The 68,064-nt window shown below is 43.4% G+C and overlaps 1 protein-coding gene across 1 annotated transcript; it reads left to right on the top strand.

Annotated features, from left to right (window-relative positions):
* Nucleotides 1–22,287: 22,287 nt before the first annotated feature.
* On the top strand, nucleotides 22,288–56,499 carry WNT7A (Wnt family member 7A). The gene is made up of 4 exons (XM_050904691.1): nucleotides 22,288–22,358; nucleotides 23,356–23,582; nucleotides 33,949–34,220; nucleotides 56,020–56,499. The coding sequence occupies exons 1-4, from the start codon at nucleotides 22,288–22,290 to the stop codon at nucleotides 56,497–56,499; spliced, it is 1,050 nt and encodes a 349-aa protein (XP_050760648.1).
* Nucleotides 56,500–68,064: the final 11,565 nt, after the last annotated feature.

Raw genomic sequence — 68,064 nt, 5'->3', positions numbered from 1 at the left:
AAGAGAGAGAGAGGTGTAGTTTGAACTTCCCAACTCCTAGAAAAATAATTTTCTACAATGTCAAAGAGCTAATACTCGTGACTAACATTCTGTCCGATTAAGCCGTGGCTGATGCTATTAGGACCTGGGACATAAAACTAAAGCATATCGTATGCCAAAACAAGCACAAAGACTTTCCGCGATACTTTACAAAAAAGTAAGACTGAAGCTGTTTTTAGAGACTGATGTAATACCATCCTGATCGTTTCTTCATCAGCTGGCATATACTGCCCCAATTGCCTTATAGTACATGCTGCAATGAAAGAGGTGATGCATAGCTGCAGAAACCAATGGACAGGCAGACAGTACAAAGAAAATTTTCCTCAGTTTTGAACAAATGCTGTATCTTTCCTTTTTCTGTTACTGTTTCAAGTTAAATGCAGCTACCGTGGAGAGTACAGGAGAGCCAGCAGTGAACACTGCCACTGCAGTGCAAATAAGCAAAGTCAACACGTCTGACTAATCTCTCTCTGTTTCAGTGGTGGCAGTGGTGAATGGAACAGTATTTCTACTGTTCCCTGCTCCACACCATCCCACTTCTGTACTTACCGTACAGTAACACTGGAGATGCCGTGCTGATACAACAGTCGAGCATCGATTCACATAGGTATTTCTGGTGCTTTAGCTGGTGAAAGAGGTAGGTCAAACCTAATCAGACCAATGGAAAAAACCAAAAGGTAAGTAAAACAGTTGGAGCATTAGGCATGAGAATAACTACTGAATAAATAAATAGTGTGAAATAACTAGAGTATATGAGTATCTGAAGGATGCAAATGCAGGAAATAGGATTCTTGTTAGGATGCTGTTAAAAAGTTTCAGCTAACTGTCACAAAAATTTGCAATGAAGTATGCAAAACTCTATTGTGGAGATAATTTAAACGGATGAATTGCCAACAGGCAGCTCTGGAAAGCTGTCCTTTGGCAGGAACAGACATGTTTAAACCCTGTTTCAGCTGAAGTAATGGAAATCCTTCCCTTAATCTCGGGGCAGTATTTCACTTTGAGCCCAAGAACATTTTTTACACAAGTGATTGAAATAAGGTGAACAGCTAACTCATTATTATGTGAATCAACATATTGAGATAATTATTAGATAAAAGATTAATAAGCTTTAGTAATTTTTTTTTAATTTTTTTTTTAAATCTACTCACAGCTAGGAAAGGCTTGTTTACTGAGTGAGTAGCCAAGCTGCATGAAGGTGGTGACGTGGAAAATGCAGCAAGCTGTTCTCCAGGGTCACCCTGCCAGGCCTGTATCGCTCAGTGGGCAATCGCTGCTCGCCTGTGCTGCGGGACTGCGATGACTTTCAGAAGTGGCATTTCCTTTGAGGAGCTTGACCGTGCCTGCTTACCCTAACCAGGAATAGTAAGATGCCAGTTAGTAACCATCTAATACAGAGTTAATTATTACAATATTGTTAGTTTATTCATATTGAAGTGAATTAGACCATATGAAACTCTCAAAGACCTTTAAAAAAGATTTCTTGGGTGGGTGATGAAGTTTTTACTCTTAATAAAATACCTGTTTTCTGTTTCACATTTCAACCCTGGTTGGACCTGTGTCCCCACTGGATTGCCATGACTCAGCACGCTCCATTGTGTTTCAGAAATTCTGAAACGCGGCCAAGAAGTTCCTTCCAAAGATTACCTTGTTAAAGAAAAAATATCCGCTGTATTGCTTGCCCTTCAAATCTCATTCAGTGACCGCAGATTGTTGTATTTCAAGTACGGGCAACACAGCAGTTTTCCTGTCAACTTCTCTTAAAATACAGAAACTAAAATTCCCTCCCAATCCCCCTCTACTCCCTTTCCTTTGGTTTTTGGAGCAGCACCGTGGTCCTGTGAAATTCAGAGTCCATTTGTGGACCCACATGTAGCACAGCTGTACACAAAGCTTTCTACCTTCTCTGCCAATTCATTTCACTGTTGACTCACAGACGGATATCCCAGGTATTTTAAGACTGCATTTATATGCAGCTGTGACAGCAGCCAAATCTAAGCTGCTTTTGAATAGTTTTTGTTAGTTTTAGGGTGACTAGTGTGAATGCCAGTGTTCAGGAACTAATTTCCAAAAATAAAAAGTCCAAAGTGCTGATCAGCAAATTCGATACTGAACACAGTGTTTCATTCGGTGGGTAGCAGTATCGGGTTGATCACTGTGTAGTCCGTCTCCAATCCAGAGTTTCCTCCGTCAAAATTGGCAACAGAAAATAATCAAATGCTGCTTTTAGATTCAGTACAAATTCTGTGACTAGATGACTACTAGACCTCTTCTCTGCAAAGAGCCTTCAACAGCAGAAGAAAAATGTGAATTGTCATACAAACTGCCACATTTCTTTGTTCCTTTCTGTCTTTATTTTGAGACAGATCAAGAAGCAATTAAGTATTTGTACATCCTTGATGCACTGTTTTTTTCTACAGTGTTTTAAATTAGGCCCTGAAAAAAAAAATGGTGATCAGCAACCTAAATATCTAGAGATTTCTGTGTAAGAGAGAACATTTCATTATAGAAAGACAGAAAAACTGAGTGACTGGTGCCTTTATGTGCTTTTATACAACTATCCCATGCCATCTGTGTTTCTAGCAGAGTTCACTATATCTGAATTGGAAAGAGTTTAGCATGTGCAATACTATCTGCTGAAAGCTAACGTTCTCAGATCACAATAGTTGTTTCCTAAGTGGAGTAAGATTCTGTAAAAAACAAACTAGAGGGCATAAGTATTGCAGGATAGATTTGGGCCTTAAATTTAATTTTTAAGGGAAGAGAAAAATATGTGAGTTCACGTATTTTCTCACCTCTTGCCCATTCCAGGCTGTAACTGTGCCATCAGTGGATGCAGTACAAGTAACAGATGTTAACTTTCCAGCACCAAAAATGTTCATTGTTGGGCAGATAAGCCATGACAACTGTTTTTCCTACAATAAAATAAGAGTTAGAAAACAAAGCATAATTAAATAGAACTGAAAGATTTAATTCTCCACAAGCTCTGTTCAGCAAAGTGTTTAAAGATGTGGAGCTCAGTACACCCGGAAAAATACCATGCCCTTTAGACAGCATATTACTGAGTATTATTAAATGACTGCATGTGTGAAAGTTTCCCTCTTAGAGTGTTACGTTATGGATGATTAACAATTGAGATTTTACTGTAGGTTCAAGAAACAGATTTGCAATATTAATAGGTAGATAACAGGTTGGTGTGCAGATATGCCCCTAAATATTTTCTCAAATTGGTTCATGGTCAGGGAAGATGGGAAAAAGACTTTAAAAATTATGCCATTTCTTCACCACCATAGATGACTTAATGAGATACGCTAATGAGATAAGGTTTTGCGTCACCATCTTTTATGTAAATTCTTTTTTAGGGTTGGTAAGGGAGTGTTACGGTTAGCCACTTCATAAAGGCAAACAAACAAACAGAGCTCTATTTTTAGTCTTCTGAGAAAATAACACACAAATGCCATTTTTCCAGAGGTGATTCGTTGAGTTTCCACATTTCTGCTTATGGTCAGCAAAGCTTTTAAAAGAAACCGCAATATGGATTTGCATCCTAAGTTCATGTGACAGTTGCATACAAATCTTTCAAAGTGTTGTATCTGATACCTAACATACAATTAATAGGGAGCTTCTTTTAATATGCATCTTTGAGACCTTCATCAAAACTCAATTAACTTCAACTAAGCATTTTGAAAACTCGCCTATCATGAGACAAGTAACCAAACAAAACTATTTTCTCTACTGCCTAAGCCTAAACCATGGTGAATATACCCCTCCAGTTCCCTTCCCTCAGATTTTTAGATTCTTTACTGGACACAACATTTACTGGATCTGTTATTGCTTGGGTAGTTCGTGTGTGTGCCCAGTCACCAGCCTACTATCAAGGACACTACTTGGGTATTTTCATTGTACAGTAGTAAAAACCTAAGCAAATCTGTACAACGTGAGTGGTTTCATTTTAGCACTGCACAACCAAATGAAACTGATTTTGATACTTTGGGCATGGAAAGCAGCCTTACTTGCCCAGGGAACTGCTCCCTGAAGTGTTGCTTCAGAGCTCTGGTGCCAAAAAAAAAAAAAAAAAAAAAAGATTTTAGACATACACTGAAGCAAATTCAAAGTATTTAACATCTTTTGCTGTCAAGGAAGCAGTAACAGATTGAATCTCTGTTCTGCCACTAAAGCCCCAGTTCTTTGAACCATTGGTGTTACACACTCAAAGAAACTGTAAGTGTAAGCATAGGCTTGTGGGAGAATTTTCAAAACAAATCATTGTGGTCATTGTTTATGTTAACTTTTTCAAGGAAAAGTGAGAACAAAAATCACTATAATATTCCACTCTTTTTTTTTTTTTTTTAATGAAAGAAGTAACTATATACCGTGCAACAAAGGGTAGTAAGACTACCATCACAAAGAAAATTAATTTGGTATTGAAAATAATAACATCAGTCACAAGGAACCACACTTCTGTCCCATAAAGATCCCACAAACTGACCGCTGGTCACTAGGTACAGCACCTCACGCAACAGTTTGGGGTTTTTCATACCTCCCACGATTTACTGGCTGGTAGTGGCTGCAGGACAGCTACTCAGCCTCCCTGAGGAACGTGTTACCAATTTGTTTTGGCTGGTACTTGTGCAGGTTTTCACTTTGTGTGTGTCAACACTGCGTGTACTGGTTGTCATTTCTTGATACCGAAAGTTATACACCCCTGTTTGGAGACAGGTATCGTGCTCCACCTGTATGCGAAAGGTTCACAGGAAAAGTATTCTGCTGTGTGAGTACACCGATATGGTGACATTAAAATACACTGCCAATTCACCGGGTGAATTTGGTAAAATACAGTCCAATTCACCAGATGAATTTGGCTAAAGGAGACGGAACAGGCACATGCTGAAGGCAACCAGCGCAGGTGCAGCTTCATGCTACCGGAGACGCCCAGCAGCAAGCATCCCAGTCCCAGGAGCGTGATGACTTTGCAGGTGCTCAGAGTCCAGAAGGAGCTCTCCGGTGCGAGCAAAGGGCCAGCTCAGTTGGCCGGGTCACAAGGGCAGAAGGGGTGGGTTTAGTAAGACCACGGTTCCTCACTGTATTAGCAACCATTTTGCTGTGTTGTGAACTGGCTACAACTACCTCACACCCCTTGAAAGGGTAGCAGGACCAGTTGCAACTATTGCCACCTTCATCTTACACGCTCAGCGTGCAAAGAAATGAAGTTTGAAGCTTATGTTTTTTCTCCCTTATTTCCTCTGTCCCTAGAGGGGCTTTACTCAAGACTTTGATTTCCTCCAAAGCACCTAAAGTAAAATTGAGTGAACTTGGTGGTAGCAGCTTGCCACCAAACTGCCATCAGGTTCTGCTGGTCTTAGCTAAAAGCAGCATTGCATAAAATTTCCCTGCTAATACGCATTTCTCATCCTACCTGGAAGTTACAGACCTGAAGCTGCCTTACCGATCTCATGAATTAGGGTGCTATACCCCTGGGGTGAGATGTGGGAGCTGCATTTTACAGTGATCTTGCAGCCAGCAGTACCGTGGAGCCGTGGGGCGGCTGTTTCAGCACGGCAAGGGGAGGCAGCAAAGCTGGGGGCACCCTGAGTTCGGTCCTGCACTGGAGGGTGTCGTGCTTCCCAGCTCAGCAGCAAGGGCTAGCACTGGCCCTGGTCTGCTGGGAAATGGCTGGTGCTGGGGGCCTTGCAAAGGGCAGCACGGTGGAACCATCTGGTAGGCGTTTTGCTCACTCCCTTTGATGGTGCTGCCCGCCTTCTGCTGCAGCACACCATCGGGGAGGGTCACCGAGCAAGCTGATGAGCTGTGAGCCCATCTCTCTAGCACAAATGCCAAGGTTAAGGGGGGGGGGGGGGGAACCTCCCAAACCAACCCAAACCAAGCTTCTAATATGCCTTTTTGGTGGCATCATGGGGTTTCTTCCAGCTTCTGTATCCTGAGAAGGAACCTGAGATTAGACAACTACAAGTGTTGGGTAACATCTGCCTGCAACAAAATGTGGTGGTTTGCACCCAGACTGGGAAGCACAGGATGTACGAACAGACCCTGACAAGTAGGTTGGCAGGAAAAGCAGAGCCCAGGTCTCCTGAGTGGTAATCCTGCCTGCTGGGCATATTCCCTTCCCAGTAGCCTCTGGGCCATGCAGAACTCATGTTAAAGCCTGCCCAGGTTATATTTTTCACGTTCAGTAAAATTTGACTCAATTTGTGCCAAAAACTTTCAGGATTCTCCCTCCCCTGTCCCCCATGAGTTATGTTTCCTTGAAAAACCACAACCCTCTCTAAGTACCTTAGAAATGCACCATAAGCATTAAGCCAATGCTAGACAATAATAAATGAGGCAAAATTACATGCCAGGATGTGCTGGTGATAATGTTTTCCACTGAAGACAGGAGCAGTGAAATTTTCCAGCATAACAACAGAGGCACTGTTCCCCCCGCCCCGCGAGAAACACGAGTGAACTCTACCTTACCACCCCGCTCCCGTGCAGCCCTGCAAACCTTCACCCATCTGATAACGTCCCATAGGTGACACAAGAAGCCGCCTGCGTAGCGCACTGAGGTTGGCCAGCCCAGCAATGGCTGACCTTTAAATCCATCTTGTCTTGTCTGCGTGCCCAAGAGGAAATCACATGTGTGGCACGAGCCTGACCCAGAAATATTGCAGGGAGTAGGATATTTTGTGCGAATAAGGAAGGGCAGGGTCTGCAAGATGAATCACCGAAACAATAATTATCCTGAGGAAAAACCTTGGAGGGTGGATTAACCATGATATCTGCCCTTTCAAGGTAACAACAATGCGAGCCGTCAGCTCTTCTCAACTGCGAGGAACAGAAAATGCTTTAGCACAAAACATAAAAATAAAAATTATGGAAGTTCATAAGAAGAGATTGGCCAAGGAGGCATCCTTCACTTCCCAACTGCTCTAACTTCAGCCTGCAATTGTTATACAATCTGCCACAAGAATTGCTCCAAAAATTATTTTTAGCACACCAGTAGCTTTCAGTGAAAATAAATAAAGGGACAGACAGTTGCTATAAAGACAGGAAATAAACTTTAGAAACTATTTAGCTTTTGGCTAAGCAGGGCAACTGAATTACACAGTTCCTGAGCGTGCATGATAGTCTCAGATAAGATGAACTCCAAATGATAGTTTTCTTTTCTTTCCTCCAATCAGCCCAGTTATAACGTAACAGTCAGTGCTTTGCGATTGCTCCACACCTGGAGGAAACGCCAAAGCCAGGAGTCTCAGGGTGCTGCATTCTCTGCCTGCATCTCTGGTACGCGCTTCCCATGGCTGTATGAAATACGACTGCGATGTGCAGACATAGGGTTCGCAGCCAGCAACTCCCATTAACAGTAGCTGTAGTGCTATGCCTATTCCCTGTCCCTGGAGGCAGCCCCTCCTGGCCACAGCACGTCCCCAGAGCCGTGTCCTCCTCCTTCCCCAGCCCAGGCCAGGCCCGCTGGTGCACCCACCCTGCTGCTTGGCTCAGGTGTAGGAGCATTAGTGCCTCCTGAAGAAGTTGGGATAGCTCTGCTTGCATGGCACTTCAACTGCTCCGAGGAGCTTCAAGCACCCCAGTCAGAGCTGTGGTGGCAGCGAGGGAGACAGGACACGACCTCCCACCAGAGATGGGAAGAGGTGGCAGCACCTCCAGCCGCTGCAGAGCCACAGTGCGGGGAGCAGGGGCAGGCAGATAGGCCTGCCCAGGCAAACCATTAGTAATAATGATCTGCTGCTAATCAAACATTCACTGCACCGAAGGAGGACAAAGTAAAGGTCTAATTCTGTCTCCCAATTGAAACAATATTCAAATTTTTATTAATGAGCCAACCTCGTGTTCAGCCTTGGCTACCTTAGCTAAATGCTCCTAGCTACCATGTTGTCAGAGCTGATCTCTGAGAGGAGAAAATATTTTGCTGCCTTTCAGTTTTTCAACCAGTTATCTCCCTCAAGTCTGCTTTGAATATCAGAGCTGCCACAGCCTTGTCTGTGCTTCACCCCCATCCACCTCCTGGGCTGGCGAAAGCAGGGGCATTACTTCTGCAAAGGCTGCCTGGCGCAGACGCCTGGCAGGTACTTCTCAGGGCGAGAGCTGGAGCGAAAAACCCATCTGGGGTCACTCAAGCTCTGTACTGCACCTGAACAGAAAAGCTCGCTGCAGAGACACCATTTAGGGTAAATAACCCAGAATTTGGAAGACAAAACCGCAGGCAATCCGTACTCTGCTTCAGAGGCTGTATACAGAGCATGAGGCCTCATCTGCCCATGCACATTCCTCACCAGACACGGAAAAGGTTCTACCTTGCACGCAATCTGCGCTTACGAGGAATGCGCTGTCAGACTCGCACCGGCGTACGCCGAGGAAAGGCTCTTCCTGCTCTTCTCTGAGACCAGCTGAACAGCTGCCAGCAGCAAATGCCGAGACAGCCACGGAAAGCGAAACTGCGCTGCTGAGGGGGAGAGAAAACCTGGAGAAGGTGCTTCTCAGGCACTGCTCTTCCACTCAGATATTGAGGGCTCGAGCTTACGGTTACCATAAAATTCCTGTGCCCTTTGCAACAGAAAGCAAATTTGTGGAGTAATTTTAATAACAAAATAAATAAAAGCATTTCCCTGTTCCAATGTTATGTGGATGCCTTTCCATCTCACTGCTCCTGAATTATGAGAAAGAGTAAATACGATGGTTGCAACTTACCTTTACTAAAACTGTTAACAGTTTTATATACTTCTGCCACAACTTCCTTCTGAACTAGACAGCCAGCACCTTCTCATTGCTCCCCGCAAGCCTTCCCTGAACGTCTTGGATGTCTGTTGTTTGGAGATGGGTCCATCAGCATTTGAAGGGTGGTCTGGGGGTAAGGTGAGGTCAAATTACTTAAACTTCCTAGTATTTTATTTGCTCGTTTAGCTGTACATGGAGTTCCCTTCTGACCACAGTAACATCCCTCCCCTCTGTTTTTAATTTAAGGTTTAACAAAATTATTTTCATATTTTTATGTACCCAAAATGTAAAAAAATCACCATGGACTCAGTCATGCCTCGTTCAGTGACAGAATAAAACACGTTATCAATTTGAACAGATCAGTTTCCTTTATGGTGGAGTTGTTTTCAGTGTGCTGTGATGTGTATTACAAAAGCCAAAGATACAAATGATCAACTGGAAGCTTGAATTAATTTTTCCTCATGTCTAAATTAGGAGAGTGAGTAATTGCTGCAGTAATCGCAAGCAGAGCCTGTTTATCAATGCCAGTGAATAATTGGCTATTAAACAATAGCGCACTTTGCCTTTGAAAATTCACAACACTCTAACAGGAAGCACACTGCCAGTTTAATATTAGCTTGATGATTGATGAGAGGAGTGGCAGGATTACAAACACAGTTTGGGGAAAAGCTTTCTGACATGTCTCCCCCAAAAGCATCCCTATACCTAAAGAGTTATCCTTGCTGCAAGGATAAGCACACAGTGGGCTTAGATTACAGCATCTGAAGTCACAGGGCCAAAATAGCACAAGCCTAATTCCGTAATCAATCACTTTTGATTGCAGGCAGCCAAACACCGTACCTAGAAACCACAGGCAGGAGCTGCCTCTTCTTTTCTGTTTTTGTACATGCATCCGTCTGCCACCCGGCCATTGCTCTGACCTCACCCTTTGTTCATAGCAGCATCTGGCCCTGTTATCTTCCTTATGCCCTCCCATTTTCCATGCCAAGCCTATCCTCTTCCCACCATGCTCCTCATCCCTTCCTTTGACAAGTCTGGACTGAGTCCCTGTCCTCCTGGTGTACCACCCTCTCCACCCAGCTACACCGACCCCTCACCTCCACCTGCTTTTCAGTGCCACCACTGCATTTCTTTCCCCTCCCGGCTGTTTCTGGGCTCCACGTGCTCACCCCAGGCACCCACAGCTCCTCCAGCTCTCAGGACCTCACCTGTGCTCTCTTCCTCTTCTGGGCATCTTCCTTTCTCCGAGCTTCCTGGATCAGGAGCAGACATGGTGCAAATGGCTGAGGATCCCTCCTGTTCCTGCTGCTTCCAAGCCCTTTCTCTTGCCCAGCCTCTCCCCATCCTCCTCCTCCATGCTTGATCCGAAGCTCTTTCTCCTCCTCCCAGATTCCCACATCCACTCTTGGTGGTGTCAAGTTCTGATGTGACAACTCAACCGGTTTCTTACATTGGCATCTCCGTATCCTTGTGCCTTCAACTGATCTGCAGCTCGTCTGACTCTCTCAGTCACTCTGAAACGGTTAATCTGCTATGTCTTTCACCTAGCACTGCTCTTCGTCACCTCTCCGCTGTGCAAATTCCCCCTCTGGTCACTGCTCATCCAGATAATTCAATTAGTTTTCCTTTCCTCCTCTGCAGACCTCTCCTCCCTGTCCTTTTCTCAATTTGAAAATTGCTCATTTGCTTTCAAGCTTCATTTCAGTTCAGTCTAGACTGCCTTTCCAGAGTCTGGCCTACTGACTTCATTTCACTTCCCCCCCACCCCCCTGAAGCTATTAACACATCAGCAAATTCATTCTCTCTACCTCTTCATACCATCACCTTCCCAGCTAAAGCAGCTGTAAGATCCAGCTGAATCCAAAGAAGTATATCTGCAACTCTGGGTGATGCAACTTCTCCCTCCTCAAGCACGTTCTTCTCCTGGCTCCTCTGTTCTCCCAGGAAATACGAGCTGGCTGGTTTTCCTCATCTCTGTGGTAGTGCACTGGTCTGTTCTCCCTTCCAATGGCATCTCCATGCCATCTCAGTTTCTTTCATCCCTTTTAATTCTAACCATCCTTAACTGTCCTCATTTAACCTTGAATTCTGCAATTTCCCCTTCACTAACACCCTTTAGCATCTCCTTTCTCTAAGATGTACCAAAAGGTCCTTGATTTCCCTCTTGTCCTTCCAGACACTGTTCCATACCATAGCTCATTGCTCTTTATAGCATCCTGGTGTTCGTCCAGCAGTTTCTGCCCCTCACATCTTACTGAAACTTCTCTGGTCAAGGTCTCATGTCAGACACTTCCTCTTTAATTTTCTTCATTTACTTTTAGCACTGTTGACCACAGTCTTCTTGAGATCTTCTTCTCTGGATTCAGCACCCCTCATCCTCTGCCTCCCATCAGCATGTTTGCTAAGCAGTCTTCTTCACCAGTCTTAAACAGGTCTTGGCCTCTTTTCTCTTACCATCTCATTTCCAGGAGAAAAACACCCACCAAACAAGACAAAAAACCGAAACTCATCTCCATGCACAAACTCAATGACCACCTCTGCAGAGATACCTCCTGTTTTACTGCTCAGCTCCAGACCTGTCCCTTCCATCCAAATAAAAAGTAAAAAATAAAAATGAAAGATCTTTCTGTAAGGTCATCTCTTATTTAGATCTACTCTTAACTTGGGTTCTTCCTGGCTAAAGCAAAGCTCCTGCCTGTGCCTCCATACAACCCCACTTGCCTTCGTTACTGACAGTACGACTACATGTGTCAGTCACCCCACAACACATCATAGCCTCCGATCTCTCTCCTAATGCCCGGTTTATGAATCCTCTCCTTCAAATGAGGTTTAAATCTCTTGAAGTTTTTCTGCATTGGATTCTAAGAACTGACAGCCTTTCCCAATGATCCCCTCAGTTGAACTCTCACTGTCTGACATCTTGATCAGGCAGCCAGTTTTACTCTTGCTTTGCTCACAGCAATCCAGCGCTCTACCGCAGAGTTAGTCAGTGGCATTTTGACATACACTGCTCCTTTCACATCCCTCTTCTGACACCTCCTCTTTAGCATCAAGCATAAGTCACTTGACTTTTCTTTCAAGGCCCGTCATGACATACTGTTGTTCACTAATAAGAAGCTGCTCTGCGGCTAGTCCGCTACAATGGTCTTTATTCCCTCACTACCATATTTCCAAGGAAGCATCTTTCTTCTTCCTGGGTGCTGAAGTCCCACTTAGAGCTCCCCATGAGTACTTGCAAAAGCACTTCACTCTTCTCCTACAGCCACAGCAGCTGCTCACCATACTGATGAGCATGGTTTCCTTTTTACTCTCGTGTCTTCCACCCTCATCTTCTGCTAACATAATAATGTTTTTGGGGGTGGGACCCTTTTTCTTCTGCATTTGTAGATAATACTGCAGAAAGGCAACCTACTGAATAGATAGGTCTATATCACTATCAAGAAGCCCTGGCTTGCAAAGCACAGCAATCTGTGGAAGATGGGATTATCAGAGTCTTCTCCTACCACACATCCATTTTCAAACATCTAAGTCCTCCCAGGGATCCTTTCAGTCTGTGCCCTCCCCTCAGTTTGAGTACAATGCTGATGACACCTTTCAAGTGGCCCTTACTCTCTGGTCCACAAGAGCATAGACTTCCAAGATGTCTAAAGGATTTGTGTGTGGACTTACACATCCCCTGGCCATGGCTCCCAAATGCTTCCCAGGAATACTCCAGTAAAGGCTGAATTTCTTGGTGTCTTTTCAGGCTTTCCCTTCTGATGAGCGGCACAGCAAACTCCCTTACTGACAAGAGCACTCATTCGAACCAGACCAGCGAGAACACGGCTGGAAAGCCATTTTAACCTGAACCACAAGTTAAAGGTTACCTCTGGAAGTCCCTCCTAGCTCAGAGAGAAGACACCAAATATTTTGCTTATCCTCTGTGACTATATGGCAGTCTTGGACCAACACATGAAGCTTATTAGAAAAATTAACAATTTTGGCAGATGGACACTAGAATCAATAGTTAAGCTTCTGAGTGTCCTCGCCTGGCCATCAGAGAGACGACCCCACCTGTAGCTCCAGCCTTGGGGACATCTGAGTGGCCACACAGGAGCTGCGGCAGGAGGGCAGGGCAGCGTTGCTAATGCAGCATTTAAAACTTTAGTTTCCTAACGCTGAGTCTGTTCATCTGGCTTAAGCCAGCAAGCTCTGCTGAAGTCAGTGAGGCCAGAACAACCCATGACCACCAAAACCCCGGCCCAGACCCCCCCCAGACAACCCCTAGCCCTTGTGGCCTGGTACCGATTTGCCTCCATGTCACATTTTCTCAACTGTACAAAGTACGTGCTAGGACTTGATCACGTTGTCTTCTGTAGTGTTAGACCCCCAACAGTTTACAACTATGTGTTTAATACCTTTATTTACTCCACAATTACTGTTTGGAAATGTATAACCGGAGGGCTGTGCGGCTCACTCCGAAGACATTACCAGGCCCGTGGTAAACAGATGTGCTTTAAGTGTCTGTACAAACAACCTTTCCAAAAACATGAATTAGCTCAGTCAAGGGTTTTCCATGAATACATTTTTGACAGATCAGTTAATATTGTTTACATAATTTTAAACTACATATTGAACACAAGCCTATTTTGCCTTACATCTTGACGTAAAAATATATCCCTGCATAGTCAGATAGGGAAAAGTTCCTGGCTTTGCAAGGAGATAGGAAACTATGGATAAGAACCCCGATATCTGCAATACAATATCCTTTCTTAGGGTTCACATAATTCCCCCAAAGCTCTCCTATTAGCAAAGGCTGTTTGAACAAACTTGGCTGGAAAACAAAATCTAGTTCAGTACTTTTCCTTTTTTTTTTTTTTACCTGCAGTGCTATTTTAAGACCAGTTTTATGGTTACAGTTTAGGCAATGGCTAAAACTGAAGGGAAAAAAATTACAATATTTCATAAAGTTTATGTGCCTTGCTCATAACTCTCTCTCACACCATGATATCACCATGGCCTCGTGCATTTTTAGTGACACCTTGACATCAGCCTTGTGCATCTCAAATCTTTGAATAGAAGAAAAAAGGGAAGCTTCATTTTGGAGAAAGACAGGGTTTAAGTTCTATTGTTTTAACTATAGCTATAATTATAGTGATATTAATCTCATCACTAGTAGTAATAGTCTCAAAATGTCTTCTGCTGATTGTCAGATTTGTAAATATGTGTTAGTCCAAGGTCAGCCTTCGTCAGAACAAAAAGTAGACCTGTGTCTTCCTCCCCATCATTCCACTTTCTCCACCCTTTCTCTCCTTCCTGCCATGAACATGAGTTTGCTTCCCCTGATCTCCACATGATTTCCTCATGCTATTTGTTACCCCTTCCCATACACAATTTTGTGACTCCGCCCTGCACACATTCAGGGAATAGACAACACCCTTGTTGTCCACGCTGCTGTTCTCCACCCAGCCACACATGCTATCTGCTTTGCACATCACCGTGCTCACGGTCAATTTGTCCAACAAAGAGCTCACGTTACTTTTGCAGCGACCGGTGTCAAGCACAGCTCTGCTTCAGCCTTCTCCTCACTCACTGCCCCGGTGCTGTGAGCAACTGTCGGAGTTCAGCATATTCTGTGGCAAATCACTGGTACCCAGCAGGTTTTGTCACCAAAAGCTACACCAGCAGGACTTCTATATTCAACACCAGCTGGCCACGGCTAGCAAAGATGCACGTTTCACATCCAGTTTTGCAACCCAGCTCTCTTCCCTCCATACGTGCTATCGCTACTCGATCTTTCTGTAGACTTGGGGAGAATCGGATGGCTTTGGAAATATCTTCTTTTAACAGCATCTGTAGCTCTCTGGTTCTTACACTGCCTGGAAGACTGTGTCATATTTGCTGGATCAGATCCATGGTGTTTAAGACCTTTCTTTGGCAACAAATAATCTGCTTTGACAGTTCATCTTTTCACCTCTGTGTCCATTAATAAATGCGTAAACGAAATATCAGGTCTTTTTTTTCCCTCCAAAAAAAAGGCAAAAATAGTATTTGCCTAAGTGCATGTTGTGATAACTGAGGAATATTATTTTCTGCAAATGCAACATATTCCCCAGTGTGTTTGTAATGAGTAACTTGTTATGGGGCGAATCAGAAAAGTCTCCCAGACAAACTGTGCAGGGGAAAAAAAAAAGCCTGGATGAGCAGCATCCCTGTGAACAAATAGCTGTGTTTATACCTGTCAGGGGACAAAAGGTAAAAAGAGAAAAAAAGTGAGCCATTTTAGAACTGGAGGACTACATGATGTGCAATGGGCACCTAGCGACACTTGCAATATTGCTTGAGGGAATAGGAGATGCAGACCAGTGGGATTCACGTACTTGGCTCAAAATTACTGACAAAAAGAGGTCTGTTTCTCTGATTCTGCTATTGATGTTAAGGATTACTGTTTGAGAGAGCAATTTACTTCATGTATATTAATCATTAGCTCCTTCTCTGGCACGTGCAGCAACTACAGGGTCCAAACTCCAAGCAGTCAAGACGGTACCCAGGGGGACACAATCTGCAGCCGTAGGCAGGGTTAAACCCAATCCCATTTCGGAATACAGCCCCAACACCCGGCCTGGTGTGTGCACGCACATGCCTACAGAAGCATGGGAAACCACTCAGAGTGCAGCAACAGCAAGTTACCTAGTCCTAGAGACAGCACAGAAAAAAAGATCAAGGCATTTTCAAAACAGCACGTGAACAACCTTCAAGTTCTCCTGCCTGTGGTTTTTTTTTAACAGTCAATAGGATTGATGATCACATCTTCAGACATGGAGACCTCCTCAACTCTGAGGCCCAAAACCTACAATTTTGCCCCAGAAACAGGGCTAGGTGGAATTCACCAGTTGAGGCTTAGGGCAGCTTCATCAACCCATTACTTTAGCTTTAATGTAAAGTATTCCCTCATCTGTACTTAGATTTAAAAGTCTGAGCAAACCCAAACCCAGAGAAACGCTGGACTCACAGACCTTGTTTTCAGGAGCTTCTCAGGCTGTGTCCAGCTCCAAAAGCCAGGAGACACATCAGAAGCTACAGCAGAGAACGAGGAATGCCCACCTGGGTACTCACACACAGACACAGCGCTGAACCAGATTGGCATAAAACAGCTGCATCTTCCAAGCCACTGGATAGCCAGCAGACTCCTAAATCATCCAAACAGAGCAACTCTTTCCTTACCCCAAATCTTCTACTGGCTTCCAGTCATCCCTCTCTCTCCTCATCTAGCTCTTATAACACTCTGAGCCCATCAGTTACTAACTAGATGAAGCTGCAGGTAATTAGCTCCCGGGTACGTGTACTTGCCTAAACTACTTCTGCCCGCTGGCTTGCATTAACTGCTGAGGTCACCATCTGCCCAGCTTGGATGGGCCCCACCTGGAGCACACCTTAGTGGGACCTGGGGATCTGAGCTTCCCTCTGAAAGGGTGCAAACCTCCTCCGGGTTTCTCAGACCTCTGTCCCGAGCTTGCCAGATACCTGTTTACATCACCAAGTCGATCGATCACAAGGCGATTGATCACAACGAGGCACGTGTCACCTTTATATTGCCACAAGTGTTCAAAACCAGACAAGTCTGACTCTGGAAACCCGCCCCGGCCCGGCGGCGCGGTCAGCCCTGCCAGGCAGGGAAGGCGGCTCTCGCCCTTCCTGAGCTCTGACCTGCCGCAGCTCCTTACGTAATTTACTCCTCGCAGAGAGAAACTCTGCGGCAGGCTATTTATTGCTCGTTTTGCAGTCCCATGAATACATCTGTAAACTGAGAAGTTACTGTGGTTGCTGATGATATGCTATATTGCGGGAGTGGGCCAAGAAGAGCCCAGGAAATTAACCGGCTTTGCGAATGTTGTTTATTTATTTATTGTATTTTTCTAAACACCCTTTTAGGAGGTAGGAGATTCTTAATACAGGGAGCATTGGTATATTAACCTCACATTTTTGCTACTGAAAGGACTCTCTAGTCTGACTTCTACAGCAGATGTTTTGACAACAAAACAGTGCAGCTATGATTAGCCTGATAAAAGGGAGCCAGGGTTGGAGTATTGATGGTATGTGCATCTAGGATCTAGTTACAAAATGGGCTTTTAACCACATTCTCCCTTGTGAATTCATGTTATCGGAGGCCATCTTAAACAAAAAAAGAGAGACAACCTTTCTTTTTCATTTTACGTGGGTATGTTTCTTGTATTTCTTTATGCTTATGAAAAATGAGACATTAATAACCTTGACCAGAACCACACACTGAGCAGACAGGCACTGTGCAAACTTCCTTACTTAGCTTCACTAAGCCCTGCCAGGAGCAGCAGTGAAGCTCTTTAACTAGAGGGAACTATTGGATCCAGTTGTGGTTTTGTGAGGGAGTCCTGAAGGATTGTATGGAGACCAACAGACTTTTCAAGCTTCTTTTTTTTGTCTAATTTATTTTGAGACTACATTTTCAGAGCTGATTAGCTAGCGTACTAAATCATTGCACTGCCTAACCCCAAAAAGCAACCCTGACAAACAATTAACAATAGAAACACCATTGTGGCAACAAGTGATGGATGGCTCAAGGGTGTAGCTTGGGCCTACTCTTTGTTCAGAAGAAAGTTGCTGCTGCTAAATAAAGAAATGGGTAGTAAAAGGTGAGAGCGAACAGATCATATCTGGAATAAAACTACTCGTTCTGCTTGAGGGCATGTTTCCTCATAGCAGCGAGCATCTCAGGAGAGACAGGCGAGCCCCATGGCTCAGGGCAGGCTACAAGTCAGAAACTGCCACGCACCAACCCTCCTTCTGCCACAGCCTGGGATGAAACAGTCTCTCAAGGTTTCTCCTCTTCCACTGTGGGCGAAATACGGTGCCTGCTTGCCTGCAGGCTGGGCGGTGAGGTATCTCCCCCAGGATATACATTCAAGACTTGTACGTACGACCTGTAATTTCAGGCCTGCAGAGACCCTGACCTCCCATGTTCCTCGGAGCTCCGCCGCCAACGCCTGGCTGGGTATCCCGGTCTGTCTGCCAGCCCGTGTCGAGCAAGAGCTGCATCCCGGGGCGGCCAGGCTGCCTGATGTCTGCTCGAAGGGCTGCTGACCCCACACCAGGGTGCATTCCCCAGAAGCAGGGTGAGCCTGACGCTCCCAGCTGCCTTGGCCTCTCGCTTGTAGAATCAGACTAACGCGTTCGGAGCAGGCCTGCCACTTCCCGACGATGCAGACCACTGCGCTTCACGGAGTAGCAAAAGCTGCCTCATAAGTTCCTGCAACGAGACCACAGAGTTCTTCCAAGTGAAGAATCCAGAGAGCTGGATTTTTACCTGCAGATATCTTCTTATGAACCAGGAGCTCTGGGATTTCTTTTTAACCCTTTTAACCCTTTAAGAGCACGGTTTCAAGTTCATTTCTGTTGCCACAGGCAATTTCCTGGTTCCTGCTTTTCTGCCATTATTTTCTAATCGTTTTTCCAAGTTTTATGTTAATTTACCAATTTGCCTATAACTTATTGCTGTGCTCTGTTAAGAGAAATAGAATAATTTATCATAATGCCTCATTGATTTTATTATGCAGAGATTAGAAAGTAAATATAAAGATATAGTGTAAAAAAGGAAGCTGGATATGTATGCATTGTAAAACAAGTGGTAGGTAAAGATTAGTTACTATAGACCACCGGAAAGACCACATGGTTGGAAGGACCACTTAAGTTCTACAACATTTTAAACGGTGATTAAAATGTTTGAGAAACTTTGCCAAACAAGACAAACTACCCTTCTGTAATCTGCACAGGAATGTTATTTTATGTATGCTTCACATGCGCACGCACACATGCACACACGCTTATATATATCTAGGTCACAATTTTTTTAGGAACAAAGAGAGTAAGAGAAAGTCATTGATTAGTCCAGTAAATTATTTATCTCCATTTTCTGAAGAGGCTTTGCCATTTTCCGCTCTTACTGAACCCGAAGACGACATTCTGCTCAGCCTTGACCTATCCCATACCCCTGTACTGTGTTAAACAGCCGACTTGCTGAGGTTGAGTTAGACAAAGTATCTCTAGCTTCAGCATCAGAAATAAAAAAAAAAGCAAAAATGAAGGCTAAAGAGCTCCTGGACCATGTTTTATGTGCCAGATCACCATAGCGGGGAATATGGACTGAACCTGTGAAGCAAATTTAAAATGACCTCCCAGTTATTTTAGCGTTCAGAGGTTCACTTTGGGGGTAGATTTGTTCTTTGGAAAGCAGGTTTAGTTTCAGGGTGAGACTCCTGAGACTTTTTGTGCCCATTTCTGCTCAAGGACTATTGAACCAACGCGACCAATTGCACTGAGAGCAACAAAAAAAGCAACAAACCCCACCTCCACCGTGTGTCCCTGAGTCCTCTGCAGCAGCAGCTCTATTGCTCACCTGCAGTATTCTGGTGGTTGTTTTGGATTGCCCTAGCCCTTAGGAGCCCAAGTGGTGGATCAGGACGTCATTGTACCGAGCTATATAGGGAGCAAAAAATAAAAACCTTCATTCACAAATCCACACAGGCAAAATAGATGCTTTGGTGACTGGCTGCAATGACAGGGCACATTCTGATGCTTAGAAAACTTCTGCTTGATGTGCAAAGAGGACAGTGCACTGAGCACATCCACATTTCCTTACAGAACTGATAACACTTATGTTATACCACTGCTTCATGCAGGACCACCCCACCTCGCCTAAACCACTGGCCTGTATACCTCACAAGAGCTAGGTGAACATCTCTGTATGTATTTGCGTGTTGTGTGCAGGGTACGCCAGTTCTCCGGAATCCTCCGGTTCTTACACACCTGTTCCCATTGCTTCCCCACACACGCAGCCGGCAGTGGTGCTGGTGCACTGTGCGGGGTGCCTGTCCCAGCACGGTATCTGGGGCTGGGCTCACTTTTAGCATCAACACAGTATGTTCCTTGCTGATCTGAGGAGGTGATAGACAAATGCAAATTGGAATAATGCCTTTCTGCCTATCTCTTAATAGCACTTTCCTTTTCTGGGAGGTTTCCCTCCCACCCAAAGAGCATATGCCCTAAGCCTTGAATTTACTTCTCATTAATATATGCTGCCTTATGTTCACATGTATAGGTTGTGCGCTCTGGCCCACTGGCTTGTATCTGGTGCTGGGTGCGCTCCAGGGCTAAGCGCCTGCTTTATTCCACTTGAGGCTGCAAAAGCCTTGGGGCAGCTGCTCCCACCGCCCCCAAACGCCCTCCAGGTGCCGGGGGCTGCCCGTTCTGCCGGCGCTGCCCGCTCTGCCCGCGGCTGCCCGCTCTGCCGGCGCTGCCCGCGGCTGCCCGCTGTGCCGGCTCTGCCCGCTCTGCCGGCTCTGCCCGCGGCTGCCCGCTCTGCCGGCTCTGCCCGCGGCTGCCGGCGCTGCCCGCTCTGCCCGCGGCTGCCCGCTCTGCCGGCTCTGCCCGCGGCTGCCGGCGCTGCCCGCTCTGCCCGCGGCTGCCGGCGCTGCCCGCTCTGCCCGCGCGGGGCTGCGGCTGCTGTCCCCGCCGCGCCCGCCAGGTGGCGCTGTGACAAAGAGTTTGCGGGCGGCGGCGGCGGCGGCGGCGGCGGCGGCGGGACGGGACGGGCTCTGCCCGCGGGGCCCGGGGGCGGCTTCACCCCACCGACACCCCGCATTTCACTTCGTTCTCCGCAGGGGGCCTGGGGCCAGCCGGCCGCTGGCTCCGGCTGCCCGCGGGAAAGGACGGCCCGGCCCGCGGTGGGAGGCTGCCGGGCGTGGAGGTGATGGGAAAGCATCTGCTGCACCGGGAAACGCTGAGCGATGGAGCGGGGGGGGGGGGAGCCCCCTCCCTGCCCCGGGCACTCGGCAGGGACAGGCTCGGCAGGACTGCCGCCCACCCCCGCCGGGGCCGGCTGCCACCCCCGCTCGCCCCCCCCCCTTCTGGTGCGGTTCGGGGGAGCGGCGGGGCCGTGCGGACGCACCGGCGGGGTCGGGCCGCCGCTCCGCTCGCTGCCCCGCGAGAGGGGCTTCGAACCGGCTTCCTAGGAGGGATCCTGAGGGCCTTTCCCTGGCGTTTTGTTTTCAGAAAAACACTATCAGCAGAACAATTCCCGCACCACACCCCTGTTATCATTTAGGTAACCTCCCTGTTTGAAATATTTTAAGTGGACAATAAAATAGTCACCATATCCGTGTAAATTCCCGCAACGAGGAGCCGGGATACTCCTCTCGGCCGGGCCGGCCCCCCCGCGGCAGGAAGGCGGCTCTGCGGAGCGCCCCGGCGGCCGCAGCCGCCTGCTTCCCCCGTGGGGTCGGACCCGGCGCGGCCGAGTCCCACAGACACCTGATGTGAGCCCACTGCCACGCGGGGCCCGGCGGGACACCCGGCTGCGAGCGGCTGAGCGTCCCTGTCTCTGTCATTAGAAGGATCAATCAAAAAATAAGGGGAGAGGGCACTGCAGGTACACGGGGAGGGGGGCGTTTGGGCAACGCAGGGCTTTTTCTTTGCCCGCTGGTGGCTGGGGGGGCGGCCGCCCCTCCGTACCTGCCGGTACCACCTAACCCGCCCCGGTGCGGGGCAAAGCGGCGCTCTCGGGCGCGCCGCCGAGGATGCTGCGGGCTGCCCGGGGCTCGCCCCGCCGCGCCGGTGCATCTCGGCTCGGAAACCGGGAGGGAGAGTAGCAGCACGTTACAGGCGGGGAGGCAGAGCGAGGGGAGGAGCGTCGGGGCCGGGGCAAACGCATAAAACCAGCCCCCAGGTGCTCGGCAGCCCCGGCGAACGGGCGGCTATCGCGGAGTAAAAACTTCAGCCCCCCCGCCTCCCCGGTGCCGGCCGGCGCGGAGCAGCGCGGGGTGCTGGCCGAGCGCGGCGGCCCCATGCCGCCCGGCGGGCCGGGGCCAGCCCCGGGGGCACCCCCCGGTGACACCCCCCGGAGCCCCTGCCGCTTTTCCCCGGGCTGTGCCCGCAGGAGGAGCCGCGCTCTCCGCCCGGGGAGGATCGCTGTGAGCCTCCTTGCAGGCAGGTGATCTGTCTGCCATTTCTGGTTACCCTCCTTCCCACCTCCCCCGCCTTTCTTCCCCCCCGGCTGGACAACTCCCTCCTTTGGAGAACACGCCCAAGTAGCTGAAGAAGAGAGAAAGGGAGGGAAAAAAAAAGGGGGGGGGGGGGAGAGAGAGAGAGATAGTTAACATTGAACCTGGGGGGAGCGCCCGGAGCCGCTGGCGCTCAGGAGGATCCCGCAGCCCATACATCGCCAGCAATAAAGCGCTACGTGTGACAGGCATACAAATCCGGGATAGAGGGAAAAGAGAGCGAGAGGGGCAGACGGACAGCCAGAGCGGAGAGCCCCGGGAGAGGGACATGGTGAGTGCCTGCGGGGGCTCGCCAGCGCGCAGCGGCGGGCGGCGCGGGGCGCGGCGGGGGCTGCCCCTCTCGGCCGCGCTGCCGTGACCCGCAGCTGCACCGCCAGAAACGGCCCCGGGCCAGGAGCGTGGCAGGCATCGTTTCGCATGTTGGTCTGAGACACGGCAAGCAAGGAATATGAACAGGAAAACAAGGCGCTGGATCTTCCACATCTTCCTGAGCCTGGGGATTGTGTATATCAAGATCGGGTAAGTAACTTTTTTTTTTTCTCTCTTTCTTTCTTTCTTTTATAACAATTGCGCTCTCTCTCGCTCTCAGCCTAACCTGCCCAGACCTGTTACTATTTAACTCGGGAAGACTCAAAAAAAAATGATGACGGTGGTGATCACGATTATTTCCTAAAAGACAGGTAGAGCGCCCGCACCTTTGAGCGACCCTCGGGGGCGCAGCCTCCCGCGGGGCGAGGTGGCGGCCCCGGCGATGTGCGGAGCCGTGAGGGGCCGGGCGGCGGCCCCTGCCGCCGGGGGGGACGGGGGACAGGGACGAGACCCGGGGGACACCCCCTCCCCCGGGGCGGCCGGCCCTTCTCCGCGCCGACCTGCGGTTCCCGGTGCGGGGTGCCGCGGCCGCCCTCGCCCCCGCCCGGCTCCCGCAGCTACCTGCCGCCGCCTGCAGCCCGGGGCGGGCCTCCGCTTCCCCGCACGGCAATCCCTCGGCGGCTGCAGCCGGAGGAGACGCCGCCGCCCGCACCGAGAGAGGGAACAGGGAGGGTGGCGGCTCTCCGGTCTCGCAGCATCCCTGGCCCGGCCCGAGCCGCCGCGGCGCTGCCCGTCCAGGTGCGCCCGGCTGCGGGGGGAGGCGGCGCAGCCCGGGGGCAGAGAGCGTGGGTTAGCCCCCTTCCCTCCCTCTCTCCCTCCCTCTCTCTCTCTCTCTCTAACTGTTCAACAGGAGAGGGAAAACCCTCCCAGCCCGTTGCTGTGCGTGGCCCGGGCACGCAACGCCGCTGCCTGCGCTTTAATTTACGAATGAGGAAGTTGGGTCCCGTTTTGGCAGGAGCCCACGTGCTCCTTATCTCTGCTCTGGCTGTGGGGAGAGGGAGAGGGAAGCGACAGGGGGAAAAGGCGGGTGTTTTCCGGGGGCACCTGCCAAAGCTGGGTCCTGCGGCGCGGGAAGGTGGCGGGAGTTGCGGCGTCCGCCTCTGGGATGAGCCTCCCCTCAGCCACCCCCGATGTCTTGTCGTTGCAGGGGTTTTTCCTCTGTGGTGGCCCTGGGAGCCAGCATCATCTGTAACAAGATCCCGGGTCTTGCCCCCCGGCAGCGGGCGATCTGCCAGAGCAGGCCCGACGCTATTATCGTCATCGGGGAAGGGTCCCAGATGGGCATCAACGAGTGCCAGTTCCAGTTTCGCAACGGGCGCTGGAACTGCTCTGCCCTGGGAGAGAGGACCGTCTTCGGGAAGGAGCTGAAAGTGGGTACGTTGCCTCTCTGCTCGCTACTAACCGGCTCCCACCCGCATGACGCCAAAAGGGGGGCACACGGGGAGTGTCAGGGGCAGAGCTGTTGGCGCTGGGAAAGACCAGCTAGCTCACACAGCTTGTGCCAGCCAGGGCAGGACCGTCACCTTGAGCGTGTTCATCTGGATGCTGTGGCTGTCATTACCGACATGACTGACATCTGCGCTTCCTCCTCGTAGGGTACCTGCCGTGGCCCTTGCTGCGGTTCAGGAGAGCACTTCCACATGCGTTAGCTTCCACCACAGTATTTCACTGTCCTGCTCTCACAAATCCTTTCTGAAAGGTTTTCCATTTGTGTGCTCAGGACAGCAGCCTTATTCAGGTACTTAAGGGTGCGAAGAAGGTGTTTGGTTCTGGTTAAAGGTAGTGGTCAGAGACCGAATGCTAAGCGGGGTTAGAATTACACTTCTGGGGTGCAGGCACCTCACCAGTGATACTGGCCTGATGTTTGTACCTGTTGGGACTAAGGTCCAGCAATCAGTCTTGCTATAAGAGATTTCCACCACATGAAATAGTTATTCTATAGCAACTATATCTAGTGCCCTCTCTCCCACCAGCAAGAACGGGTGTGTTCTGGTTTGAGATGTCAGGGCACTTATGAAAACTGTTCCAATCGACAGGCAGAAAATCCCATTTCCAGTTTCCATTTTTTTTCAGTTACTGCAACAGTACAAAATATATCAAAATTCTTAACTAAAACAGCATTCATAATGACAAACACAAATACCTGAGGAAACAGAGCTGAGGTTAAAATTCTCATACCCCTGTACTGCAAAACGCACAGTAGTGGAGCTTACTCAGTGTTTGTTGATTCCACAGCACTTAAAATAAAAAGACTGAGGAGAAGTGTTTTCCAAATACAGGTATAGCCATTTTTAGAGCCATCATTGAAAGCTAATCACTCACAGTATGGCAGTCCGCATCCAGAAGTTGAAGTTGGGATCTATGGTTTCCAGCCTTGAGGTCTTTCTGCCTCGTCCTCATCTAAAATGTAGATGCAAAAACCAGAAAAACCATCAAACAATGCTTAGCGTGATAGAAAACATGGATATTTCATGAGAACGGAAGTGACTGCGAACAGAAGCTAGAAGAGCCCCGAGCAGTCATACAGAAGCTGTGCCCTGGCTTCTAGCCTGTTGGGAAACCCTCTGGACTGGACTGGCTCCAGGCACCGTTCAGTCATACGTGGGCAAATGGCAGGATAGGTCCCTAGTACCTCATTCCTTGCATTCTCATGAAACGCAGAGACACAGCCTTGCCACGCTGCTCTGGAACTCCTGAGAACACCTGGCATTAACTGAACGTATGTTTTATCACGTGTGCACGCTGATATGTGTATTTTCCAAAACTTAGAGATATTTAAGGAAAGAACAGAAAGAGAACAAGACGACTAAATTTGAAAGCCCCGTGTGAGTTACCGATCTTTCAACAGCTTTGATAATCAAACAGAGTGAGTCAAGTAGGGAATGTAAAAACCACCCTGCACGACATTGTGAAACATCTGAAAATGGACCATTTATTCAGATTAGCTCATTGTTTCTATTCCTTGAGCTGAGCTGTTCCTGTCAGTGATCCATGCAAGTGTTTGCCACTTATGTCAGTGAAGAGTCCATTTGGATGGCTGACAGGTTTGGGCTCATTTAGTCTAACAGTAACATTTCCTTAAACAGAAAATGTGAGAAGGATTTCTTCTTCTCCAACAAATCATAAAACTGCAGAGTTATTGTGGTCTATTGTATAAACATGCACTCAGTTCCTTCCCCCCTCCCAAAATTGAATTATTTAGCTAGCGGGTTATATTTAGGTCCTTTTAAAGAAAGTCAATATTAAAGGAAGTAGACTTTGACCTGTCTTTGAGGTGATAACTCTTAATACGTTCTATCTATCCATTACGAGGCTAAGACGGATAGGGCAAATTCATCATTGGTTTCGGAACACAGTCAAGTGTTGAATGGCATCCAAATTATAAAAATCATTTAAAGAATAACCAAAAACTTCAAATTTAAACAGGTTATACATTTACATTTGAAAATAAACTTCGATAAAAATCACACAGGTTTGAAATCTGCAGTGGTGAATTTTACTTGTACACAAGACATGCGTGGTGTCTCAAGGATAAAAATACTCAGGCCCTCAAACACCATGAAATATTATAACGTAACCACTCCTGCTCAGGTTGTCTCCTTGTTCTTCCGCTTCTTCCCTATCAGCATGTATAGAAACCTAGAATATCTGACACAACTCATCTTTCTATGGTTGTAAGGAAAAGCATCTGTTCCCTGTATTTCTCTCTCTTTCCCTAATATCTCTCTGTCGGGGTGTGCTCTAGGTTACCCTTCAGAGAAATAAAGGCTAATATTTCACCCTGGTTAAAAAGGGTAACCCCTACGTGCCATAAAGCCATAAGTCAAATTTGGTGCCCACAAACAGGAGGAGATCAGGCCTGTGTGCCTTACCCTAAACAGGGAAGAGAGAGAGACATGTGACATGAAGGACCGTACACCCTATAGGACATATTTTAAGGTTACCGTGCACAAGGACAATCCAGGTTAACATTAGGACAAAGATACTGTACCCTTGTAGTTAGCAGCAACAGCTCTAGATTCTCAGTCCTTTGACACGATGTGCGTTACAAACTACTATTCAAACAGCAACTAATACATTAGTACCTTTTCTAGCATTCAAAGACTGATTGCATTTCTCGGCCAATTGCATCCTTAAAGTTATTACCTCAGAAGTACACGGGGCACCTTTGTCTTGGCACTTGCAATAAAGTCAGTGGGCCACACATGACCTCATTCTGCTTTCTCTGTTAGAGGCTTCGCTCTGCCTCCGGAGTGGCACTGATGTACTCGCTCTATGATTAGGATATGACTTCAGAATGACAGTAATGTGGCTCGCCTTGCCACTGCACTGCTGAACGTGTGCAGCGAGCAAAGTCTAATATCAATTTGGGAGGATGTGCTTAGGTAACTCTTCTGCTAATAGGATTTGCGTGTGTTAGTCCATACAAATAAGTTTCCTTGGATACCACAGATTCTTGTGAACTATTTTCCAGCCCATGATTTTGATGGCGCACCAAGCTAAATCTCTTCAAAACTAGGTTTCATTACTTCTACCTTTACTGGGTAATCTGTTTTATGAATGTTATGCAAATGCACCCAAATTATTTAAATTCTCTTGTTGACACTGCAGGGTGATTCAGGAGGCCTCAGTTCTCCTCGTGGCTGTGCCGTTGTGTGGCGGAGGGACCATGGCACTCTCCTCCTCTCTGCTTCTCTTTTCCTATTTTTAAAATGGCAACAGGGATACTAGCCATGGTGAAACACTTTGAAGTCAGTAGAAGGAAAGCATCAAACAAAATTTTCCTGTTCTAATCTGTAGCATGTGTGTATCTGTATTTTAACAAATTCACATATAATCCGTCTTCCAGTGGTAATTTAATTGTAGGGTTACAGTTAGCAACCATTTAAATTCTTCCATGCTTCATATGGTGTATTTGTGATCACAGACTTGAGTTTCCAGCTCGTTATAGCATGCTTCCAACAAGTGCACGGCATATACTGTCCGTTTCTTGTGTCATTTTATCTAGTTTGTCCTTCAAAAGAGAGATTCTTCCCTCCTGACATACTGTGGATATCTTATCATGACAGCTGGTGACAATAGTGCCAATAACATGAAGAGAAATAACAGAGTAAAAGTGACATCAGTTTACTCCAGCTGAGGACTTGGTCCAAGTATGACAGGAAATGATAAAGTCACAATCAAGATCAACACAAGGATTTTTTTTTTCTAGACAGTTCTGTAGACACCTTATTAATAATGTAAAGTCACAAAGAGAATTTTTAAAATAACCATGGAGATGGCGCAAGGCTGCAATTGTGGACACTTTTAAAAACAAACATATTTGTTACTGTGGTCAGCAGTTCTGTTCCTGAAGATGGCCACAATCAAAACCAAGGTTTTAAAGCAGGATAGGCCAAAAACTCCTGCCCACCTCTCTTCAGGTGAAATGTGGTTCAAGCCTAAACATCTGAGCAACCAGAGATGCCTTTGATAGAATCTGAAAATCAGATTTGGGCTCTGATGGATCACAGAAAGAGCGAGTGCTATGGCGAAGGCTCTTCGTCAGGTGCCTTCGTAGCCCATTTTGCAGTGTGCAACCTTGCGAACAGGTAGTCAACAGTAACTTTGCTGTTTGTGATAATCACAAGCCAAGGAGTAACTATCTCAAATACTTGCCTTAGGATATGCATACATTTCATGGTATCTAGAGGACAGCACCATATTGGCATCATAGGGCAAAAATAAAAAACCATGTCCTTTTGTCATAACTGAGCAGCACTGCCACTGTTAAATGAGACTTCCCAAGTAAAAATGATACAAACTGTTTGACTGCATCTCTACAAAGCGACAACAGCTAAGTGGAAACTCATTTCAGTGCAGATCTGTGAAAAGAAAGGCACTACAACCTTGCAGAAGCTGTCATGGACCCTGCATGGGAGAGGACGGAGGGAATCAGCCGAGGGCTATGAAGACATGTGGTGGTCTCCGAAGAGCATTACAGCAAAACTGGTTTCAACCAAGTTTTCATCCTGGTCTTACTAAAATGCATCAATTCTTTGGTTTCTTTCACACTGAAAAATGTTTCAGTATAATCACGTTGATACCTTCATCCATCTGACATTACTCATATGAATAAGGAAAGCTGAAATCAAAACAAGAATCCACATGGACAAACTAGTCTTAAAACTTTTGAGCGTAGCAGGCCAACTCAGCACCTATGTACGTTGTGCACAATGCCTTTGACTCAGGGATCATTACAGATGTACCCAGATGTACACCTTAAAACAGGAGAGGCTGTTAGCTTTCCTTTATACAGTACACTAGTAGCTCTACACTGCCCACTGGACTGAATTTAGCAGTGATTTACTTTCCACATATTAAAATAAACTTTTCTTCTACGGCTTCAACAACGTAAAGGAAGAGGGGACATTCCCACTCTTGCCTATTGAAACAAATGACAACTATCCTACAAGCCAAACTCTTAACTAGCTTGTTCAGTAGCTATCAGGAACTCTTTCTTTTGCTAGTATGCAAAAGAGAACAAGATCTAGCCCATTCTCCTATCTGGTCTGGTAGAGTTAAAAGAAAAACAATATAGTAAAACTTCATTTTGTCACTGTGTTAAAGACAAACACTTTTGAAAACATCCCGGTACAGGTGTGTTCAAGAAAGAATTTCATCTTCAATCATTTTCTAGAGCTTTTTGATTTTAAATACTGGTATAGTTTCTTGTGTCAGGTTTTAAAGTCTCATTCTTTGAATTACAAAATAACAGACCAAGTAAACAACCACTGGTAGACCATCATGAAGATGCTTGCTGTTTTTATATTGCATGGAAAATTGCCTGCACAAGTCTGTGGGAAACTAGGTTCTAAGTGCTGCTGCACTATTCAGTGTGGTCAATATTTAGAAGAAAGATGGATAAATACTCTGTTTTCTGAACCAGTGGTGTTGCCAAACCCCCAAGATATACAGAAAAGAAATCCTGTAATTAACAGGAGTCTTGCTATCTACTCAAGCAAGGTCAGAATTTGCATTTCTGTGCTAAGCTTCCAGCCCTTACAACCAGTTTTTAATGTCAGTGTCTTGCACGAGAACAGTTATTTGCAGGCAAAACAGAGGCCAGGCTGAAATACGTCCTGAACGTCCAAAACCCAGCATGCTGCTTTATGCCAAAAAGTCAATCTTTCTCAGCAGGGACTGTCACAGTAAGATAAAACATTGCCCCAAGGTCACTGCAGTTGGAATTCCCATCAGAAGGTTTTCATACCTGCCTTCAGATGTGTCTTGTGAGTACATGTTTCAGAGAAACAAAAAGATTACATTTCATTAGAAAGGTAGAAGAGCTATCTCCTATCGCAGGGTCAGTACGTGGCGTTTTCTAAAGTAAGGCAGTGGTGTGGAGGGATCAGGGCCGTCTGAAAAGGGGAAACTGTTGTTTGAACTCCAAAATACTGGCTGTGATTTTTGTAATGCACATGCCTTGAGTAGTAACTTTATAAGTTTAAAGAGGGTATTTTCAAAAATAATCACTATACCTGGAGCGTTTCCTCTCCAAGAATTTCATGTGTTGATGAAACAAACTTGAGCTGGTGAAAGCGGGCAGTGACTAAACCCTCCGAAGTCTCAGATGCCTCTTAGAGCAACTCTACTCATTTTATTTATTGGTACTAATCTTTGCAAAGAACACGCTGCCGATTTATGGGGAACTGTCATTTTCATTTCAAGTCAGTACAATATTTTAAGGCACCAAACCCCTCAAAAATTTGAACCGTTACAGAAGGGGGAAGAAAAATAGGAGGGGGATACTTCAATGATTTTTTTAAGCTACCATTTTTATTAATCATACATGCTAGGTTAAAGAAAGATAAAAATAAAAAACCTGCAAGATCATACATAGTCTACCAAGGAAGGAGGAGGCACACCCCAAAGTAGGCAGAGGATGAGTTCTGTTCTTCGTTTTTTCTAGCTATGAGTTATGACCTCTATAGAGAGATGGGAAGTAATGTTAGCTATGGCACATAATTGGCAAGGTACGTTGTATTTTCCATCTTTGTATTTTCACAATCATATTTCAGCTCATGTCATTGCAGATAACTCCCTCTCTGACCCTTTGGCTTTAAATAGCAGAAAATACAGCCCATGTTTTCCAGTGAGATAAATAGAAATTTGTCTTTTTTTATTTCACAGCTTAGTCAATTTATGAGGGGGACTGATAGGGCGGGCCAAGCTATTTAGAAACATACTTAGATCCCGAGAGGTACCGAACTGCTGAGCACCTACCAACTTCCTGCAAGTAAATCCCTCTCTATCTTGCAGGCTTAGGTCCTGTTTCCCATGCAACATCAAGGTACTGTGCTTCTTTTTAAAACTAAATTCTCATTTCTAATCAGTGTGAATGAAGCTTTTTACAAACTGTTCCAATCTTAAGATTAAACTTAAAAAAAAAAAAAAATTAAGTTAGCTAAATTAAAACCAGAATGCAGACCGCTCTTTGCAGCCGATACACAGGCAGGCCACTTGCTGATCGGCCAAAGCCCAGTCTCACGAACATTTATACACAAAAGCAAAGATACGCATGTGAGTGTTTGCAGGATTAAGGTATGCATGAGTTGTATATAATTATGCTCAGCGTTAGGAGAGCCACCTGAGCTGGTAATATTTATGTTTGCACTTACCTGTGATAACCCTAGTGCTTCACTTTATGATACCTGAGACTCTGCGGTGGTGGTTGACCGTGCAGAGCTCAGAGACAAAGTTAAAGACAGCTTGGGATTGTCATGTGCTACCCAGTGAAGGGTCTAAAGACAGGACTCCAGTGCTTTGGAGGATGATTTGCATCAACAGAGTGGAGCTGCAGAAATATTGGAAGCCATATCTGCCGTCAAAGCAAACGGAGCTGCAACGCACTGCTGACCTTATTGAAGTCCAGAAAAAACCAGAAAGAGCAGGGAGACATTTATGTCCAACAAATGAGGAAAAGCCTCTGTGTTCATACAGCACTGAAGCACTTGTTTAGACACATTTTGAGATTAGACTGAATACGGAGCAGTACTTCCTTGGTCAGCCTGCTCTAGAGCATCAACAGAAGCTCAGAGAAAACAAACGGCTGCCTGCAAGGAGCAGCTGCCTGAGCGTACCTTGTTAGAGCAGTGTTTCCCTCTGAGATCCTCCAGGCATTTCAACTGTCTCCTGAAATCAGAAGTAGAGGAGTAGTATTCGCTATTTCAAAGTGGCAGGAAAATACAGGTACTCATCCCATTTGGTTACAAAACCCCTATTACACTGTTTTGGTATCTAAAGCACTGTCACAGAAGAGGCTCAAAATGAACTAAGCTTACCCCTAGCCTGTATGCTGACATTTCTATGAGCCAGACAAGGGTAATGAAGCTTAAAGAAGTGAATCATTTATGGAAAACAGGGATAGTTTGATGCAGACGTGACAAGCCTGTGCCACTTTATCAATACTGCACAAGTGCCAAGGTACTTCCTACCTGGATCAATTCCTCCAGACACTTGCTTTGTTTACCTTGTAATCTCCTAACTTTTAGTTTTAAAAAGCTGCTAAACCTTTCCCCCAAACAAGACAAACTTATAAAATAACTTAATTTGTGTAATATATTATATGGGCAAGCTTGACATTGGATTCTGATTTTGCTTGTGCTAGTTTTATACTCTCTGCGTTGCATTTTTCTCCCCTCTAAGAAGCAAAAGAGCTGCTTAGTCTTTACAATGTTGAGTGTGTCAGATAAAAATGATCTCCCAGTGTTTTTTATTCTAGATCTTGAAAACAACTTGTGCTAGATCAGAAATCATCCAACCAAAGGAAAAACAGAACCAGATGGAAATTTCAACTCAAAATATTTTCTTGATGATGTCCCATTTGCTGCTTCATGAAACAGAAATCTGGTGTAATGCATTGCTCCCCTGTGAGCGGAGAAACTGAGACTTCTTTTTGTACCTTCCCCTGTTTATCAGTGCATTTTTCATAGTGTTGTACTTAAAATAGCGAGGATATTGTTGAGGATAAACTGGAGGAGGAACTAGAAAGCTGCCCTGCCTGGTCCTCATGGATTCACTCTGGAGTGGGACCCCACTTCCACTTTTGGACTCCCCACGCAGCCCCACAGAGGCACTGAGAGTACAACTCCAAATACACCTAAAGCCTGGGATTTCTATCCAACATTCAAATTTTCATAAAAAGCCACTAGTTCCAGAAAGCCTCATCTGCAAAGTCCGCAGTCGTAACAATTCAACATTTTACGATTTTTCTTTTTTTAAATAAGGGAAAACAAGAAATCCTTTGAGGAAGTCTGATACTTGACTACAAGTCCCTCAATAAACACAGTGCATAGCAGTATCAATGGGAATATTGCCTATGCTAATAAAAGGGCACGAAGTTGCCTACTAACAGATTTTGATTATGTCATCTTGTTTTCCATTTTACTTCCTTGCCATAAGGAAGTGAATATTTTTCATGAAAAGAACCATTTAGTGACAAGTACAGAAACCTAGATCATAGATGTGAAAGGGATGTAGCCGAGAATGAAATGCTTGTAAGATTTCTTTCCCAAGTGATTATTTTTCTGTGAAATCCAATAAACAGCAGAAATGTGCTTGTTTCATGTATAATAAACTATTGCCAGCAGTTGAGGTCTGCCAGAACTTAACTGGCAGGTGTTTGGAGAAGGGAAGCTGATCTTCCCATCTGCCTTCTCCTAATTAAGAGCCTGATTCTGATCCTATTGATGCAAGCGTACATTTTGTCATTGGAGAAATAAGAGTAGGGGTAAGTTCTTGGTTTGGGAGATCCAAGAATTTTTAAAGGGCTGTTTGATATACATGGGCAACCTCTGCAAACCTCCTTATGTTTTGAAGGGGTCCTCTCTCAGCAGAGCTGGTTCCAAAAGCTTCGCAGATCCCATAGGATCCACACATGGGAAATCCGCACACCAGAATGCAAGAAAGCTTCAAGAAGATAAATTAAATCATAGATTGAAAGTGAGAACCCCCTCAAACAAAGAGAAGCCTGTCATTATAGCCATATTGCACAAAATAATATTGGCTTAACCTCTTCCTCGCAGCCCTCTGGTGAGGCTATTACTTCGCCTTGCTTTTGTCATGGTACCTACAACAGGCCAGGATTTTTCTTCCATCCTGTGAGCAATTTTGAAATTAAACCCAAAACTTATTTCATTGAGTTTGCACAAATGTCCGTGTTGAAAACTTTGTGACACCTACAATGTGAAAAAAATGTTCCAGTTCAGCTAAAATATTTTCAGAACAAGATTTCTAACAGAGGTTGTTTTCCTGTAAAAATACCTTTTAGTGTAGAATTAAATTACTAAATAAAATCCCATTTCTGAGCTGATTTTTTAAAAAGTTGAATATGGATCTTTTAGCAATTTCACCCCCAACTCCACCTGTTTTTTCTTTCTTTTTGAGCTAGAGCATTTGCCACCCCACCCTTTTGCTATAAAAAGTTTAGTTTGACTACTTCTAATACCATTTAGAAATATATATATGAAGTCGCCTAAATAATACTTTATCTCCTACTACCTCATGGAGAGCTATCATTTTCGAGAGTGAACATCCACAAAAATCAATACTTAGAAGAGTAGAGACCTGCTTATGCCTGCAGATTTACAGCACTTCTAATAATAGCTTTCTGATGTTTGCACCACAGGAGCTTGCCTATCTTTTTCTAACTAATGTCACCATGTTGTATAATGTATTTACGGCACTGTTTTAATTTCAGGTAGCAGAGAAGCAGCATTCACATATGCCATCATTGCTGCTGGAGTAGCACATGCAATCACGGCTGCCTGTACACAGGGCAACCTGAGTGACTGTGGTTGTGACAAAGAAAAACAAGGACAGTACCATAAAGAGGAAGGATGGAAATGGGGAGGCTGCTCTGCTGACATCAGATACGGAATAGGATTCGCCAAAGTGTTTGTGGATGCCCGGGAGATTAAGCAAAACGCAAGGACGCTCATGAACCTGCACAACAACGAGGCCGGGCGGAAGGTAAGTACCTCTGCTCTCCCCCAGATGCGGCCATCTCCGGCCTAGGATTGGAGATGGGGTTAGATCATGTACAGTGCATGAAAACTACAGTGCGCTTTAATGCTAACCTCCTTTTACAGTAGACAAGTAGGCACCTTTGCAAGTTACGCAAGCTTGTTGGACCATCTGTCCATCAAATATTTGTCTAAATGTTACTCTTTACAGCTGTAAAAAGAAAAAAGCAAACAAACATTTTATCTGCAAAGTCAAATGGTACTTATGATAAAAAGCTTGCCTGCTACTGTGTGAGTGAATGGGATTCTCGTCAGGTTCAGACATGAACTTCTCACTCATTTGAAAAGGGATCATTTTCAACCCAACTGTTTAAACCTTGCTCTTTGTGTGAGGACTACCTGTACAAGGAGAAAAATACTTTAGCAAAAAGACCACAGGCTGACTCACTGTTACACCATTATATGGATTTGGTTTATCATTTTGCACAGCAGGATTCCCACCCCCTCCCCATTCTTTGGGACCAGGTAGCTGAAAGCAGCTACTGCAGAACCAGCACTCGGGAAGACAGGAATTCAGCAGCTTCCAACACACGCGTTTCCTGGGGATCCTGGGCACCGAATGCCCCGGGTTTGCTGCCTTTGCCATTTGCTACACTCGGCCAGTTTTCTGATTGTCAATGGCAGCTGTTGCAGATGTGAGACCCAATCTGAGCTGTGCTCCTCAGATCCTTGCAGGTCAGGCATTCCCCAGCATACGTCAGAGCAGTCTCAGTGGTGGAAGGGCTCTGATTTACAGCAGCTAGGAAAAGCCAGGGGATGTCTGTATGCTCCCCATACAGCCGTGTGCAGGTACAGTCCGGTGCTGCTCTCTGTATGGGAGTTACCATTTTGCTGATCACATCTTAGAGAACGAATGTAAATCCTCTTGTTTTCTTAGCTCTCTATTTTACCTTCTCCACTGCTTGTGCTCCTGTGCATTAGTACTGATTTTAGCATTATGTTAGTGTGACTTAGAAGCAAATGGGAGAAGGAAGTTAGGAACAGCAGTTAATTTGTGGATACTATTTTTGTTGTGGTAATTACCTGTAGGCTCTGAGACATCTCCACTTATGCTGGAGCCAAGCAGATTGTATTGAAGAAAAGCCATTTCCACCCCAAACAAAAGCCTAACCCTTCTTTTATTTAATGCTACTGTAGTAGTTTTATAGGTGAGATTATGGTTTTTACTCTGTCTAGTATCCCCAGTGCCTGTGTCCAGCTCTCTAGTGCAAACATTGTACTTCAAAACACTAGCAAAATTAACACTGAATTCTGAGAATAATTCAAGGTCTAACCATTAATATTTGCTAAACAAATGGTCTGAGAACTTTATTACTTGGCTTCTGGTAGGATGAAGGCATATACTGAAAAGCCTGGTAAAATACCAAGGCCCACAGTCTGCTCTGCTATACAAGCATAAATCCACTGAAATAAAAAATAGCAGAGGAGTTCCACCTTTGTGGGAAAGCTACTTCCTTGAAAGGTCTGCTTTTATTCGATAGGTGCTGGCAGTAAAAAATTACCAAGAAATGACACACCAGCCTACAGAGGACTGCAAACATAGATGGAACTGGCTACCGTCTAAAAAATTTTTTCCAATGCAAAGCTCAGAGATATAGATAAAAAAAGAAGTTGCATTTTTTGTCTCCATTATCACCTGGATATGGACCTAGGGTAGAGGAGGACAGCCATTGGTCCTGGAGCTGGCCTGTGGGAAGGCAAAGCATTCAGCAGCCTCCCCTTGAGGACATGAGCTCCTTGTGTGTCTCACCTATATGTGCACAATTTGCTGTCCTAAAAGATTATGCCTGGAAGATTCAGCTCTACGCATTGTTATCTGGGAGAACAGTGGTGCGTGCTATCTCTGGCGATCTGCCATTTCTCCAGCAGGCTCAGGAACTGTTCTGATCTAGAGATATTTCTACGCTTCTTCCTGCATCCCTTACAGAGCAAAATTACTGATCTTTGTTCGAACAAATCTCTATTTGAAATCTTCAGGGAAAAGAGAGAGTAACATGACTGAGAAGAGGCATGTTGCTCCACCATCCTGTAGAGAATGAATAAATTATGTTTTTGCTAGAGAGATTCCTTTCAGGCTTTGCTCTTATGTGAAAGATCACAGTATTTAAAGACAATTGGCAGAAGGAGGCCATTACGGGTATTTGGCAAGCTAGGTCTCTCACAACCTAACCCTTTCACAACAAAGACTGTCTTGTTTTGAGGTGGTACTCTCCCTTTTGGAGCAATATGGATCTTATCAGGCTCCACACAATCTATTCTTGGTGGCTTTCCTCTGGGCTACAAATTCTTGTCTAGTTTTACTCGCCCATGGCTAGGTTTTTGATGATATTTATGCACCTAGGAGACAGACTGGCACCTACTGGGCTTCCAAAAATAAACTAGATGTTCAATTCTTATTGACTTGTTATCTTTACCTACCTGCTGTTCAAAAGTCAGTCCCCTCTACTTCTTTGGTCTTGCAATGCAAAACTGCACTGTGTGCTGTGCCCACTCCCCTGGGCACTCACGAATGACCTGTGAAAAGGTCCTTCTTTAGGATGACACCAGCTGCAGGTGATTCAGGATGCACTCTAGTAAATCACACATATATTATTATCTAATTGTCTTCTTGAGAATCACTGGTAAATTCATCTGTTCCATCTTGGCGAGCAAGAGATGGCAGACTTTGCACTGCAGCAGGCAGGCCTGCTGGGCTTACCGGGGAAACTGAGCATAGGTAGGACTGCATGGTATAAACCAATAGAGAACCACCAGGAAAAGCCTGATCCAGACTTTTTGGAGATCTCAGTTCAAGACTTTCCACCTTCTCATAGTCTTGTTTTACCTAGGCAGATGTCTCTCTGCTTCCTGCGGCGCCAACAACAGTCTCTCTCGACCTACTGAATACTTGACCCTGTCAGAGCAATAGTACGATTATCTGTCAGCTCTTTCTAGAAGTAAATGAAAACTGACTGTGTCAAATGTGGCGGATTTTAGAGGTCATAGGTGGAGAACATCCATGTTCCTTTTCCTCAACAGCCTTGGTAGTGCAATGCTTGAAAAATACTTGCGTGCACACCCAGGATGCAGTGAGAAGCACTCCCACCTGAGATCAGCGTGTGTGAAATGTCTCCATTTCCAGCTGCTCCCACGCTGCAAACTAATGCCAGTGACGCCAATGGTTCCTGCAGAATGAGCACCCATGATGCCTCCGCTGCTGAGGTGGAGCGAGTAACAGTTTTCCCTACTGTTAAAGGACAGAGCTCTAACTCTCTGCTTGTCTCTCTGTCTTGGCGACAAACCACCAGGACTCAGTTTTGTAGCACGTAGGCACAGCTTCAAAGTTCCCAGGCTTCTTGGAAGGGAAGGGGCAGAGTTCAAAACAGGGGTCGCATACACCCGACAAAACTGGCCCCAAGCAGCCCGAGAAGCCTCACATCATTTGTCAAACCTATTGGAGAGCAGCTATTTCTGACCTCCAGAAACAGAGTTTAGGGTGTCTTTCCTCTTTGAATTAGTATTTCCTGAAATGCTGATTCACTGCAGGAAGAAGCAAGCAGTACAGGGAGAACAGGAGGAGAATTCCTAACAGCTGGGTCAGAAAAGAGAGATAAAGCTTGAATTAATTTAAAGGCATAATCCTAATTTGCCCTGCAAACTTCCATGTGAGGGGTTATAATTGCAAGACTGAATTATCTGTTAGCAAATTTGTCTTCTCAAGTACAAAGTTAATTAAATTACTGTAAGTAACACAATAACGTATGTCTGAGAGATATTTATGCTCCAGGAAATAAAAATGTTATTCTCCAAGTTATCCTGCTAAAAAATAGCAAAGTAGGTACTGAAAGGTTCTACATATTTTGGCTGTAAACTTTTCATTTTGACAGCATGGCGAGGTACATGACCAGATTGCTCTCTCCTCTCTTTTTCTCTGTGACATTGAAATTCCACGAATGGCATCTTGCATCAGCGTTACATCATATTAAGTATAATGCAATATTATGAGTCACTGTTATAAATCATGGGCACAGGCTGCATTAGAAGGCTTTTGCAATTCAAGAGCACATCAAGGTGGATTTTTATTCAGCGTTTCTCTTTGGAGGCATACCTAGGCGCACTAACTTTGCAATGTATCTTCATCCTCTGAATCAGTAGCATTTCAGTTTTCCCGTTCAGCTCTAAGGCTCATAGGAGAAAAGCAGTACGTGCCTAACAGAGTTGCTGCAAATATCAAGCAAAGCTATGAGAAACCAGAAGCTGTTTCTGAAGTGGATCATGCAATGATCGTAATAGACTGAAGTGTTTAGTATTTTATCCTTTAGGGAAAACTAATAATGTTGAAGTGGAACACCAGCATTTGGAAAGCATGGAGTTCAGGAGTTCTCCCAAGCTATTCTGTGAAGTCTACACTTATGATGCTTACCCCCTTTACTTGCTAGCATCTCTGACCTCAGAAGGAGATTACTGCCATATAACTTTCCTGAACTTCTTCCAGTTCTTGCATAGTGTGCAATCACCACACCACTGCAAGAATTTAACTGTCCTCTAGAGGAGACAGCTATTTCTACTTCGTTCAAGATACCTTGTACTTTAACTAGCCTATTAGCCTGACTACCAGAAGCAGCACAGAACACAAGCTCTTGCAGATGAACCACTTGAAAGGTTGTAAGCATCTACCGTGTTGTTAGAAAAGAGACAAGACTAATAAAAGAGGCTGCCAAACCATTTAACATTTATAATTTTTCTGAATATAGGCATGAAATTCTGGAGGTTTAATAGTTCTGCCTGAACTAAGTTTTAAAGCATGTGAAAACATGGCACTATTCCTGCTTGCACCCGCGGCTCAGTTCAGCTGCCTGCAGCAGAGAGGGAGTGCAGCTTGTGGGCTTGCAGCCCCGCTGGGGTGGCCCTGCCCGAGGAAGACCACAACCTTCCAGGGGAAGGCCACCAGTCCAGCGACTCCTGGTAGGAGCTCTGTTTCCAGAAGATGATCAGGGATGCATACTGCCTGGCAAGTGCAGCGCTAGCAGGGTACAGTCGGTGTGCCAGGAGAACACGGGGCCCGTAGCGGAGCCAAAAGATTCCTTCCCACATATATGTACCAGCTGTAATCTGGCCCTAAGCAATCTCTGCAGGCAGCACAACTGGCTAATAGTAACCAAAACCATGTACTTCTGTATTCAGCTGTCTCTCAGCTCCATCAGAAAGAATGTCTCTAATGGCACACGCACACCAGAATAAAGCTCGCCTGTGTCTGGAGCTGCTGAAAATTACCATAGACTCCAGAGAGTCTAGGAGACCAGCTTCGAGCAGAACAGAACTGGGTGAGGCTGCCCTGATACTCCTGGCACCAGCCATCAAGTGATATTATAGTATCAGCAGCACAGCCACGTGTTTCTTGGAGTTCAGAACTTAACAGTGCCCTGGCAATTGCACTTAACATTTTCCAACGGTTTTTAACTTTTTTTTTTTTTTGGCATGGGTATAGAAATGTTCCCGATTTTTGTATTCAGAAGCTTCTAGTTCTTAATGTTAGGGATGCTCCTTAAATACAAAGCTAATGAATTAGTTTCCTCTTTACTGGTAGATACTAACTACTTGTGAAACGATCACAGCTGTGGTACATTCCTGATTTAGAGTGGCCTGAAGTTGGAAAGCATTTTTCAGGAGTAACTTTCCACTTCTAGTTACAAGTTCCTGTGAGGGATCCTGAAGAGAGAAGCATACCCAGGACTAGTTGTGATGCCCGCTTGCTCAAGAGCTTGTTCATTTACATCCAGCTCCCCTTACTACTCCCTCACTTGGACCTCCATCATCAACAGATGTGTTGAGCGCCTAAGAGCAACAAGCACAACGCTTAGCCCTGTGCTGCACCTGCAACACACAACTGACTGAGCCCTTTCCGAGGTTTCTTGCCTGGCTGATAAGAGACCAGGAAAAGGGCTCCTATGCGCCTATTCCCGTAGGAAGATGGAGAGCTCGGTCTGTTGGCAGGTAGGTGCCCCTTGTTGATAGCGGCAGTAGCAATTCTGACAGACTTCAACTGTAGCTGTTTAGACCCCTGACAGCTGAGGTTGGTAGACATGTTAATATGGAGCCTGACGGTGGAGAATGGGGCAGAGCAGTAGCACAAGTGTAATGGAGATAACCATGCCTAAAACACCGCGCAAACAATCTTCAGCCAAAGCAACACACAGCACTTCCACTCACAAAGCAATAGTAGTCTTAACAAATCAAAAATGTGGCTCCACTGCTAAAATGTCATGTAACATCTAGAAAATCTGCTGTTAGGTGCACCAACTATGCCTGTGTAGAATGTCCTGGTAGCTGGCTTGCTTAGTTAAGCTGTACAATATTTTGCCTAGATTAAACTGGGCAGACGGCGAAGGTTTAGGAGAAGGTTTATACATGTGGCTTGTGCCTCACTGTGACCAGATGGAATATGTGAAAAACGTTTCTGACAAATCTCACTGACGTGGCTGTAAGGTACAGGCAAAGAGAAGGAGTGTCCACCCACAGACCTGGGTCCAGTTATAGCACGTTATCCGAGGTAAACCCAGTCCTGTCCCACCCTACAGTTCCTGTGCTTCACAGCCCTCCTGCTCACAGTATCTCCCTTCTCTCCGAGCACTCCAGCCTCGAGGCCTGGCACCACAGCTGTAGGTCAATGCAATTAGAAAAGGAGCGTTAGATGCAACAAAGTCTTTCCTGACAACTTCGTTACCACACGTTTGCTGGGGGGCACAGGATTTCCAGAAAGGCCAAGCACTGAATTTGGAGGAAGTCCAATTCACTGAATGGGAAAACTCCCACTGAGGTTGGTGGGACCACAGGGCACAGCTGAGTGCTTCCAAAAGCCCATCCCTACTGAGTGTTTGCAGCGCACAACAAGACTCTGCTGGGCAGTTTCCTAGGTGTGAAAAAAAAAATATACATCCTGTGCACTCTTACAGTATTTTGTTTGTATTTGAAAGGATCAAAGTTCTATTTTATGGCTTTCCTACTTTTTTTAGATAATAGTCTTAAAACAAGTCCAAACTTGACAGACAAGCTCTGCGTCTTCTCAACAGCCCAGAGTAAAGATAAAGGGAACATTAATGTTAGACTAAATTATGAGAGGGAATTGGACTGCACAAGAACTGTAATCCACAAGAATGAATTTTCATTCCACTTGTCCTCCACTTTCAGCTAATCAGAAATTGTGATACATGGTCCTACTTGTATTTTGGCTTTCAACTCCCTCCCATATCTTATGTGGTTGAAAACTGAATTCCTGATTTACGCTGAAGATTAGGGAATGATAAATGCTATCACTTACCTGCAGTTGCAATTTTAGAGGATTCTGGCATTATGAGCAAAACATGCATTTCATGTATATGATCACTAGAGCTGACAATCTGTCATGCTGCTGACAAAGATAGCTGAGACTGAGGGCCAGGGTCTGTTAATAAATAACAAAGATCTCAAATTCCAAATTTAATATCATGCACCTTTTATAACTGAAATAATCAGATGCTTGCTATAGTGATTAATTTGCTCAGCAAAGCCACTGGCTGGGTCACACGTTTTTGGACATTTTCTAATTTAATTCAGTCTTTCTCATTGGACGGTTAGCAACATTTCTCACAGGGCATACACTTGTCATTCAGTAGAGGGGAACATCTTCTAGACGAAAATAGTTGCTGTATAGATTATTCAGTTCTCCCAGTGTTTTCAGCACCTTTGGATGGGACCCTTGGTAGAGTCTTCAGTGTCTCATGTTGCAGAACAAAAGCCCTCATTTCTAAACAAATATTACTGATTTGAAACAAATGCAGCTATCACAAAGCATAATCACTTCAAAGCAAATACGCGCTATGTTTGGGTATTGTAAAACTTATGCTGATCATGTAATAAAAGTTATAAGGAAGAGAAAACATAGTGCCTATTAGCCTTAACTCTGACCTATAAGCATGGCTGTTTTGCCTTGTATTATTTCTATTAACCTGTGCTTTTTGAAGTTTTATTGAGAAATTAAATCAGAATCCAAAATTTTTGAGGTTCATACCTAAATTTCGGCCTAAATTGTTGCAAAATTTTCAGAAATAACTGATGAGCACAGTTCTGCTTCTCCTGTATTCCCCAGATGACATTTGTCACTTCAAATTTAGGTTTCCAAACCTACGACTGATTTCCTTGCATAAAACTAGACGCTTCCGTCTCCATATTTTAGCAATTTTAGCAAAACCCAACAGAAGACAGGTATTGGCCAAGTTCGCAGGAAATGAATGGTTAGGCCAGGCTATTCACTGAGAACATTTTTAATACACAAACAGGCAGTGTTTATACTACACATAAAGTTTACACTCAGTTATGCTGGAGATATTGTACTGTGCAGTCTCATTCATTACGTCTCTGACAAAGTATACCCATTCATCACGTAACTCTAGGTTTGCGTGGTTGAATCTCTGCTGCCATGCTGTGTCAACAGGGACAGAAACTGGAATCTTCTGCAGTTACAAGCCAAACCTCTAGAGTCTGAGCTGAAAGCATCTCCAGGAACATTTCCAAGAGCCTTGCAATGATGAGTCAGTAACATGAACTCAGTTACCTGGGCTAAGTAGAGACGTTTGGAACAATACATAACAGAGGTTTTGGTAAAGATGAAAGTTAAACCAAGGTTTGGTTCAAGTGCTTTACTAGACACTCGGTGGCAGAAAACTCTGAAGTCATGAAGCCCTGAACACTCACCAAAAGCAATAATTGCTAGCATTTGCTGTACAAATGGAACAGACTTTTGCTTTAATGGAAAGGATTTCCAGGTATTTTGAAGTAAACAATTAAAAAATCGATTAAATGAAGAACAACCTTTTAGTCCAAGGACACAAACAAGGCCTGTTTTGGTACTGGAAGAATGTAGAATGGATCTATTAAAGGATAAGAGTTTCAGGTAATTGCAGAGAGGATGCTTGGCTCTGCACGCCCAATTAGTGCCAAAAGGCAGTAGTATTAATTTGCATTAGAACTGGTTGTTGGAATGACCCTGAGCCTTCTGGTACTTAAAAGTGAGCTGCACCTAATGGAGTACGTTTGGTCCTCTGGGGCAAACAGAAGGAAAGTGTCAGTATTCACAAACTCTAAATAAGATCTAAGCCAACATCTATTGCTAGTGCTCTAGCAATAGGTTCTCTTGGTAGCGTCAGCTGGTGGCCTACACTAAGGAAACTAGCCTTGCCTTAAGCATACTAGGTCTTACACTAAATGTAAGATCCCACACAATTATGAGTACAACCATGTATTCTCTTACAGGGCTATTCCCACATGAGATTTTAATTGAGTCATAGCACATACTGTTATCTTTGGGTATATAAATCCTGCAGTCATAAAACAATTAACTATTGAGATGGTAGGATAGCGTGTAAATAAAGAAGTTCAATAAAGCGTCAAGAATATGTGTCCAAAAGGCTTGGATTAAGACCTTGGTTAAAAAGAAAAGCTCCAGGAAATTAAACAATGAAACAGTGGAGATGCTCTCCTGCAAAAGCATGTCTTCCAGGTGATGGCAAACTCTTTGTGAATTGCCTGAATCAAACAACACTAGTGTTCACACTGCCACCTGGAGTATTTATAGGATCTGTATCCTCCCTGTGGTCTTTTATTTCACAGAATTTTCTTCAAAATGTCTACCCTTCGTCATATTTGGTTGAAATTACCAAAAAGGTGCAGCCGTTACCAATGGGACATGAGAAGATAGGAAGGCAGAAGGGAACCAGACACCAAGTGAGCACTTAGACTTTGTTTTCTCAGGAAATCAACCTGGGAAGTCTGCCTTGCTATAGCTGAGGCAAATTTAGACTGAAAGGTGTAATCAAAGTCTTAAAATATTTTCCAGAAAATTATAGATTTAGATAAGTATGCTAAGGAATACCTATTCTAGAGTTATACTTTATATTAAGGTTCCCCTTAAAGAGAGATTTATAAAATTAATATCTGATTAATACATTAAACGTGTGCTACAGACATGCATGGTTTCTTTTATTGACGGGTTTATGTACTGGTGAAACTGGTGCTTAGAAGCTATTGTTACAGGCATCCTATGACCTTCTGAACTAAAGAGGTAGAGCAATTGGTTAACCCTTTGTTAAAAACATCAATCTTGGTATCAAGACTCATTTATACATGGCTTATAAAGAGGAACTAGTAATGGTATTGTTGGATGTTGCTATTTAACTCATCTGTAAGTAGTAAACAGGTAGATCTATTAACAAAAAGCCACAGCTATGTCTGGTCTGGAGGGTGAGCTGACCGATTGAGGTGAGCTGGCATTGGAGGTGAGCTGGCAATTACATGCATCAATACGGTAAACCTCAAAAGCGAATTTCTGTTAATACATGATTGCTCGCCTGTAAGACAAAAGCTTCAACTATTGCTTAAAATACCTGTTAGAATGAAAAGGAGAAAATCTAATAAGCCAGGTAAGCAAGACAGAAAGCCAAAGAGGTTTGCTTAGACTGTGCTAGGCATTATGCATAAAATTAGGAAATTCCACTTTCTCCTGTATAGGAGGAAATTTTCATTGACAACAGGCCAGAAGATCCTTGTTAAAATTCTTGGCCTGGATACGGGCATGCTGATCTTGGCAGCTGCTAGGCTACAGAGATAGGCTCTGCTGGTAGGATCTTATCTCTGATAAGTGGAAGCTATTTGAAAACATGGAAGTGTGGATCTATTGTCCCAACTGCAACTGGAGGGGGAAAACTCGTATGTATAAAACTTAATTTGAAAGTCATCTTTCTGGAATAATTATTCTCACAAACATATTACAGTTAGCACCAAAATCATGTTACTTTATGATAATGTGAATATTTTGAATTGTAAACACAAAGTGCGTGGAAATATGTTCACAAAACACAATGTGTTATTGTGACTAACTTTCTGCCTTATGATAACTAAAATAATTGCATGCTGATTAGCTGGAGGAGTAATGGGAAATTTCTCTTAAAATGACAAGAATAGCTATCACTTTCCTGAGCAGCTGTTGCTTGATGTGCCAGTGTGGTGATATCCCACCCAGGGTACAACCATCCTTGGCAACGGGCTTGAAGCCTCTGCCACAGTCTAGGTCATGTTCTTGCTGCAAAATAGTGTGACTGAAGGGAATGGAAGTGAGTTGGAGATAGCTCAGGTGCTCTTTCCTGCTGAATAAATGGTAGGTAGGCAGAGCGGGCAATGGGTACACCTCCAGTGTCATTTACCAAGTTGTGAACAGTGTGTTAGGTATTAGGATTGAATCTTAAAGATGTTTCTCTGTGAATCAAACATGAAGATACCTCGTGCTTCTTTCTAGACCAAAGGAGTTAATGAAGAAGTTAAGCTAAGAAACATTGCGTTTTTATAAAGGCAGAACTGAAAAATTAATGTAGAAGGACTTTGAAATCACCTGAAAAGCTTGATAGAAAGGAAAAACATCCTTTGTTTACTAAAATTAATGGCTTGGAGAACTAAAATTTATATAAGTTTTTCAGCATAAGAAATACGCCTTGCACAGTATTATTTGCTGAGTACCTAAGGGTTAACTCTCATAGTTTGGTATGCAACTAAATGAACCTATAATTAACTGTGTGTGGCTATTGGTTAAAAATGTTTGGAAGCAATATGAAGTGATATTATTTTGCAACTAGTACTCCTGCCAGTACCTGGCTTTATTAGTTTAGCACAAGAGGTGTTTTCTGATTAGTTGTCTGGAACAAGTAAGACTGCTCTTTTGGTTTCTATCACTCTTTGGAAACTTTTCTCTTGACAGCTTAAGCATTTGTCAAAATGCTCTACCTGGTTGCTCCCAATTCTTTACTATACAATGCCAGCACCACTTCATTTGAGTGCTTCACTACCAGTGGGGAGAGTTACACGGAAGATGAAGTTTAGTAGGAATGAGTCAACCCTGTACCATTCCTCTCTCTGTGTACATTAGCTGTGATGAGGATGAATTCCAGTTGTGTCATTTCCTGTTTTCCCTACGGTTTTTTACGTGAAGGATGACTCAGGCTCCTTGACATAGCCCAAAGCGACATCCCTGCCTGAATAACCCCCAAAACTTTAACTCATTGTGTTCCCAGACTGAGAAGCGTAAATAAGTTTAGTTCATCTTATCTGGGAGTACTTCCAATTCCTTCAGAAACAGCATGCTAAAACATAAAGTATAAGCACAATTACTTTCTTTCTTTCTTTTTTAAAAAAACCCACTCCATCCTACATTTTAATGACAGCTTGATGCATTGACATTTAGAAGCCCAGAGTATGGATGAAGATCACTGTCCCAAGATCAAAACTGAAAACAGACACACTGGACGTAGGATGCTAGAAGAATTATATTGACTTCGAAGAGGTCGAGGTCGGCAGACATCACTCAGTTAAGATTTCATTGACTTCATTACTCTGATCCATACATTGACTGCAGCACTGAGCTCCTAGACTGAAGTAGGGATTAGGGAAAATGGAGTTTTTAACAATGGACGTTGGTCATCTTTTTAATACATGGCAAAATACCGCACAGGTCACTATTTTAGAGAGGCCTGTTTTAGAAGTATCAGTATTTTGGAGTGATTTTTAATTTTTGACCAGAATGTAAGGGAAGTAGATACGATCTAAGAAGAAACATTATGTTGGTAACGTGTCCAAATCCAGAAAAATTGCTGTCTCATTTTCTTTGTAAACTGTCTTAGTGTCAGTGAACACCATGTTGTTTCTTCATTTTCAAAACTCCTCGATCATCATCTTTTATTCACTTCTGGCATGAACATGCTAGCCGGTATCTTTTTGGAGAGGAAGATACGTACTGTAGAAAACTTATGTAGTGATAAGAAGGTAAACTAGATAATATAACCAACAACTCTATCCGTAATTCTGTTACACCATCCCCCTTTCCAGTCTATTTTAGCTTCATTGTACAAAGTGCCCAGGTAGGCCAGACAACAAGACTATTCAGTATTTCACAAGCTAAAATCCATCATATCCACAGTGTCAGTTTTGCTTGGACAGCAGCAAATAACAATCCTAGATAAATTTTCCCTTAATCTCACAGTCCCATTTCAGTAAGGGGCTAGGAAATCACACTTTCACTTATACAAATATAGAATATAAAATAACATGTTGAATGTCTTTAAGACAATTCAGCTATATTCCAATAGTAGTGGGTGAAAGCACATTAAAAGAAACCAGATTTTTTTCAGAACTATTTTTTCCAAGTTCCTTTTTATGACTGATCTTTAAACTTCCTACATGATGACACTTACTTGGCACTGCATTGATCCAGTCTAATCTAGGTGATAATGGGTCTCCCAAGAGTTATTTTTTAAAAACAAGTAGTTTATCAAACACATTGACAGTTATGTTTTCAAATTATTTCAATTTTTTTCTGTTAAAATATTTGCCTTGCTTTTAAATAGAAAAATCCGCAAAACCAAAATGGAAGTCAGACCAGTCTTGCAGACAGATGTACCAAGAAGCCATCACAGCAGTAACCCCTCAATAAACTGTCAAGCCAACTTTCAAGTACTGAGCTTTTGTCACTAGCAACTTAGAAAACAGAAAGTCCCACACCAGGAACCCCCCATGTCACAGCCTATTTGCCAACAGACAGTAGGAACATGCTACTTTCAGGCTATTTCCTGATATAAAACTTACCTAAGCATTAGTTTGGTAATCCGTAGTTGAGAAAAACTTTTATAACAGGACTTCCTGCCAACAGGAGGAAGGGTGGGTGAGAAGCTTTTGGATTTGATATTACACAGAAAACTTTGTCACCCACCACGTCCCTTAAGAGTGTGCGAAACTCAACCTAAAGCTCACAGTTCCAGCTCATGAATTAATGGTTTCAATTTACATTTTGATGACCAGAGAGAGAGAGAGAGAGACGAGGGTGCAGGTACTTTCTCTGTGGGGAAAACTGGAATGTGTTCATGAGAGATGTAAAAAGGCAAGGAATCCCACAGACTAGCTTGCAGCTGTTATCAGATATGATGGAAAAGGGAGGGGGTGAGGGAGAAGAGAATACCTGGCATGAGACCTGCTCTGAGGAGGGACTGTCTGACGTGGCAGCGTGGATTTCTGTGCATATCATTCCTCTCAAATCTGTATCAGATTTTGCTGAGCTATTAACATCAGGTGTTGCCACATCATGCCCACTATCTCTGCAAGCAGTATCTTGATGAAGATAAATAAAAACTTAAGAACCTTATTTGACTTTCACGGCCATGATTAGATTTACGGAGCTGTCGGAGAAAAATATTGAGGAATGAGCAAGCTAGATACAGACTGAGCCACATACGTGGAATCCACTTTCATAGTTACTTTTGCAAAACTGAGGGGATTTTGGCAGAAGTTTATCCTAGGAGCAGCTACGGTGTGATATAACATGTTCTCCTAGAAGGACCCCTCAGTGACAGAAAGCTGAAGTACTATGACACCTTGTTTTATTTCACATAGGAGTTCCTACAGTTTGAAAAAAAGCAAAGGCCATGCCTTATGGTTTAATTTGAGAAGAGCATTATTAGGTTGTGTGAGAATCTGTCTCATTAAGTCTCTCTTTTTAAAAACAGCTATGGCCTTTTTATCCTAAGTCCAACTATTCTTCAAAAATAACAATTATGAAAGCATCCCGTGACATTTATTTTCTACTGCTCTTTTGTTTTTTGGTCCCAGAAGTGGTGATAAATTGATTTAGTACACGGCAAGTCATGAAGGTTATCGGAAGTATAAGACAAATATGCAGGAGAAAATATTTTTTGCTGCATTCCTCTCAGCTTTTACTGGCCTTGCTCTCAGACTTCTGTGTTCATTTGCTGTTCTGCACAGTGCTAGTCACTGAATGAAGGGTACTAGGTCTTCTGTCCTCTAATTTAAACAATACAACTTACCCAGGGAAAGAGAAGAACATCTCATTCAGTTTGTGCATGCTGACAACAGTGCATGAGTACTGTGACCATATAGAAAGACTACCTAATAATTTTTTCTCTACTTGTTTGATATATTGTGGAAATAGAAGCTGCATTTAGAAAATAATTGCTGCATACAGTCAACTTTTTTATAAAGCCGAAGTAAAGGACAACTAATATTCCAGGGCAGAAAGTATAAAAATAATTATGAAACTCTATAAAGTGCATATAAGAAATGTAAGGAACCTCCTGCTTTGTGGCAGCATAGAGAAAAGTCAGAGATAGTACACAAAAGGTTAAACTTATGAGAGCGCAAAATTTTTGAAGTCTTCATTTTTAAGGGTATCACGAGTTAGAATCTGGAAAAAGTGTTTCTGTTCTTTAAAATAGGATAGCCATTATTGAAGGTAGATGGTGGTATTGGGAAATACCACCCATCTGTGATGTTTCTAGCATTATGTCATTTATCAGCATTCTCTTGGCTGTCTTCATAATTAGTCCTCAGACCAGCATGTTGCCTGATTTTCTTTAGACACCTATTCCAAGGAAAGTGCAATGGTGATTTGATTGATGTAGGTCACATGCTGTGGTGATTTCCCAGTCATTTTTTATTTGAGACAAAAAATCTCTTGTAATGAGAAAAATGGTTCAACCTGCCAGGGGTAGTAGTATTTCTGGGATAGTCACGGCTCACAGAGTTCAGTGTATTGAATTTGTTTGATACTGTCTTCAGATATTATTCTTTTGCACAGATTTCCTAATCAAAAACATGAGAAAAAAAATCTTTTGGCTGTGCTTAATAAGGTCTTCATAATATGTACAACTGAAATATGAAACACTGTCTGGAATGAGTCACTCTTAATATGGGACACAATCGGTTCCAAACTCATCCACAGTTAGTTTGCCATAGGATATCAATGCAAAATATGTTATGTTTCTATAGCACACATTTTACAACAGCTCCGTTAATATAGTTAGTGAACAGCCACTGATGGGAAATAATCTTTTCTGTTTAAATATGCCTTTGCTAACTTAAAACTTGCATTTGGGTACTTTTTTATTATGCTGTTTCTCACATTTCTTAAAAATTTCATAGGGTTTGTCTTCAACAGCAGTGTTTCTTCTTTTATGCTCTCTCACGTTCATTTTTGTTTTCCAATCAAAAAGCACCAAGTATTGTTTCTACTTTCCTCAAGTTTCAGAGCTCTGGTGTTAAGACAGTCCTACAAGTTACTTAAACAGTAGCATCCTTTTGAGATTACTGTCACACTTGAATAAAACAAGTGGCAGAGTAATTTCCTAGTCATTTTAATTAGACATAGTCCTTTTACTGCTTGTCACATCAATCTCACATGTACATCCACTGCCCTTTTCCATGCCTAGTCTCGCTCTAGACCTCACTGCCAGTTGCTCTAGATATGATTCGGTTCTCAAGTAAGTTAATTTGTTGAAAGACTAAATATGACATGGCTTTACTGTCTTAGCTTAAAACAATATTTTTACTCAATGAATCCTTCTTCAAAAGCAAAACCCATATCTCTAACATCATTTCTGAAACTTGAGGGGCTTTGTCTTATAGCTACAATTGCGTCTGAAAGTAATATAAATCATAAATCCTCATCTGCCACAAGCTGAAAGGGGCAGATTTGCATCTGTCCATTGGCCTCCCCAGCCCACAGAAATGTTGTGACCACTATCCAAGCCCTGCCATGTTCTTCTCCAGAGTGAAAAATTCACTCTTGTTTTGCCAATAGTTGTGTTTTCTTTGACCTATAGTAAAGGTATGTGTGCAGGCACTTGTAGGAGACAGGTATTTCCTGATCCAGATGATCTGATGTCAGACAAAATTAGGAAAGATTATGGCCTTGGTGGGATAGGAATCAGTGTCTGTTGTCCCACTAATTACATCTGCTTCACGCGTAGACTGGAGTCTGAGTTATTTCTGATGAAGCAGTAAAGGGTCCCTAGCCTGAGGCGCTGTGGTATTGGCAGTGTATTGACTGTGAGGCAGGATTTAGTTTCCATGGGAATCCTGTTCGTGAAGGAGAATGCACTGGAAGTGTGATGGTCACTGTATTTCATGCTGTAAGTCCTTCAGGACAGCTTTGGCGTTGAGTGCTTTAGAGTTCTGGTGACTGAACCCCGGGTTGTGCAGTACCTGACCCCACGTGAGTGGGCATGCGGGGTCCCAGACTGCCCTGGCAGAGGCATTTGGAAAGTCAACTGACTTTAGCTGCTGGAAACCCAGGGAGGTACACACCACTGACTAACTCAGGTAACAGAGACACCGAGCTGAGAAAACCCACTGCACGAGGGCGACCAGCATTTCTGAGCACGCCAGCCACATAACAACCTCTCCGTTTGCCCAGACCCGAGCACCCGCAGCACCCGTCCCACCACCCGCAGGGCACACATCCGATGCGGCTGCAGGGCAGCAGCGGCAGCACTCGTAAGCAAATGCCACTCCGGCGCCTAGTCGCACCAGCCAGCACTTTCTGCTGGTTTCAGTGGAAACCAGGACCGTTGGCTCAGCCAGCCCCCAGCCAGGGTACCACTACGGGCACCCTGCCCACTGCAGGACCACAGTGCTGGTACCAGCCCATGCAGCTCCTGGGCTGCAGGGTTCTCCAGAGCTACAGCTTGCCACCCTCACATGATGCACCCTATGCATTCTCTGCAAAACTAAAGGTGAAGAAAAAACATGTTAAGTTCCTAATGGCAGTGCCCAAAGGTACTCTATCTGAAGATAACATCAATAGAGAGAGCCAGCGCAAGTTCTCTTCACACAAACTATTTCCCAGAGGCTAATGGGGGGGGGGGGGGGGGGGGGGGAGAGAGAGAGAGAAAAACAAGTACTGACAGTTTACTGTAGGAGCTCAAAGAAAAAGTGGACAAAGCTAAAAGAACTCCAGCTCTTTGTTCGCATTTAATCCAGTTCAGAGCATTCACTGGTGCATACAGATTTACTTTCCATGGCTGACGGAGCTGGATATGGTCATTTGGTAAGAAACAGAGGATCTAGGATTTAAATTTTGTGCTCTTCAGGCTCTTACATTTTAGGAAAAGTCAGTCTATAACATATATAAAGTTTTAATCTAATGTTAAAAGTGTGAGCTGCTGGCTAATACCTTCAAAGAAACAAATCCTGATCTTGAAAGGTGAAGAACGCTTTCTGTTTTTAAGACAGACCAAGTTTTTAAGGGGTAGAGCACTTCTTTTGGCTCACGGAAACCAAGGGAAAGACTGAGGCCTCCTATCCCTACCCAAAGAATCCTCTATTTTATTTTCTTCCTTCTCTTTTCAACGCTCGTCTTGAATTTATGAAGGCACTGATTTATCAGAGGCTACTAGAATAACGTAAAGGTATTAAAATACCACTGTCCACATATTTTAATGCAAAACAAATAGTCCAAGCACCTGATATCACAGTACAATAAAACTATCAAATCACCATTGCAGGCTTTTGCTTTTGCTGAGGATAGATGGTTCAAGTTACATGTAGCCTATTTTCTAAAGGCTATAGAGTCAATTCATCTCTGGCTGAATTTGCAAAACACCACATTGAAAGACAGCACCAGCGAGGAGGATATATATACAAGAACAGAACCAACAAAAGGGTTTGTGAGCGAAAGGTAGAGAGGCTGGGTTAGAAAAGGTAGAACTGGAAGGGAAAGTTCAATTGCAGAGTACAGTGGACCCAAATTAAGCAGCTATGTTGGAGCAATTTTAGCATAGCGTATTGGAAACGCACCCCCAACAAGTACGCAGAGAAAAGGGAGGGTTAGCCAGCAAATCTTAGGAAGGCCTATCTACAGAAAAAAAAAAAAAAAAGAAAACAATAAATGTGGCACAGCGTTAAAAGACAAAACTCTTTCTCATCCCTCTGCCCCCTCCTGTCCCCCTCCAAGCATTTTTGGTCATCTAAGAAGGACCCCTAGCACATGGGATCAACTAGTATTGCTCAAACTCCTCATGCTCAGACAAAACCAGACCTTTTTATCCTAACTGCTCATGCCCAGCCTTAGCTGAGACCAGAAAAGCAGAAGCTCGTTCTGGTTGGCATCATGTCACCCGGAGCAGGAGACCAACACGTGACATGAGGCTGCCCAGTTGCTGAACTGCTCCAGCTGCTTGCTCAGCTCTTTCCAGTGGAACTACTCATTCTCTCAGAGATTGCTGGCTGTAAATGGGATGTTAATGAAATAAACCAAAAGGCAATTTAGGCTATTTAACTACACTTCAGGAAAAAAAACCCTACCTGGATAGATGACACGTGATGTATTTTGTATTAATATTTCAAGTCAATTTGGCGGATCCTGATGGCAGGCGAGTTAGAAATATTTTGTTGCAAGTTTGAACATCGTACCAGGATGTAAGGCCAGCCACTTGAACAAGAGCAGTGATTGAATTAGGGCTGAGAAATGTATCCCTGGCTAGTTTCAAATTTTAAAAAAAGAGCTTTTAAAAAGGTACAAATGAGGCTAAAAGAATTTATGTTATTTTTCCGGTTTCTGTGCTATAACTCCTTTTCCGTCTCCTCATCTATCTTCTAAGTGTACTACCTTATGAATGAGTGAGCAATAAAAGAAGTATGCAGTGACTGAGAGAGAAACTCAAGATAACAAGATAGTGCAAAACGTAAGCCAAAGCTTGAGCAGAACTGCAAGTTAAGATGTAGATCTGAATATAAAAGTTTCTCACATCTGAGTTTTAGGGCAGTCATTAGATAGTTTGCATGAAAAACTAATTTAAAAGCAGTAGCACAAAATGTGACCTAATATATGCTAAGTTCACATCTGACAAAATCTTGGACCTATACTTTCTAGGGGTTTTAATCCTGTCTTCAGACCACGTGTGCTGACACTTCACTCATAGACTAAAATAAAAATAAAGCTATTTTAATGCCTTTGAGATCCCTATCTTCATTGAAAAGGAGCAGAGGAAGAACAGTGAGTAAAGAAGCAGCTACAAACTATCCTAAGGTTAGGCAATAGCAATTAGTGTGCCTGGGTGACACGAGAACACCCTCAAGACCAAAAGGTATGAGAATAATAAGCTACTACATGCAGTCTTTAAATTACCTGTTTTAAGGCTGCCAAGAACAGAACGGAGCTATGTTCGCCAGTGTTAGTGTGCTACTTATGATCTGCTGGCTGCACAACTTAAGATGTGCTCTTTCTCCTTGCTACCCCCAGTTTATGCTGAGATTTTAGACTTGAAGTCCCAGCACACATGTCTAGCCTTCGAGCTGGACTTGGCTTCTTCAGTGCAGGCTGCCATTTTCAGCAGCAGCCCGTGACGGTGTCTGCATGGTAAGTTTTCCAAACGTCCAGAACTGGAGGGGGAGGTTATAACAAAGGGTTAATTCAAATTTCTGTATCACTGACCTCCCTCCAGCCTTCTAGGCTGCCCAGGTTTGGAGCTGCACGGATCAGCTGGGGTTTCTCAGGGGAAAAATTATGTCGCCACTCCCTGAACCCAGATAATCCCTCTGGCTAGGCTTTCCACTGCTGGTATCTGCCAGGTTAGGCGGAATTTAATCATCAAAATTATTATGTTCTCTTTTAAGCAAAGACCAGTGGGAAATTAATTGCTGGAATTAGGTATGTCTTCTAGCATTAACCCAATGTAGCTGCTAAGTGAGGTGAGTTATAGGGCTCAGGACAGACAGCAGGGACTAAGCTGGTCTCCAGTTTTATTTGGCAAAGACTGGGTTGGTAAACAAACAGCAAGAGGGAGAAGATAGAAGGATAAAGTTTCAAGAGATGTGAAGGTTGAAGGGAAGATGAAGCCTGTTATCTTCAAAAGGAAAGTAGTGACAACTCAGGCATAAGCATGAGAGACCCCTACAAAGAAGAGAACATGAGACAGGGTGGAGCAAGCCTTGATGTTCAGGTGTTTGAGATGCTTTTACAGTATTAAGGAGGTAGAAAATTTTTACCAAGAATTGATGACAAAACATGAAACCAATTCCTCGTCTTTACTGTTATTCTTTATGCTCTAAGACAGACCTAGTTTTCTTGCAAAGTAGCTGGGGCATTTTGCATGCTCCATTATCCATGTGAGAGGAGACAAAACTCTTCAAACCCTCCAGAATGTGCAAAGAACTTAAGACTATGGTATATCAAAATAATACCTAGATTTCCAAATTGGAGCATTAACTTGCAACATTTAGAACAGATGATGCCTATATAAATAAATTATCATCTGCTCTACACTGTTGATTGATGTGAGACCAACAGGAGGATAAGCATTGATAGAGCTTATTGGCTTGTTCACATATTGCACCAGCTTATGTAATTTTCAGGTGCAAGAACTGAAATGCAGTTTGGTTTTGAACATCTGTTTACAAAAATCAAGTTCTAGTACCTATTGTTGAACTTTCAAAGCATCCTGCACGTGGCACTTCATGTAAAGCTGGGATTTTCTGCCAGTTCCTAATTTCACTGCCATATGCCCAAAATTGCAACAGACAAATCTGAAGCACTGCGTGATCATATTGCAAATGAAAGTGGAGAAAAGCTGTGGTTAAGGAGGGTCCCATTTTACCTTTGGTCCGTGGGCTGTGAAATTAGGCAAAGTTATGTTCCCTGCTTAACTCGAAGTGCAAATGGGGAATCAGCTTTGCAGGCAGAACTCAGCTGACACGGGTGAGCATTTGTTAGCTGGGTCAACTGTGTCACTAGGCAAGCAAAACCCACAGCTTTGATGGGAACGTGGCTTATGTCTGGTGGCAACTCATGCTGGAGAGCAAACCCATCCCTGACTGTCATTCAATATGCATCAAATAAACCTGGTTTTTTGAAGAGACTCTAGCTTGTATTAATGCATCATTCTTTGTTCTTCCAAATACAGATTCTGGAAGAAAACATGAAGTTAGAGTGCAAGTGCCATGGGGTCTCGGGATCCTGTACCACTAAAACATGCTGGACAACTCTGCCTAAATTCCGGGAGCTGGGCTACATCCTTAAGGACAAATACAACGAAGCTGTTCAAGTCGAACCGGTGAGAGCAAGTCGTAACAAGCGTCCAACCTTCCTCAAAATAAAGAAGCCACTTTCCTATCGCAAACCCATGGATACAGATTTAGTGTACATAGAAAAATCTCCCAATTATTGTGAAGAAGACCCTGTCACTGGCAGTGTGGGAACGCAGGGAAGGATGTGCAACAAGACAGCCCAGCAGTCCAATGGCTGCGATCTGATGTGCTGTGGTCGCGGTTACAATACACACCAGTACTCAAGAGTGTGGCAGTGCAACTGCAAATTTCATTGGTGCTGCTATGTTAAATGCAACACATGCAGTGAAAGAACAGAAGTCTATACCTGTAAGTGAGTACGTGGCTGGGCAGGCTGACATGTCCCTGGCCATGAATACATTTGCACATGCACTCAACGTACCTACACAAGACTGTAGGAAAGACCTGCTCTCCCAGAAGAAATGCTGATGAATGGAGCCCTCTCTTTTCTTCTCACGTTTCATTGCTTATGTGGATACACATTTCAGACTGTTATGAAAGTCAGCCAAGAAACAAAAACAAACAAACCCCACCCCGAGCCACCTGACACACAAAACAGAGAGAAAAAGATCATCTCAGTTAATCTGCACCTCTAAAGCAAGAAGCGTTGACTGCCTTGTGAAGAGACACCAGTCAGAGAAAAATCTCTGAGCGTGGCAACTAACTCTTGGTTTGGAAAAAAGATGGTCAAAAACTTCAGTGTATAAGGAGCAGGGAGGGGTAGGGGAGAAATCCTCAAACGAGGGCTTTGCACAGGATGGGATGGACAGTGCCCCATCGTGAATTGCCCATGTGAGTGTGTGGATGACACAGATTTAGGCTTCTACACTTGTGAAAAGCTTCTGCTGGTCTTGCCCATCTTTCCACTTCATACCATTTGCTACAGCGAGTAGAACTGTTGAAGTTTTCTGTAGACACTGCTTTATCTGCCTTTTTCGTGTGTGTGTGTGCTGCAGATTTTAGCACAGGGATTTGGGACACTTGGGCATAATAATAGCAATATTTAACAATTTATTCAGATAAAACTAATATTAATTTATTTAATTAAAGAGAACTCTACCACATTTTGGAACTATTCTGCAATTAAAGTAGATAGCTGGCTTTCTTTGTGGAATAATTTTGTAGAAACAGCAAGGAAAAACTGGAGCTGTATATATTATTCTTAACTAGGATATTTCTATTAGTTGGACTTGCAGGATATGTTCTACAGTACTAGATGTTTAAGTACAAAAGCTGGCGTCTTTATATATATGTACATACACAAACACACACTGTTGTTTTGGGGGGTTTTTTTTGTTTGTTTGTTTGTTTTCTCCTGTTTGCTGCTAGTTGTCTGGAACAAAAGTCAAGTGGTAGGGGTTACAAATCTTTACCAGGTGTTTTTTTTTTTTTTTCTTCAATTAAAGAAAGAAGCATTAATAAAATCCTGTTTGGAATATGTCTAAAAATAAGAAAATCCAGACAAACTTCCATCTTTTGGAAAAATCAACCATAGGATAAGAGAGTATATTTTGTAAGAGACTATTTTTATATAAATATTTTATTTATACTACGTCTGCTTGTTCAACCTGTACTTTTTCTCAAAACAGGCATACAATTTGTAATTCTTAGGCTATTTAACAGAGAAAGGGTAATTAGTTTGTGGACACAACAGAAGCAAGCTGGATACATTCAGCTGCGATTGGTGGATGTGTCAGAAAGCAGAATGAACTTTCTCTCCGGATGTGTGTACAAACTGGCTCTTTTCCTGCAGCTCAATTTGCAGAATATGCAAAACAAGAACAGGGTATGTAGCATCAATTTTGTCACATGGCTTGAATTCATGATTGGTATTAACTGGATGCTCATTTATCCCATTCAAGAAAAAAAAAAACCGAATTAGCTTCCCACATGCGTCAGTCATTAAACTGTGGCATTATGACTAGCAAATGTGCTGTGTGTGCTGTCAGTTAAACCTCTATATTGTGTTACTGTCAAATTTGATTTTAATCAGTGGAAGACTGTAGACTATGACTGTAAAAACTAGCATGACACACATCGTCTGATTCTCATAGATAGGATACAAAGCTTACTTTTTGTCCAACTCTTTTTAGCATTTACATTATTCTTTCCCCCCAAAAGGCCAGAGCTCTAAAATCCAGAAAAACATCTAGGCACATTTAAAGACTACTCACTTGTTTTTCAGAGCCCAGCTAAGCCATTTTGTGTTCCCTTTACGGTATTTCCTTTTTATCACTGCCAATTTCTTCAGATACTTGAGTGGTAAATATTTCTCTGTTTTTAGAATCACTCTGTTCCTCCTGCTCGACTCACTTGTGACCGATAAAAAAATAATCTAATTTTAATGTTTTTCATCGGGTAAGAAACTTGGCCCAGCACTACCGATGATATTGCATGTTCTGTCTGGGACAGACCAGATTCTTCCCTACTTCCAGACTACAGGATCTCACGCCTTTAACGAGGCTAAGAGGGGCATCAGTAAAGGAAACAAACCACCATCCAGCATGCAGTGCATTTCACTGACTCCTGTCGATAACCGCAAGCGTTACAAGGAGTAGATGATACAGATACATCTTGTGTCCATTGATCTTTCTGAAGCAAAGCTCCCACCTAAGACTGCGAAAATGGAGAAAGTTTTCTGAGAAAGTAAACAGAAGTATCACAAAAGATATTGCAAAATTTCACTATAATGACCTAACCTTTTAGAACTTCTCTGAATGTGGCATGGGGTTTTTTTAACTCACTTCTTGTATATACGTTATTTACGTGAGAACACGAGCCCATGTACTACCTGATCCTAGCAATGTGTAATTAGGGTTAAATATACAGTTTCTTTGCAGACCTGCCACTTAACACAAAATAGAATTTTTATGCAATTCAGACACCAGCATGGGATATCAAAATAAAATGATTAACATAATTTAGTTTCAAACTTATGACTTGTCAATATAAAGCAATATAAAAGCAATTTTGGGGGTAATAGAGTCACTGCTTTTAGTTCTTCTAAATTCCACACATCAAGAATTGGTAAGACATACAATGCAATGAGGTACATACAGTATGGACATTAATTACAACACTATATTATGGTTAAATAATTCAGATCTAACATTTAATATTGGAATCTCCCCCGCCCAGTTTGTATTGGTTTTTTACTTAGTGGATACCGTATCATAGTCAAAACTGTGTTTTCTTCCCTGATTAGAGTTATTTGACAAATTATTACTTTTGCAGCATGTTTTTACCATAGAAAAGTGATCTGTAAAACTCCTGCTTCCTGTATATTTCAGTATGCAGTGATGTGCAATGTACGGCTAGCAGATTAATTATTGAAGGACAAATAGCTTTAAGCGGGTTTACTCACAATAATAAAGAACTGGATGCACAATGAAATGAATTTGGTACACATTTTCCCTATATTTTACAATGTTGCTGGTGATCAGTGCATTAATTAGAGAAAATACCAATTTGTTTGATAACTGGAATAACAGTTTGGGAACGATGAATTAAAGAGCAAGGAAAACAAAATGCTGCATTCAACTAGAAAGTATTTGGAAATTTGGCTGTGTCATCTCAGATAGGAGAAATCTGCCCCATCAGAATCTGCCATGAGTCTGGAGTTAATTGGTCATTCACTAAATGGGCTTGAATGGCATGAAGAATAAACAGGAGAAGGAGAAAGATTTATGATTTTGTAGATATTCCTCTCCCCGACAACAGTTTGTTCTTTGTCCTCAGGGATAGAAGAGCTCTGTTTTCACTTGGTGAAGAACCACACAATGGGAGTGAAATGCACACAACTGCAGAACAATACAGCTCTCAAAAGAAAATACATCTTTTCATCTCTACTAACCAAGGGAAGCGCTGGATTGCTGTCCACATTAATAACCTAGCTGAGGCTTTTAAAGGAAACATACATTCGAGAAGCAAGAAGAGTAAGAGGAGTAGGAAGCGTAAGCGAACAAGCATAACTGCAAGCTGGGAAGCTATTATTTATGAAATCTCACTTCCTCATTTGATAGCGGAACCCTGATTCGTGGAAGTGAAGCAGTTCTGCCTTGGGATTCCTAAGCAAGTTTTAAGGATTTTACCTCTCGGCCTTTTTAAAAGGACAACTAACCTGAATGCTCGAAGTACCTACATAAAACATGAACCAGTCAATGATTAAGTTTTCTTTGCCATGTATGCACAAACTTAATGGAGATATGTCTTTCAACAGTGATAATTAAACTGAAAACATCCTTAAAATGTACTCTTAAGTGGCTCATTTGGTAAAGTTATTGTAAGCGTACATAGTTACTTAGAAAAGGAAAATAATGGACACGTACCATATTGCACAAGGCTCTTAATGAACTATCCTGTGGATTACAACACAGTTTTTAACTGACCACACTTAAAAATCAATTTGTTGAATACAGAAACATCACAGACTGAAGTCAGGGTGCACATATTCAAATTAAGATTCAGCATAAGTATTTCTGACAACATTTTTACATTTATCATTATAATAGATATCAGGAAATACGCACTGTGAACATCCAAAACGAGTGTATTAACTAATACAGCCCCCTGCCCCCAACTTGTAACCCCAAGAAATCGATTGAACAAGAAGCTCTGCAACTCTGTTGTTGGTAGAAGGACTAAACTGCAGACACAGTGACTGACATGCCTAGGCAGGGCTGGCCAAATCTGGCAGACACTGTTGCTGTCAACCAACAGCGGTACAGTTTAAGTCAGGCTTGAATGTTCCAAAACTGTCCAAAATTGAACCAAGTACAGAAATTTTGTCACACAGCAGAACTTCAGATGATGAAGCTCATCTAGATGCCAAAACATTCTCGCTTAATTCATGGTTATCTCGGATAGTTGTCACCATGGCCAGTGACTTAATTTGCTAACCCAATTCATGTTCTTCTGGTCAAAATCATACCAATAATTCCTCAAAGGCGGGCATTTTAATCTTGAACAAAAATTAAGGGAATCCTTCCTCTGGAAACAAACAATTAATAACATATGTTTAAGTCAAAGTGATGCAGAGATGTACTTGGATCTCAAGGACTCCAGGTGTTTGAAGAAGGACACCAGAACTTTGTGATTCTCTTGTCCAGAGGTGATGCTGTAAAACCCTAAAGGCTTCTTTTGATGCTTTGGAGGTTTATGAAGTTACTGATTTTTCCATTTTGCTGTTATTACTTATTCATAGATTCATCAACAGCAGATATTATATAATTTGCAATTGGGAGGTCAGAAACAAGTCCTGGAGAAATCTCACTTCTAAGTGTAGCATGATATATTTACTACTGGTGCTCTCAAGTTTATGTAATTCCTTATCTTGATCTTGTATTTTTGTTAGCAAAGTCACTGCATCATGCTCTTGTTAGGAAAGATGGCTGCTTTGTAAAGAGGTTTGATATCTCTGGGAGAAGATGAGATTATATTTACCTTAGAGAAATGTTTCCAGGATTGTGTGCGCACAAAAAAACCAAAAATGAGGTAAAGAGGACGGTATCAAAGTTGCACCACTTACCTATGATTATTAACACATAGCCAACCTCTCTTAGCACAGAAAACAACCCTAGTATTTGTGTTCCCTATGCTAGCTTGCATCCTTTCCCTATACCCCCAAAATACATGTTGTATATATCACACCAGATCCACAGTTGATTTTCTGGTTGCTGATATAAACAATTCACTAGCAGTACATCACAAACCCAATACTACCAGCATAGAAAACCCTGTGCACCTCTAATTTGTAAGAATGCACAGACGTTTTTCTTGGGAACAACACATTATGCACAACTTTCTGTTACTGCAGTGCTTCACTTTGCCATTTTCACCAGCATGCCTGCCTGCAGCGTGTATGTGGTTCTTATTTTATTCTCTCCATGCACATGGAGTTTTAGCTCTCTACAGAATGTTCGTAAGCTCTCCGATCTGTTCCCAGTCGCTGATGGCTTGTGTGTCTTGATTTTTGGCCTGTATGTGGGGCTACGATACATCCGAGGAGGACACTCAACACGAAAAAACATTCATCCTCTCACAGCGTACCTTTAATTTTTCAGACCAATACAAGAAATATGGAATTACTCCAGTCATCTAATACACCATGTCCTCCTAACTCACCTTTTCAATATTATTGAGAAAGCTGCATTGATGGTTTTTTAAAACAAAGTTAAAGAGAGTGGACCGCAAGAGGTGTTCTCTAATCGGCTAAACTTGCAAAAGAAACTGTAGCAAAAACCTGTACAGAGACAGGGCTGCGTTTTGTTCCTCGTCAGGCAGACTCATCAATTTAAATGGGACTCCACATTAACTGTACCACAGATAGCGTGTAATATTATCGGTTAATCACATTTACTCATTGTTCACAACCCTTTTCCAGTTACTAATTTTTCTTATTCTCTCAATGGTATTGAGCTTGCTTCACTCACATGATGTCAGCAAACACTGCTTTAACTATTAATATTTTACAAATTAGTTTGGCAGATTCTCTCCTGGATCCTTTATGCCATTTCTCCTTTTATCCTGAAATCCTTTTATTATTTACACGATAAGAGGCCATAAATGCCATTAACACTCAGCATTTCGATGACAAAAAAACTCCACAACTTATTTTTTGGCCCCATAGAACTTACAAAATAAATTAAATCAAAGTCCATTAAACAGGTTTCTGGTATTGTCCCAAGGGTTACATTTTACTATCACATACTTTGACTCGCTCTCAGCTGTGGAGCATAGAGATTCTCCAAGTCATGGCAACAGTATCTTGAAGAAAAGCAATTTCTACTGAACTCCATCAGACTGCTTTTTAGTATGGTCAGAGAAAACCAGCTCATTAGACAAGAACTAGTTTAACTAGGAGACAGATAAAGAAACTAGAAAGATAAAGAAACTAATGGCCTATTACAGGTAGGGTGCAGTCCAGGAATGCTTTGGAAAACAGAGGAAAACTCCTGAAAAATTCAATGCGTGGAAGGCACACTGCTGAGTCTACCAGAGAACACCGAAAGGGCTTGGCTAAACGGACAGATTTTAGCCAGAGCTAAGCCTGCCTAGTTGTTACACAGCTCATAGTGCAATTTCATTTGGCTCAAGCCAAATCCGAATATCTATTCCATTGAATCAGCAAGAAACCTGTTTTGTGAGTTGTTCCTTGCGCTTAATTTCTTTCCTAGCAACTTTTCTTTTGCACGTGAGCCCACGGAAATATGCCCTATGGGCATCACATCTGTCCACATATAGCTTATTTTTGAAATGATTTAAATTTGATCTGAACTGTTTTAAACTACAGAGGATATTAAATACCTGGCACCTTGAGAAAGATATTAACGAAGAAGGGCAGAGAAGATACAGTACAGGTAGGAGTGTTGGACCATAATGCCATCACACAGGACTGGAAGATGTATGATTTATCACCAAAAAAAAAAGTTTTTTCATATATTTAAAAAAAAAAAAAAAATCAGGATAATTCCTTTTGGCCTTCCATAATGCTGTGGTGTCAAGTTGTACAAATGTTCTGCACTGAGCCTGGCCTCCGTCAGCCACTATTATCCCCATAAACAGACAGGAAATCAGGAGACACAAAGCACAAGAGGGTTGGCCAGTGGGCACAAAGGAAGTCTGTGAAAGAATTAGGACTACGGCCCAGATTTCTCAGCTTTTGCCATCCTGTTTTAAGGAACTCGAGCAATGACTGATTTGCCTCCTTTTTATAAAATACATATCCAGATTTTAGTGTTTTGGAATGTATTCACTGCATGTAGTAGGTTCACTGCATGTTCCGTGTGGCTGAAGTGAGGAGACTCCTTCTTCTCAACCTCATTAAATGCTAAGCACACAGTAATTAATATAGCCTCCACATTAAGTATGAGTCATGCACCAGGGAAATCGTAGAAACCTGGTCTCGTGTTTTGTCTCCTTAAGTCAAATGATTAACAAAGATGTGAGGCAAAGGAGGTAGCAGCGAGTAGGCTTTTTAAGTCAGAAGATGTGGACAGCAGTTACGCAAAGGGAACAAATAGCCCCTGGCAAGCTGAAACTCAGTGCAAAGTCTGAGGGTCTCCATAAAGCAGGGGCAAGTTGCTACGACGCTTCATCACTGAAAGCATATAAAAAAGTTAGCAAATATTCTAATGGAAAGCGTTTAATAGGACAGTGCTAAACCGCATCGTATTTTCTGCCACCAAAAGAGGGGGATGTGAGGTGACTCCCTCGGGTCAATGAGTTGTACCAGTTAAGTACAAATTGTGAGATTTAGAATAGAAGCTAAAAAAAAATAATAAATGGATTAAAGCCTTTCTGAGAAGTTAGAAAGGCAATTTATCTGCTTCTGTCTCTCCTTTTGTACTCAGCTTGGGTACCAGTCAGAATATTTTGATGCTTGCCCATCTTTAGTTGGAAGCCACATGAGCTGAATTCAGATTAAACAGTAAAGAAAAAAAACTTCCCAGAATATATATTGTGTTTATTTAGGCCAGACCAGCTTGGACGAAAGTGCAAAATCAATCAAAGCCTAAAAGGAAGCTGGCAAACTGTCAGTGCCTCAGCACATCCTAGCTGCGCTTCCTCCTTGAGAAAGACAACAGTGAGGGGCTGAGAAATTCTTAGCATTTATAACATAACAGTGGTATATATAATAACAAGATGAGATAAGGTGATACACAGGCCTTAATTAATGACTACACACCAAAGTTGTCATTTTGATGACTTGTTTGGGCAGGAGTGGTAGTGGCTGGGTGATAGATTATTCTCCCTTTATCCTGCCACAATGACATCTGCTTTATTCACAGATCAGCCACCAGTTGCTACAACAACGCCAGTGTGCTTTAGAAAATGTTGTTGAGCTGCTGAGAGAATCTTGGCTACCCATTAGCAAAATGTTAACTATGCAAAACCAAATAGCGTTTGGTTTTGTTGTAGGAAAGAAGTCAATGCTCCGCAATAAGTAAGAATGTCAAAAAGAATTTACATTCAAAAAGTAGAGAAGGGGTTTAACCCATGATATCACCATGATTCAAAAATCCCCCTGGAATTCATTAGTGAGACATTAGGCCTGAAGAATAGAGAAAATAAATAACGAGTTTTAAAAAGAAAGAACAAATACACTTTCCTCTGAGCAGCTTGTTGTCTGCAGCATTTTAACATGTCCGTTGCCCCTTCACTTTTCCTGTTCATTATCTTAGATTTTTACACAGTAATCCTTTGCTAATAGGGTTTTATTTATTTTTATTTATTTCTTTTCTTCCCACTTAGCACTTTGAGGAGACACTAGGTGCTGTTAAACCATGCTAGGAAACTGATTTGGCTGCCAGTAAAGTCCCTCGCTCCCACTTCAGTAGAAGGTGAGAGAACCTCACACTCCAACATGTTCCTTAGAAAGCCAATTACAGGAAAGCATTTACAGGCATTTGTAGGAGGAATAGCTTTGTCCTCCAGCCAAAGAACGCAGCATCGCTTTTGAGAGCCAAACAGGGCATGCCATGCCTGAGGGAACAGGAGCGATGCTGGGAGCAGGTGAACGTCCCTGATAAGTTAACTGTGGATGGCATAGTGAAGACATATGGTCAAAAGCATTGAAATCTCCAGCTGCTGAAGTAGCTACTTGGTGGAAGAGGTGTCCGAGCTGCAACGTTTAGAGTGAAATTCCTCCAATTTCTAGGAAAGCGCTGCTTGTCATCTCCCAAGTGATTCATGTCGGGCTGCCTGCCACTGATGGTGGTGTTAATATATGTCAGACGGCATCTAACACAGAGAGAGGTTTCCCCTGCTCCCGATCCCTGCTTTTCTTTGAAATAGAATGGGTCATAATTTTTCATCCACCTCAAAGTTAAGTGAATATAATTCTTAATTTGTTTTCCAAATGACTCAAACAATTTTCTTCCCTTTGTCTCCCCAGCAAGATCAGATCGATTTTACAATGTGTTGTACTTCAAATTTAACTTCATTAAATGTTTATAACATCAAGAGACTAATGACATAAGCCCTGTCTGTGGTATTTATAGGCTTTATGAAGAGACTGACGACCTGAAAGGACTGAAGTTCAGGTTAATTCTTTGAGAACTAATTTCAACACCTATTCTCATCTGTAAAACACAAAAAAGTACTACTATTTCAGGGCTATCATGTTAATTTAACTGCAAGTTTATCAACCACATTTACCGTTGAAGTTCAAAATCTAAAACCAGCGCACAATAGATCACAGATGTATTGTTTTTCTGTCACAGTAAATAGGTCCCAAATGTTAATCTAATGATCTAGTTACATAACCAAGCTCGAGAAATTTTAAGCTACTGATTACTGGAAGAATGTATGTGGAAAATCATCAGTAACCATTTTTGGTCCATTCTAAACACTTGTTATAGTCACCTCCCCAAAGTGGCTTACTAGGTTGTATGTGCCTCCAGTTTGATTATTTTTAATAGGCATTTTCATGTTATGATTGCAAACCCCTATTTTTAAATGAAGAATGCACCTATATTTTGCTGCTTACCACCATCCTGTCCAACTGCCATATGTCTGTTTTTCTGCCTCGGTCCTGAGCTTTCTGCTTCTTCCAGAGATTCTTTCTAGAGCTGCTGATCTTCAGTCCGTGGGAATTAAAGGGAGATCATGAATACTAGTACTAGTGCTGAATTAGCACTAGTTGAATTATATTCCAATGCAATGTTAATTTTCAAGGGAGTATAGCTGGGAAGTGGTTTTGGGTTTTTTTTTTTGGTTGGGTGGGTTTTTTTGGCATTTTTGGGTTTTTTTGTTTTAGTTCATAGTATAATCAGAGCTTCAGAAGTGCCAGTGGAAAACTGTGTTCAGAAACTGATGGCTGCAGGAAGCCATACCTGATGCACACATCTGAGCCTGCTTCTCTGAGCGCTGCCTGTCCTGATTGCCCAGGCAAGGCACTTCCGAAGCACGAGAGGAGACATACCTCTAGCACTGCTGCTGTAAGCACTCGAGACAGTAAGTATAAAACAGGGCAACAAGTGTGTAACAGGTGACTAGTGGGTTGCTTGAAGCTTTTTAACACATTGGATCATACCTTCACCACCTTTACCCAGGAATACCAGCAGACATTCTAGTGTAACGGAGCAGTAGATTAAATTCAGATTTCAGTTGGTCTCACATATATCTGGAATGAGCATATGGGACTCGGTGCTGTTCTTTTAGACTTAATGCAGTTCAAGACTAAGTTCAGCAGCTCAGCAAACCTACCAACGCACCAGCGATTCACTCGGGGTTTCATCTTTTCAGAGGCTAAAGTTCACTCTCAACTTTAAAGAAAGAGTACAGCACAAAAGGTAATTTTTAAAAGGACTCTGTGTATCACAGGTACAGCAAGCAAAGAGAAAAGCAGTATTCGCCAGCATCGTTGTCATGACTACAAATTGAAATCTCTATCTTCCACATGTACGGTATGTAATCTGGGAAAAGTCCAAAGAGCATCCTTAAAAAGCCACTAACATCTGATTGCAGCCCAGAGCCTGGAGTGAGAAGCGGAGGCGGTCGCGCCGGCTCGGCCCCGGAGACGATCTGCTCAGCATAGTAGTGCCGGCGGGTGCCACGCTCACCTGGCCACCGCCGGCCCATACCAACAGCCATTCTTTCAGCTGTCCCCAACGTGTATGTGCAGTATTGGCAAAGAGGGCAGCTTCTTTCACAGCTATCCAGTTAAAAAACAGCACATATCCCTACTGCCCTATGGACTGCCAATTTAAGCTAATTATATACTAGGAACTTTATTTCCTGAAAATGTATATTGCCTTACCAAGAGGTATGGATAACATCTTCATCTGCCAGAAACAGGATTAGTTTTGACAGAGTTATGTTTACAAACATAAAATTTATCACTTTTTTTTTTTTAAATAGCACCTGTGTACACCTGGAAC

Source organism: Gymnogyps californianus, chromosome 13 (assembly GCF_018139145.2).
Source record: "Gymnogyps californianus isolate 813 chromosome 13, ASM1813914v2, whole genome shotgun sequence".
NCBI classification, from domain to species: domain Eukaryota; kingdom Metazoa; phylum Chordata; class Aves; order Accipitriformes; family Cathartidae; genus Gymnogyps; species Gymnogyps californianus.
This window is presented reverse-complemented; position numbering and strand designations above follow the sequence as displayed.

Coding starts and splice junctions, on each gene's coding strand:
- WNT7A (XM_050904691.1), top strand. CDS start 22,288: ATGAACAGGAAAACAAGGCGCTGGATCTTCCACATCTTCCTGAGCCTG. Junction 23,583..33,948: donor CGGGAAGGAGCTGAAAGTGG/GTACGTTGCCTC, acceptor TTTTAATTTCAG/GTAGCAGAGAAGCAGCATTC. Junction 34,221..56,019: donor ACAACGAGGCCGGGCGGAAG/GTAAGTACCTCT, acceptor TTCCAAATACAG/ATTCTGGAAGAAAACATGAA.